Source organism: Bos taurus, chromosome 8 (assembly GCF_002263795.3).
Source record: "Bos taurus isolate L1 Dominette 01449 registration number 42190680 breed Hereford chromosome 8, ARS-UCD2.0, whole genome shotgun sequence".
NCBI lineage: Eukaryota > Metazoa > Chordata > Mammalia > Artiodactyla > Bovidae > Bos > Bos taurus.
The window spans coordinates 43,137,427-43,209,515 of record NC_037335.1 but is presented as its reverse complement, the minus strand read 5'-3'; positions in this window follow the sequence as shown (position 1 = coordinate 43,209,515).

The window sequence follows — 72,089 nt, the reverse complement described above, 5'->3', positions numbered from 1 at the left end:
CTGGATCAGTCTGTTGAGATTCAAATACCAGCTTCACCTTTATAAACTGAGTGATTTTAGGTAGATATCTCAACTGTCTAATCTCTAATTTTCTCATTGAAAAATGGAGATAATTTTGGGACTTATATTTTTAGAGAGTTACCTTAAGGATTAAATGAATTAGTATACAGAAAACTATTTAGAAGGGTTCTGACAAATACAAATTATTCAGTAAATGTTGATTTTACTTGTTATAAATGTTGCTGCTAATAGTGTTAATAAGACAAATTCCAAAATGACCTATGTCTTTAAATCAAATGGGGGAGGTGAAGAATTCCCACTAGCCTCTCTGCAGTGTTTGCCATCCAGTGCCATTTCTCAGCCCCCTTTTATTCCTCCTGGTCTCCAGTTTAGCCTAGTCTGAAAGAAGTTAGAAATACATCAACTTCTCACAGAGGCAAAGGAGTTACTCCTACAGAAGGTTCAAATTTTTTCCTCTTCCCTCCCCCACACCCTGCCCCCTCTTCTCCTTCTTGGGACTCATAAGACTACCTGGATGAAGAATATCTTATTTCTCAAAGGCAAATCCCTAATGATATTTGGCCCAAATAACCTTTCCTGCCCATGCAACTTTCACTGAGCTCATCATAGGGAGACACAATTTGCATAAGAAGTGAATCTGTAATAAATTTCGCCGTAAATTCCTTCCAACAGCATGCAAACCTTTTTAGTTCCACGGTGTGTGCTCCTGTAATGATCTCCCACCTGGCTCGGGACCTTTTTATGTGGGAACATTAAACTAATTTTGCTTGGAATGTGGGATGGTTTCTCAAGATGGCACACCTGATGCTCAAGCGCAGATCACAAGGCTCCTCGGGAAGATGGATGGATCCCTTGAGGCTCTTTAGGCACTCTGTTGCTCTCAGAACTTCCCTCAGAGCCCAGCACATCTCCCACAAACTTCTGCTTCACATTTGGTATCCCTGTGACAGTCACCAAATGATTGGGTCGGGTCAAGAAGTCAACTGACTTCCTCATATGCTTCTGCCATCACTCTGGGCTTGGGTGGGGGTGGGGCCAGCCAGGATGCCTTGGGTCTCTGTGAGGATGTGAGAGTGACTAGGATACTGATCAGAATAAAAGATTAGGTGGAATTCTTCCCCGGCCTTGGGTTAAGTGGCACATTGCATGAGTGGCTTTTGTCTGGTAGCAGCAAAAGCACTGAGTAGTGTGGTCCCTCCTCCATTGCTTATGACACGAGAATGTGCCTTCCTTCTGCTAACAGTTGATTCCTAGCTGTGCACAGAATGGTGCTACTGGAGGACCTACCGGGCCTAATTCCTGGGGGTGCTGTGACTACAGATGACGTGCATTAAATGATTTCATCTATTAGCTACCGAATGCCAGCCTGCACAGAGGACAGGGAGGCATCCAGGGGAAGCTTAGCATAAATAAAGGGTTTGACTTAATGAAAAGGATCTAAGGAAACATGTTTGCAACTGGAGAAAAAGCTAAACCAGGACCTTGTGGTATTTGTTGCCTAAATGGCAACTCCTGCTGTGTTTTTAACTTTCAGAAACCTCAGCTGAATCTAAATCTCCTGCTTATGCTTTGTGGAGTAACTCAGCTTAAAGCAAAGCCACATTATCCTGCTTGATATGGCTGGGCTATGAGTGTAGTCAGAAAACCCGGGCATGAAAGAGACTTTAAATGAACAGATGAATAGAGCAATCAAAGGGCCATCCAATCAGATCTAAGCAGATTAGAACTTCATGCAGCCTCAAACACAAAAATAGACTGAGTGCTCTGTGATTTATTAAGGTCACTCATTCAAGATGCTCATGTATCCCTGACCCTCAACTGCTGCTCTTGGGGCTGACTTCAGCTTGCACTTCTCACTGCATCAGGCAAATGAGTGTCCATGGAATGGGACCCTGACTTCTAGTATTGCTGTAGTTTGTCTCTTACTGTTGTTCATTTATAAATATTTCTGTTTAGGCTTTGATCAGCATTTTGCAATGAATATTGTGGTCATTTTCCAGATGGTGATTCTCAGCCTGAAGTGATTGTTTGGAGGTACTTGTGGTTGTCACAGTTGGTTGGAGGTGCTACTAACATCTATTGGGAACAGGCTAGGGATGTGGCTATATATTCTACAATGCATGGGAGATTTCCCGCTCCCCCCCCCCACCGACCAGCCCCACTCAACAAAGAATTATTTGACCCCAATTATTGAAAGTGATGAAGTTGGAAAATCCAGATTTAGAGTGATACTGTTGGGCATTTTTGTTTCAGAGAAAAATTTCCAAATTGCCACTGCCTTTGGCCAAGGCTACATCATGTCTTAAGTAGACTTTTTCAATAATTTCCAGTTTTCAATAATCTGATTAAATCACATTTTTGCTAAAAGTCTTTTAATGGCTTCATGTCCTTTATAGTATGTGCCTTAACATGGCAGATGACATTGACCGCCCCCTTACCTCCACACTCAATTCAGTATCAGGATGAGTCAGTACTGCCTATGTTACATATCTCCTTCCATTTGCCATCAACCAGCTCTCATGTTGTGGTAAAGAGCAAGGGCTCTGAAGTAGACAGATCTAGGGGTGCCTTCTGGTTCTTCTGTTTATTAGCTCTATGACTTTGGAAAGCTCTGTAACCTCTCTGAGTCTATGTTCTTCTGTCCATAAAAATCAAGTTCTAGAACTCCACCATGTTGTCTGGAGTAAAGCCTTGTGTGGCCTCCTGCTTGGCACACGAACAGTGGGCACTATTTTATCTCCTCAGACACCAGTATATTCAAACCAAAACTATTGCAATGATTTCTTGACTGCCCTCACTGCCTCTTCCCTTAGGATAATCTAGGAAGCAACAGTTAGAACTGGACATGGAACAACAGAATGGTTCCAAATAGGAAAAGGAGTATGTCAAGGCTGTGTACTGTCACCCACTTATTTAACTTATATGCAGAGTACATCATGAGAAACGCTGGGCTGGAAGAAGCACAAGCTGGAATCAAGATTGCTGGGAGAAATATCAATAACCTCTTATATGCAGATGACACCACCCTTATGGCAAAAGGTGAAGAGGAACTCAAAAGCCTCTTGATGAAAGTGAAAGTGGAGAGTGAAAAAGTTGGCTTAAAGCTCAACATTCAGAAAACGAAGATCATGGCATCCAGTCCCATCACTTCATGGGAAATAGATGGGGAAACAGTGAAAACAGTGGCAGACTTTATTTTTCTGGGCTCCAAAATCACTGCAGATGGTGACTGCGGCCATGAAATTAAAAGACGCTTACTCCTTGGAAGGAAAGTTATGTCCAACCTAGATAGCATATTGAAAAGCAGAAACATTACTTTGCCAACAAAGGTCCATCTAGTCAAGGCTATGGTTTTTCCTGTGGTCATGTATGGATGTGAGAGTTGGACTGTGAAGAAGGCTGAGCTCCGAAGAATTGATGCTTTTGAACTGTGGTGTTGGAGAAGACTCTTGAGAGTCCCTTGGACTGAAAGGAGATCCAACCAGTCCATTCTAAAGGAGATCAGCCCTGGGATTTCTTTGGAAGGACTGATGCTACAGCTGAAACTCCAGTACTTTGGCCACCTCATGCAAAGAGTTGACTCATTGGAAAAGACTCTGATGTTGGGAGGGATTGGGGGCAAGAGGAGAAGGGGATGACAGAGGATGAGATGGCTGGATGGCATCACTGACTCGATGGACATGAGTCTGAGTGAACTCCAGGAGTTTGTGATGGACAGGGAGGCCTGGCGTGCTGCGATTCATGGGGTCGCAAAGAGTTGGACACGACTGAGCAACTGAACTGAACTGAACTGATGTATGTAATTTTTTCATGGAGATGAATTGAGGGAAACTTAAAAGAATCTGTTGGTCAGAGTTTTTGTTTCTTATTCAAAAAGAAAATAATAGCTTTAGTAAGTTTCAAAGGAAAATACATGGATTCTTCTAAGTTAGAGGAATTGATACATGAAATTGAAGAATTTCAATGAGAAAACTGCTTTTTTAAAAGCTACTGGCAAGTGAATAGCTAGATATGATTGAGAGTAGTAACATGAAACTGGCTTCCTACTCTTTCATCCTTAAATTAGATCAGACTTTATTACCAAGCTGGGGTCACTGTGTGCAGCCCCTGGGTCCAAGGTGCTCGCTGCTAATCTGGTCTGTCCATCACACATCTGAGTTGGATATCACCCTTAGAAACAAGTGAAATTGTGCTCAGGCCCACCAGAAAACCATTCATGAGTCTCTCCAGTTTCTCAGTATGTGTCCAGTGCCTCCACCACTCAGCCCCATCCTTCTTTCCTAGTGTTTTCACACTTTGTTCCCTTCCTGACCTACTCCAGCTATTCAACCAGTGCTCATTAGTCTTCTTTCCAACAAAAGGGAAAAAAATTGCATATTTATTAACAAATTATATATACACATATGTACACGTTTATTAACAAGTTAATATATTTATATATTAACTGCCTCAAGATTGTTAGGATCAAATGAGCCTATGTGTATTAAGACATTTTTATAAGCTGTACACTATTTTCAAGCAGTGTGTGCTGCTATAATTATTGTTCGGTGGTAAAACCCAAATGCTCTTGTCACACAGATACAGTTCATGTGTCCCCACCATTTCCTAGATGCCATGCTGCAGGGGCTAAAAGCTTTGGAGCAAGTTACATCACTTCTTTGCCTCAGGTTTTCTTCTCTCTTTTTTTTTCATTTTATGATCTTCAGGATGAAGATATAAGTAAATGAGATAGTGTCGATAGTTTTCTTAGTTTAGTACCTGGCACATTAGAAATGCTTCCTAGGTGGCTCTGTGGGTAAAGAATCTGCCTACAATGCAGGAGAGGCAGACAGACACGAGTTCGAGTCCCAGGTCGGAAAGGTCCTCTGGAGAAGGGCATGGCAATCCACTCCAGTATTCTTGCCTGGAGAATCCCATGGACAGAGAATCTGGTGGGCTACAGTCCATGAGGTTGCACAGAGTCCAACATGACTGAAGCGACTTAAGAAGCATACATGACAAAAAAATAAATTATTTCTCAGTTTGGCAAATAATGACAGAATGTCAGAGAAACATATTACCTCTCTCCTGCATGCATTTCTCTAAAGAAAAGTTGACATTTTGACAACAGATGAGCTGTTGGTTTATAGCAGCACCCTTTACAGAATGGGATAGTTTTCTTTTTATACCTCCTATGGTTCTGTATGCCCAGGTCTTTTCCTGTAGGTCAGCATCTGAAAACCAGCTCTCCTGCCTGACTGAAGAGGGTCCAGTCTGCTTAGATAATAAAATGCTTCAGAATTTGGCCCACAGTAAAGACAGATGCTCTCTAAGGTTGAGTGCAGAAACATGATCTCTCTTCTGCACAAATATTCTTGGTTACTTTTTTTTGTTGTTACAGAAAATATATATATGTTCATCTCTAACTACCATGAGATTATCACTTGTCATTTACTGTCTGTCCCACTAAATTTCTACTACAACTACTTTGAAGTTTTGGTGGTTCTAAAACTTTGATTTTATGATCTTTCAGGTCATAAACTATTTCCAGTGATACTTTTTTATCTTTGATGGAGAAGCCATTGATTAATGGGTTCCTATAAATTCCTAAAATCATTTTAACAGTTAAAGCTATTTTTCTATTATAGTTACAAGTCTGGGAGTAGGTGGAAGTTACCAAATCCAGACACTCCAAGGCAGAGGCCAGGCAGATACTCTAAATGAGCTGGTGAATCAGGCTGGAGCTGCACCAAGGGGAAGAGATGTGCCCACGGGGTGTTGCAGCTAGCTATAGAGGAGAGTTACCTATAGCCAGGGTTGCTATACCTTATGACCACCCTCATGGCAGAAAGTGAAGAGGAGCTAAAGAGTCTCTTGATGAAAGTGAAAGAGGAGAGTGAAAAAGCTGGCTTAAAACTCAACATTCAAAAAACTAAGATCATGGCATTTGGTCCCATCACTTCATGGCAAAGAGATGGGGAAACAATGGAAATAGTGACAGACTTGATTTTCTTGGGCTCCAAAATCACTGTAGATGGTGACTATAGCCATGAAATTAAAAGATACTTGCTCCTTGGAAGAAAAGCTATGATCAACCTGCTGCTGCTGCTGCTAAGTCGCTTCAGTCGTGTCTGACCATGTGTGACCCATAGACGGCAGCCCACCAGGCTCCCCCGTCCCTGGGATTCTCCAGGCAAGAACACTGGAGTGGGTTGCCATTTCCTTCTCCAATGCATGAAAGTGAAAAGTGAAAGTGAAGTGGCTCAGTCGTGTCTGACTCTTAGTGACCTCGTGGACTGCAGCCTACCAGGCTCCTCCGTCCATGGGATTTTCCAGGCAAGAGTACTTGGAGTGGGGTGCCATTGCCTTCTCCGTGACCAACCTAGATAACATACTAAAAAGCAGAGACATTACTTTGCCGACAAAGGTCTATAGAGTCAAAGCTGTGGTTTTTCCAGTAGTCATGTATGGATGTGAGAGTTGGACCATAAAGAAAGCTGAGCGCCAAAGAATTGATGCTTTTGAACTGTGGTGTTGGAGAAGACTCTTGAGAGTCCCTTGGACTGCAAGGAGATCAAACCAATCCTAAAGGAAATCAACCCTGATTTCAATATTCCTTGGAAGGACTGATGTTGAAGCTGAACCTCCAGTACTTTGGCCACCTGATACAAAGAGCTGATTCATTAGAAAAGACCCTGATGCTGTGAAAGATTAAAGGCAGGAGGAGAAGGGAACAACAGATGAAGAGATTGTTGGATGGCATCACCGACTTAATGGACATGAGTTTGAGCAAGCTCTAGGAGATGGTGAAGGACAGGGAAGCCTGGCATGCTGCAGTCCATGGGGTCGCAAAAAGTCAGTTTGACTGAGTAACAACAATGAGTCCTCCAGAAAAGGCAGAAATGAAGAATGTTGAGTCAAAGTTCCTGGTTCTTAAGTGTAGACAACTCTTTTTAAAATGCTGTGAGGACTAAACAAATGTGTTGGTGGGCTTCTCTGACCATCACTTTGTGACCTCTTGTGTATGCGATTTTATACCAACTCAATTCTCAGTTTAGTAGGCAAATTAAAAGTCTTCACCAGAGCAGAGGAGTGACTGTTTCCTAATGGAAAGCAAGCAGGAGTTTTCACCAAGCAATGCTCTTGGACCATTAGAACTACGGTAATACTCAGGAAGGATGTTTGGTGTGTTAGTAGGGCTGTCTCTGAACTTCTCAAACTCTTTAATGTGGATAATTATAACTGGGAAGGAAGGGAGAGGGAATAAGCCAGGTAATACCCCTGATTGTTGTTTTTTCTTGAAAGTTGTTCTTTGACGCATTATGTCTTATTAGCTGTCTTCTGTAAGTATTTCAGTACATGATCAGGTTAATAGATGGTGATTCCATCTAGTGAACTAAAAATCAAACAAAACACATCTGTTTATTCTGAGGCTACTAGTGAAGCAAAGGGTTGTTTTTCTCAAACCGCTAATCATCAGTAAACAGAAGTCCCTCTGTTTGAGGCTGGATTGGAGTTTTACTCTGAGCAGATCCTGCTGGTCGCTTAACCAATATCCATTTTCCCATTCTTCTTTTGCATCAGAATTGATCAGAGTTTTGGGTGGGAAGAATAACAGCATGTCCAGAAAAAGAACAAAAACTCAATGAAAGAAACATTCCACTTCTGCCTCTTGCCCTAGAGTAGCCATGTGACTTGCTTCTGGCCAAAGAGAAGTCAGAAGAAATTGCTGGATGAGGCTTCCAGAAAAGGCTTTTAAGAAGGGAGAGATTCACTGGACATGCACTCTATGTCTCTCATCTTCTCTCTTCATTCTGTCTGAAACATGTAAACAATAATGTTATACTGGTTTTTTTTTTTTTTTTTTTTTTTATCAATTTGTTGTCTGTTGTACACCTCTGAAACTGTTTTCCTATTGTTTGGCTGTATTTTTTTGTCTTGTCTTTTTTTGTGGGCCTGATTTTGTAATATTATTTTGATTGGGAGCATAAAAAGTTTTCAGTCTTACTTATGGAATGGTTTATCACAATTTGATTATTATCATTAGTAAACAGTAACCATAAATATAGACCTCTATGATTTTTTTAGGGATGCCCTTCTTCCTTAAGCACTGATTAAGATTGTGTCAGACCAGGAATTCATTTCTGTTAGATTTAATTTCACATAATTACCATCAAAAAAGAACAAAGAACCCTAGGATTGTTTATGATGGCATCAGTGCATTTATGAAATGTGTTCCTGAAAGGAGAGAACCTCCATTTTGATGGCATCAATAAGATCCTAGTCCTCTAATCCTCTGCTTATAATTTTGCACATTGAATGACTGACAGGATATTCCACAGCCCAAGATCTGGCATGGCCGTTTTAACCCATGTCTCTCTCATTTTCCACTTTACCCAGGGCTGGGCCCCATAGGACTCATTCATGTTGTGACCTGACCTTTGTCTCTGTGTCTCTGTATTATGGTGCTGGATGAGTTGGCATTTTGGGCTATGAGAGAATTCTGGCAGTTGCTCCTATGCCTGGATGGCTAATAATGACTTAACTAGATAAAGAAGTGATTGTAAACCATATAAGCATATCTTCCTGAATTCAATCAACATGTATGCCCATCCATAATGGCCACTTGGAAGCCACACTTTTGTTAGGGGAAGTGTAACGGAGAAGCAGCTAGAGTGGAAACAGACAGTAGCACTAACAGATTACAGTTAGCATATTCTGTTTTCACAAATTTACAAGGTCTGATACCATATGAACATGAAGGCAAGACCGTGGATGGGGCCTGTGCAAGCTTAAGATTTGTTTGCTTCTGGTTAAAATTGCCTCTGCTTAAAACTTGAACTGACATAGACATGCTGCCTTTCAAGGGTAGAACTCTAATTAATATCTGTGGAGAAATACATTTCTGCCCTGTTCTTTCTCATAGAGATACCTAGGGGTAGAGTGTCTGGAAAAATATAAACTTCAAAGCATTTTTCACTTCTGTGTCACTCAAAGATAAATTTGGAAGTGAGGAAATATATTTAGGCTAAGTACATACGTACGGAAGGGATTGAATATAAAAAAATATAAAAATAGTAAAAAATATAAATATAAAAAAATAATTGAGTTTGAGGGAAGGAAACATTTCTATTATCTATCATGGTATCATAAACCATCACACACATAATAGCTTAAAATAAAATCTATCATTTATTCTTTCTCATGATCCTGTGAATTGGCTGAGCTCAATTGGGATGTTCTTCTGCTCCATGTGATATCAACTGAGGCTGCAACATCTGGAGGCTCAACTATTCTGGTACATCCAGTGTCACTCACATGGTTGGCAGTTGGTTCTACAAGCTAGGAGGTGGCTTGAGGTTGTTGGCCATAGGGCATTGGTCTTCCACGCGGCTTGTCAACTTTGTGTGAGCTTCTTTTTTTTTATTTTTTAAAAAATTTATTTGTTTTAATTGGAGGCTAATTACTTTACATTATTGTATTGGTTTTGCCATACATCAACATGAATCCGCCTCCATGGTATTTAAGATAGTTTTGGAGGGAGTGTTAGAACAAAAGTGTAAATTGTAGATATTTTAGGACCCAGCCTTAGAAAGTTAAACAGCATCATTTCCAAAACATATGAATCAAAGCAAGTCACCATACAACGTAGATTCAAGAAGAGGAGAAACAGATTCCGCTTTTTGATGGCAAGAGTGGCAAAGGATTTATGGCCACCACAGGGCATAAGGATATTCAAAGTTTTGCATTCTTACTGAGTAGTCACTTGACATCTGGATTATGAAAACAGAAATAAATAAGGATAGGAGGATAATGACTGACACATAGTAGGTGCTTAAAAATAGCTTGTTAACATAAAATATATGAGCCAGGTTTTTTAGTCTATGACTTTTAACATCTGTAGTATTATATTTTCCAAAATATTTATATTTTCAAATGCTCTGTTCTAGTCTCACATCATTCATCAAGTTGAATCCTGTTTTTGGTTCAGAAAATCTGGTCCCTGTTCTTATTATAGATCATTCATCTGTGGTCTTGAGTTGGCCGGCTCTCTGGCAGTTGAGTTTCATAGGGTTATTTAGAGCCCTGTTGCTTTCTTTTCCACTTTTCTTTGCTTAATAGACATTTTGGGGCAGAGGCAGGTGAGGGGGACTCCAAGGTTGAGGTTTCTTGTAGACTATAGGCTTGAAGGCATTCTTCTACTCTGAGGCAATCTGTCAAAAGAGGCAAGCAATCCTACAGTGGGAATAATAACTGCAACCATAGCACATGTTTGTATTTCTACTGACAATTAAGATGAGGGGGAAACCAATTTTCAAAACAAAAAATGTTTGGAATATGGAAAGGGAATAAGGGGTTTGTTTGTCTAAATGAAATATTGGTTTGAGTGTAAGAGGAAGCCTTGAGAACCATAAAGATGAGGTGGGAATAAAAACCCTTGATGCATGCACAACTCACCTGGGATTAAAAGCCAAGGCCATCCTAGAACCTGATACAACCATTCATGTTGTAATCTAAAGCCCTGTCAATCTATCACAGGTGCACACCACATGACCAGGTGGGGGAAAAGAAGGTGAAGCCAACTGGGAAGAAATGTGGCAGTTTCATCTTCATAATACATACATCCCTAGGTGCGAGTATGCATCTGGTTTCTATTTCAGAACTTTTTACTAGTAGCTTTACGAAAAGTAGGGCAGACAATTCTGTGAGTTAGGGAGAACATATGTTGACACAGGGCTGGGAGGGACATGGCGTGGCCGTGATGGTGAGGGCCCTACGGATGGGGACCAAGAGGATGAAACTAAGGGGTCTGGGACGAAGTGTTCAGACTTGAAGCTGGGCCATCTAAACAGTCATATGTTGCTTGGCACTGCTAAATCTTTAGGGAGTCCATAGAATTTTGAAGACATGGATTTAAAAAATTGTTTTGAGGATGATTGCATTTTGGATAGAGCTAAAATGCCTTTCTGATGTGGAACAGATGAAAAATCATTGAATTCTGTAGCTGGAAGGGGTTTGAAAGTCATCGAGCACAGCTCTTCATTGACAGGGCCAGTCCCTAATGGCCTGGCACGTCCAGTGGATTATTGGTCCTGCCCAGGGTTACAGAGTTTGTGTTTGAGGCAACCTAGAGACCCACATTCCTGCCCTCTATGCAGGACTCTTTTCTTAAACGTGTACTGCTCTGTGGAGCATCAGCCATGTGAATGTGTTAAGACCCCTCTGGTCCCAGATTTCTGGGCCACTGCCCTGGTGATCAACTGGCATTTGTCCAGTGCCCTTTGTTGAAATTCACATTTGGGAACATTTTTCTTATTCTCAGGTGAGGTGAAACCATGGTTGTAGTGGTGCTGAAAACCTCTCTCAATGGTTTTACAACATGAAAATATACTAGTTTTCCTCCAGAAAGTCATTATCTCCACTTCTGTAAGGAGATGCTTGGATACCGCCTCCCATATACACACTCCAGGACAATCCCTCTTCACCAGTGCACCCATGGGATTGGCCCTGAGATCTTCATTTGGTTATATTTGTGTATTGATGAAGGCTTTGTTAAAGACCTATTTTAGACAAAGGACCATAATGGGTACTATAGCGGTGACATATTAAATGAGTGTAAGCTCTGAACTGCTTTTTTTAATTAATTTTTTTTCTGGATGCACTGGGTCTTTGTTGCTGTTCATGGGCTTTCTCTAGTTGTGATGTGTGGGTTTCTCATCATGGTGGCTTCTCTTCTTGTGGAGCATGGGCTCTAGGTGTGCAGGCTTCAGTATTTGTAGCATGTGGGCTCAGTAGTTGTGGTACTCAGGGCCAGTTGCCCTGAAGCATGTGGAATCTTCCCAGACCAGGATCGAAGCTGTGTGCCCTGCACTGGAGGGCAGATTCTTAACCACTGGACAGTCAAGGAAGTCTTAGCCCTGAACTTAAGAAATAGACTGTTTAGTAGGGTTGAAGGTATCACACCATTAAAAAAAAAAAAAAAATGCGTTTTAAGTATTTATCCAGAAAAGACAAGAGGAGTTTGATTTTATAGCTGAGAGTTTTGATCTGGGCCTATGCTATGCTAAGTTACTTCAGTCGTGTCCGACTCTGTGTGACCCCGTAGATGGCAGCCCACCAGACTCCCCCGTCCCTGGGATTCTCCAGGCAAGAACACTGGAGTGGGTTGCCATTTCCTTCTCCAATGCATGAAAGTGAAAAGTGAAAGTGAAGTCACTCAGTCGTGTCTGACTCTTAGCGACCCCATGGACTGAAGCCTACCAGGCTCCTCCATCCATGGGATTTTCCAGGCAAGAGTACTGGAGTGGGGTGCCATTGATCTGGGCCTAGGAAGTTTAATAAGATGTGGTTGTGGAGGAAGGAGGAGCAGCATTCAGATGGAAAAGACTATGTGAGCAAAGGCGCCGTCTTCCCATCTCTAGAAAGTCTCAGAGGAGAGGGGACTGGGCTGTCCCTGCTGCTGCTGCTGTCACCCCACTAGCAATTCTCCCAACTCTTCCATTAAAAAGAGAATAATTTTCCAAAGTTCCCTTTTCTCTTCTTCTGCAACACTCATCTCTGGCATTTTAACTAGACATCAGTAAGGAAGAAACTAGGAAACTAATTTGCTTTTTTAAATACTTAGCATCATATTATTATCTGAATCTGTAAGAGTTCCTTAAAAAAAAAAAAAAAAAAAGTACAGCTGCTGCTGCTGCTAAGTTGCTTCAGTTGTGTCCGACTCTGTGCGACCCCATAGACGGCAGCCCACCAGGCTCTGCCATCCCAGGGATTCTCCAGGCAAGAACACTGGTGTGGGTTGCCATTTCCTTCTCCAATGCATGAAAGTTACTTTTCAAAAGTACCGCTGGTGCCTCCTAAATGTCAAAATAGAAGTTTTTCCCCCAAAGCATATAATTTTGCAGTCTTTGACGCTTTCCCATGTTCTGCTTGGTTTTGTTCATCTTGAACCTTTCATTGCATGCTCTTGAGCATCTAGCAGATTTGATGACATAGGACTGCTTCTCTGAATATAGAAGCCTCTGGGAACTCTTTCCCTGTGTGGCTCTAGTGGGTTCAAAAAGGCTAACTTGCTTGTCTTGGAAGGACACCCAAACGAAACCTTCCAGTAACATGTCAAGGACTGGTGGGCCCGAATGTGTGCTGTTGGAGTGTCGAGTTGACACAAGCATCTGTCAGGCCTGCCTTTTTATGACTCCCTCCAGACAGCTTGAAAAGAGATGAAAAGGTTTATTGAATTCAGGGAAGAAAGTGGTCAGGAAAGAGCATGAGGAGGGTGAGGCTCTTGCCGAGCTCAAGTTCCCCTCTGATATCTCAGAACATGTGGTTTCTTTGCTCGCCAAGTGAAGTGTGTGGTTTGTATTCTCTGTCTGTCTGCCTCTGTCTTTATCTCCATTTCTGTCTCTCTCTCTCTGGGAGCCATATTTGTGTATTCTCCTTGGAATCTGTTGCCTTTTATTTCTTTGTTTTTGGGGGACTTGTAGTCAGCCTCTATACCTTCCTAATGTTATTTCAAATAGGGGCAGTCTTTGTGTAGCCCTGCGTTTTTGTAGTCCTTTCTGGAAGGTAGAAGAGGGATGGGAATGATATTGTCATCTTTGTGCAAACCCCTTACCCTCCTCTTGCTGCTGCTGCTGCTGCTAAGTCGCTTCAGTCGTGTCCGACTCTGTGCGACCCCATAGATGGCCTCCTACCAGGCTCCTCTGTCCCTGGGATTCTCCAGGCAAGAGCACTGGAGTGGGTTGCCATTTCCTTCTCCAGTTAGAACTCCATAAAGCTCTTTGCTTTTCTTCTTCTGCAGCTCTTTGTGCTCTGTGGCCTCTTTTGATGACCCTCTTACTGCATTTTGGGCTTCCCTGGTGTCTCAGACAGTAAAGAATCTGCCTCCAACGTGGGAGACAAGGTTTGATCCCTGGATTGGAAAGATCCCCTGGAGAAGGAAATGGCAACCCATTCCAGTATTCTTGTCTGGAGAATTCCATGGACAGAGGAGCCTGGTGGGGTATAGTCCATGGGGTCACAAAGAGTGGGGCATGACTGAGTGACTAACACTGAATTTTACCTGACTAACCATTCAATCCCAACGTGAAGTTTCAGCTTTATCCTAGGCTCAAGGAGAAACTCAATCTTCAATTGGAGCAATTTTAGGAATACTAGTTTAGCTCACATTTCTCAAAATAAGGTCTTTTTGCTGCCACTTGAGACCTGACTCTGGGACTGTTCATTTGTTTGTTCACTCATTCAGCAAGTATATATTGATTATATACTAGTCTGAGGCATTGTCTTAGTATCTGGGGACATTGTAGGAAAAAAAGCAGACAAAATGTTTGCCCTCAAGTAAGACAGATGACAACTCAACAACGAAGTAAGCTATGTATAAAGTATATTAGATAGTAATCAGTTTTAAAGAAGATGACAGCAAGGATTACTCCCAGGAAATAGAGAAAAAGTTGAAGAGATGCTTTTAATTGATACATCAATTAGAGAATGACCCAAAGTAATAAGGTTTCCAGAAACAGAAATGGAAGAGAGGGAAATTTTTGAGAAATGATACGAAAATATTTTCCATAATGGAAGGAACATGAATTTCCATATTGCAAAATTCCACTTAGTCCCTGAAACCATGACTAGAACCAGGACACATTCTTATGTCAAGGATGAAGAGGTAATTCTGAAATCTGTACTATTTTTCTGTATTCCACATAAATGTGTTAATATGCATTATCTGTTTTTCTCTTTCTGATATTTTTCACTCTGTATACAGTCTCTAGGTCCATCCACATTTCTGAAAATGGCACAGTTTTGTTCCTTTTTATGACTGAGTTATATTTCACTGTCTATATGTACCACATGTTTTTTATCCATTCCTTTGTTGATGGACAGTTAGGTTGCTTCCATGTCTTGGCTATTGTAGATAGACCTGCAATGAAATAGTTTCATATCAGAAGAACAGACAAGTAAGATGAAAGTGGTTGCTTTCTAGGAAAGAAGATGGTAGTGAGTGAGGGAATAGTGAGTCAGGGGACTGTTACTCTTTAATATATACCTTTTAGTATCTTTGTCTCTAAAAGCTATATATATATATAGCTTTTAGAGACAAAGATATGTATATGTATATACATATATATACATAAAGATATATATATGTGTATATATATATACATATATATATATATATATATGACTATGTAAGCAACAAATTCAAGAAAATTAAAAATAAATGAATGAATGAAGTGAGATGAAGGGCAGAGAGTTTGCTCTATCTGGGCATATGAGTGGCAGAAAAAAAGGAAATTTGCTTCCCAAAAGGTACACTCAGTTTACACAGGGTCAGTATATCCGTTCACAGGAGTTTACACTTTCTTTCCTTATCGTTGTTGTTCAGCCACCCAGTTATGTCTGACTCTTTGTGACCACATGAACTGCAGCACAACAGGCCTTTCTTTCCTTCACCACCTCCCAAAGTTTGTCCAAGTTCATGTCCATTGCATTGGTAATGCCGTCCAGCCATCTTATCTTCTGACACCCTCTTCTCCTTCTACCCTCAATCTTTCCCAGAATCAGGGACTTTTCTAATGAGTCAGTTCTTTGCATCAGTTGACCAAAATACTGGAGCTTCATCTTCAGCATCAGTCCTTCCAGTGAATATTCAGGGTTGATTTTCCTTAAGATTGACTGGTTTGATCTCGCTGCTGTCCAAGGGACTTTTGGGACTTCTTCTCTGGCGCCACAGTTTGAAGGCATCAATTCTTTGGCACTCCACCTTCTTCATGGTCCAGCTCTCACAACTGTATATGGCCACTGGGAAGACTGTAGCCTTGACTATACGGACCCTTTGTTGGCAGAGTAATGTCTCTGTTTTTCAACACACTGTCTAGGTTTGTCATAGCATTCCTGCCAAGAAGCAATCATTTTCTGATTTTATGGCTGCAGTCACCATTTGCAGTGATTTTAGGGCCCCCAAAATCTGTCACTACTTCAACATTTTCCCCTTCTACTTCCCATGAAGTAATGGGACTGGATGCCATGATCTTAGTTTTTTTATTATTTAGTTTTAAGCCTACTCTTTCACTCTCCTCCTTCATCCTTCGCTCTCCTCCTTCACCCTCATCATGAGGCTTTTTAGTTCCTCTTTACTTTCTTCTTCGTGGAATGTGGTATCATCCACATATCTGAGGATGTTGATGTTTCTCCCACCTATCTTGATTCCAGCTTGTAACTCATTCAGCCTGGCATTTCTCACCCTGTGCTCAGCATATAGATTAAACAAACAGGGTGACAGCAGACAGCCCTGTTATACACCTTTCTCAATCTTGAACCAATTAGTTGTTCCATACAGGGTTCTAACTGTTGCTTCTTGACCCACATACAGATTTCTCAGGGGACAGGTAAGATGGTCTGGTATTCCCATCTCTTTAAGAGCTTTCCACAGTTTGTTACTATCCACATAGTCAAAGGCTTTAGCATAGTCAATGAAACAGAGGTAGATGTTTTTCTAGAATTATCTTGCTTTCTCTATGATCCAGAAGATGTTAGAAATTTGATTTCTGGTTCCTCTTCCTTTTCTAAACCCAGCTTGGACATCTGGAAGTTCTTGGTTCACAGTGCTGAAGCCTAGCATATAAGATTTTAAGCATGACCTTACTAGCATAGGAAATGAGTGCAATTGTCTGTTGGTTAGCACATTATTTGGTACTACCCTTCTTGGGAATTGGAATGAGGATTGACCTTTTCCAGTCCTGTGTCCACTGCTGGATCATCCAGATTTGCTGACATGTTGAATCCAGCACCTTGATGGCATTACCCTAAAGGGTTTTGAATAGCTCTTCTGGAATTCCATCACATTCACTAGCTTTATTAACAGCAGTGCATCCTAAGTCTCACTTGACTTCGCACTCCAGAATGTCTGGCTCTGGCTGACTAATCATACCATTGTGGTAATCCAGTTCATTAAGATCTTTTAATACAGTTCTTCCATGTATTCTTTCCATCTCTTCTTGATCTCTTCAGCATTACCATTTCTGTCCTTTATTGTGCCCATCTTTGGGCAAAATGTTCCCCTGATATTTCCAGTTTTCCTGAGTCTTTCCCCTTCTGTTGTTTTCTTCTAGTTTTATGCACTGCTCATTGAAGGAGTCCTTTTTGTCTCTCCATGCTGTTCTTTGGAACTCTGCATTTAGGGATGTACCTTTCCCTTTCTCCCTTACTTTTTGCTTCTCTTCTTTCTTTAGCTATGTGTAAAGTCTGCTCAGATAAGCCTTCTTGCTTTTCTCTTTCTTTGGGATGGCTTTATTTGCTGCCTCCTGTACAATATTATGGACTTCTGTCCATAGTTCTTCAGGCACACTGTTAACTAGATCTCATCCCTTGAATCTATTCATTACCTCCACTGCATATTCATAGGGGATGTGATTTAAGTCATACCTGGCTGACCTAGTGGTTTTCCCCACCTTCTTTATTTAAGCCTGAATTTTGCTACGAGAAGCTGATGATCTGAGCCACAGTCAGCCCCAGGTCTTGTTTTGGCCGACTCTGTACAGCTTCTCTCCTTGGAAGGAAAGTTATGACCAACCTAGATAGCATATTGAAAAGCAGAGACATTACTTTGCCAACAAAGGTTCGTCTAGTCAAGGCTATGGTTTTTCTAGTGGTCATGTATGGATGTGAGAGTTGGACTGTGAAGAGGGCTGAGCACCGAAGAATTGATGCTTTTGAACTGTGGTGTTGGAGAAGACTCTTGAGAGTCCCTTGGACTGCAAGGAGATTCAACCAGTCCATCCTAAAGGAGATCGGTCCTGGGTGTTCTTTGGAAGGAATGATGCTAAAGCTGAAACTCCAGTACTTTGGCCACCTCATGCGAAGAGTTGACTCATTGGAAAAGACTCTGGTATTGGGAGGGATTGGGGGCAGGAGGAAAAGGGGACGACAGAGGATGAGATAGCTGGATGGCATCACTGACTCGATGGACGTGAGTCTGAGTGAACTCCGGGAGTTTGTGATGGACAGGGAGGCCTGGCGTGCTGCGATTCATGGGGTCGCAAAGAGTCGGACACAACTGATCGACTGAACTGAACTGAACTGAACTGTACAGCTTCTCCATCTTCGGCTACAAAGAATATAATTGATTTGATTTCACTATTGACCATTTGATGATGTCCATGTGTAAAGTTGTCTCTTGTGTTGTTTAAAAGGGGCATTTTCTATGACCAGTTCGTTCTCTTGGCAGAATTCAGTTAGCCTTTGTCCTACTTCATTTTGTTCTCCAAGGCCAAACTTAACTGTTACTCCAGGTATCTCTTGACTTCCTACTTTTGCATTCCAATTCCCAATGATGAATAGAACATCTCTTTTTGGTGTTAGTTCTAGGAAGTCTTTTAGGTCTTCATAGAACTGATCAGCTTCAGCTTCTTTGGCGTCAGTAATAGGGGCATAGACTTGAATTACCGTGATATTGAATGGCTTTCCTTGGAAATGAACCGAAATTCTGTCATTTTTGAGGCTGAACCCAAGTACTGAATTTCAGACTCCTTTGTTGATTATGAGGGCTACTCCAATTTTACTATGGGATACTTGCCCACAATAGTAGATATAATGGTCATCTGAATTAAATTCACCCATTCCTATCCATTTTAGTTCACTGATTCCTAAGACGTTGATGTTTATTCTTACTATCTCCTGCTTGACCATGTCCAATTTACCTTGATTCATGGACCTAACATTCCAGCTTCCTATCCAATATGGTTCTTTGCAGCATCAGATTTTACTTTCTTCACCAGACACATCCAAAACTGAGCGTTGTTTCCACTTTGGCGCAGCCACTTCATTCTTTCTGAGGCTATCAGTAGTTCTTCTCCGCTCTTCCCCAGTAGCATATTAGACACTTTCTGACTGGGGGACTCATCTTCCAATGTCATATCTTTTTGTCATTTTATACAGTTCATGAGGTTATTGTGGCAAGTATACTGGAGTGGCTTGCCATGCCTTTCTTTCCTTATGGCTGCTTGAACTCACCAGGTCAAACCTGTGTCCTCCTCTCTCTGAATCAAAGGCAATAAGTAACGTACATCACCACACTTGCCAGAAAGTCTGCAGGATATTTTTTACATGAGTAGTATGGTAGCAAATAGGATTTTTTATTCTAGGGAATTCACACATTTGGCTTGGATTATAAGACATTCAAAAGTCCCTCTCAAACCATGCTGTTAGCATTTTAAAATGTTATGATCTGGATGGGAAAAACAGAGCTAACTGCTGGTATAGAGGTCAAGGGGAATTTATCTAAAGGCTTATTAGCTTTGTTCTGATCTGACCTAGCTATTTGGGTCTCAATCGTCTGCACATGCCTATTGACTTTAAACATAAAAATGAATATGTCCATATCTAGGGGCTCATGAAGTGGCAAGGTGATTTGATTCTTTGGAGGTAGTGATTCACTTCTCAACTAAGAGAGGTAAACTATTGTCATGATGAAGAGTCTGTGTGGAGACCAGAACTGTGTTAAGCTCATAACCTGAATGAACATTCTTATCTCCCCATGGCCCTTTTAAATCAAAATGGCCATTTTATGATTTTGTAAAAATTTCATGTGATATCACTGAGGAGAAAAAATTTGATTCTTTTAACAAGTCTCTTCTTTGCTAAGTGTTATGCTCGGCTCCTACAAGTGGGCTCCACAATATATTTTTGGACATCTTGTATATATCTTATAAAGAGTGAAAAGCTGACATGTTTTGTAGACTGAAGTGTCATGGTGCTTTTGGAAAATGTATGTGTAATTGATAGGCCAGTGGATGTCTAATTAGGTATACCATGTAGACTGATTCTTATTTCATCATAAATTATAGTTCACAGACGTGGTAAATGGGGCAATTCTGTGATCTCCCATGTGTGGGTATGTAGAAGTGTTTGTACACTCATATACACATACATTTAAGGGTAAATATATATATACACATATGGCAAAGATAAAGCCATGGTTAAGAAGAAAGAGCATAATATTGCTGGACTGAACTAAGGGCAGGAGCTTCAGGAATGTATTAATAGCAAGAGAAGAGGATTAGAAGAAGTTAGAAGGTCTATGCCAAAAGGCAATATGTGGAGCTGGCACGGTTTTTGTTCAACTGCCTCCTGCTTGCAAACAAGGAAATTGCTGTCCAGCCAGAAGGAAGTGATATATTCAAGCCACACAGCTAGTTAGTGGCAGGGTTAAAACTAGACCATGACATTACTAATCCTGTCCAGTGTGCTTTGCAGCTGACTCCATTGCTGAGCAGTTAAGTAGGGAGAGGAGTAGGAGTTCATCATCATGATCATAGATTCCTGACAGAGCGATTAAGTTAGGCTTTCATATGACCATTGTATGGGCATAGTTGACATGGGAAAGGGTAAAAAAGTTAAGCATTGAAATGAAACCATCAGAAATGACCAATTGTCCACCAGAATTCAGGCTGGGAGGCTAAAAAATTCAGAGCTGAAGTGAAGTGAAAGTCGCTCAGTTGTGCCCAACTCTTTGCGACCCCATGGACTATACAGTCCATGAAATTCTCTAGGTCTGAATACTGGAGTGGGTGGCCTTTCCCTTCTCCAGGGGATCTTCCCAACCCAGGGATTGAACCCAGGTTCTCCCAAATTGCAGGTGGATTCTTTACTGGCTAAGCCACAAGGGAAGACCAAAAGATACAAAGAATAATGAGAATTAAATAAAGGCACTTATTTGCAAAAGTGTGGTCAAGAATTAGGAAAAGCCACACTGGTATTGGCGCTTGTTGGAGTTGGCAGCAGTGGAGTCCTAACCACCCTTGGCCAGGAGGGGCAAGCAGATGGAACTGTGTAGCTCCAGCTCTAGGAAAGACAGGAGGAGTGGATATGAGGATATGGTCCAACTTTGTGATCTTGTAGGAGAGGAACCAGAGAGGGAAAAACAAAACTGAATGAACTATCACTTAACTCTTTTCTGCTGTTCTATTTTTTTGCCTTTTATCTTCCCAACAGGAAGTTGGAAGGTATTGGAATCCATTGACAGGCTATATGGGTCAAGCTCCCAGGGCACAGAGCAGGACAGAGGAGAGCAAAAAAATTGATCTGTAGTGGTAAATGCAGGTTATCCAGGACAGGAGTCTTGAGTGATTGTGACACTGCTTACACAAACTGCATATGGATTTATTCTCTATATAGACCTCTTGCTTGAGAAACCACTTTTTTTCCACATCAGTTACTTATCCTAACATTACCAGTAACTTATGCTGACATTCTGGAAAAAGCAAGAGCCCAACTCTGAAAGTACTTCTTAGTATACTTCTATGATCCCTTCTGCTGTATGATACTATCCCTTAACTTAGTGAGACAACTTACCCTGGTTTGTTTATAAGCTCCAAAGCCTTATTTGATCTCATAGCCCTTTAAAAATCCAGTGTCTTCACTAAACAAAATGTATTGTTTACGTGGCAAAGTCTATCATGATGATTTAGTATTTTTCCCTTTAGTCTTGACACGTGATAACCAGTATGGTTTCCATGTCTAAAGGAACGTGAGACTTTTTAGTTTTGCAAATGCAAACTAAAAACTAAACTTCCAGATTTCACTGGAAGCAGGAGAGCTTGTTCCCATAGAGCCAGCTTGTAACATAAGGCTAAATCCTGTGTCAGTATTTTAAGTTCAGTAATATGTATCAGTTCACCTTGGGGTATTTAGACCTATTAACAGGTAAATGATATTACAAGACCCTAGTTAATAAATTAGAATGAAAAGCACTTTGTATACACTAAGAAAGACAACGGCAGAATGAACAGGAATGCTTATTTGGACACTAAATGGATTGTTGTAATTCTCTCTGGGAATTGCTCTTGGCCAATTTGCCCTTGGCCAAAGGGAACTGTCTAACTCAGGTTACATCCTTCTCTGACAGAATCCCACATCGAACTGCTGGTCCAAATGTGTATAGGGGGCCTGGGCTCTGTGACATCCTTGAAGAACCATTTCAGCTTCAGACCTTCCCATAAGGTCAGCTGAGGCCTCAGTGGAAAATGTAGCCCAATTCAATCTCTGCACTCCCGGTCTTGTTTCTCTTGCTCCTTAACAGGCATTGTTCCCAACACAATTCACCAGTAAACTTTCTTTGTGCGGATCTTTGTATTAGAGTTTGTTTCCAGAAAAACTAACCTGTGACACTTGGTACTAGGAAGAATCCTAGGAAGAAGATTCCAAAATGGGATTTTGAAGCTGGCTGAGAATAAAGCCTCCTTCACAGGTGGTAGATGGAGTATTAATAACCCCCGGCTTGTCAGTTGCGGAGCAGTTGTTAAAATTTTCACTTGTGTCAAGCTTGAATGAGACATAGATAAAGGGAATGCACTGCTGATACAGTATTTCAAGTTTTTGAGAGGTTCACGTAGTAATTATCAGGACTGTGGAACTGAATAGCTCTTGCTAGGGCCTACTGAGGTATTGGAAAAAGACAATGATAGGCTGAGGGTGATTAATTATCAATTTAATCCTAAGTGTGTGAAAGCTAGAGAGCTCATGGCAGCTTATAAAAAGATTCTCATCTCCTGAAATTGGAGAACAAAAAGCAGATGATCTGATACTTCTCAACTGTAACAGTTGCGTCTGACTCTTTGTGACCCCATGGACTATAGGGCTCCTCTGTCCATGGGGATTCTCCAGGCAAGAATACTAGAGTGGGTTGCTGTGCCCTCCTCCAGGGGATCTTCCCAACCCAGGGATAGAACCTGCGTGTTCTTCATTGGCAGATGGATTCTTTACCCTCTGAGCCATCAGAGAAGCCCAGCAGAGCACCAGGGAAGTCTAAGATCTCTACTCTGGCAAGTCTGCCCTGCCAACATTAGAACATGGATTGGAAAAAAGTGAGACCTTGTGATATGGCATGGTTACAATATACTAGAGAATTTTATATCCTCAAAATGTTTTTTATTTTTTCCCTCCCAAAACAAGACTGGATCTGCAGTAGACCTGTTCCTCCTTGTACTACAGTCTGAGCATGCCTCACTCTTTGAAGAAGATGCAGAAGTATTTGTATTAGATGACAACATGCAGCTCCCTCAGGATCTAGCTGGCAGGCCAACAATTAGGATCCAATTGCAACATAACCTAGCAGGGAACCGAGCCCTTAGGTTAAGGGAAGAGAGGAATTATACTCCTAAGAAGTTGCAGAACTTAGTCAACTTATACCAGCCAGAACTAGGGAAAATATGGATCCTATAGGTGCTGAATCAAGTGGGAGGGCAGAGATGCAGTTGAACAAGACACATTTACTGATGTGGGAACTTTCTCCTATGATACATGGTTTAACACTTGGAAAGACCCAAGAATATGAAGCTAACGTGCTGCTGGAGTTCCTCTTAAAGCTTGGAGTGTTGATCTTCATTGAGTAAGATAGAATTGCCAGAACTGTCACAGCAGATGGTGAACAGATCAAAACTTTCAGAGAAGGGGGCATGCTAGTCTGCAAAACCCACCTGCCAGCAATTTTCTGTTTGAGAGTTTAAAGGATGCTCCACTTACCAAAGTGATAAAGAATGCAATAGTGAGAGGGGCTACAGTGTTGTTGAGAGGCTCAGTGGTGACTGCCCTCTGAATCCAGGGCTGATAGAAGGGTGCTATAATAGAATCAGGCTATGATGCAGTAAGACTAACTGGAGCCTGATAGGGGCCAGCTAGGGGCACTTGCCCATCAGAAGCAAGTTTGAGGTGATGATAGTAATGCATAGCAAGGTTGGAATGGCAGCTGGTCAGTGTGACCCACAGGAGCTTTGTAGGAGATCTGGAGATAGGTAATAAAATATAGTATTTTACTGTGGCTATGAGACTGTACATGGATATGCTTAGTAGATGGTTGGTGGTCTGCCAACAGCTGAAGGAAGAAAGATTAGTCCATTAGAGACAAGAAGATTTGGGAAGTAATAGGCATGTGGAGAAGGCTGAGCACTGAAGAATTGATGATTTTGAACTGTGGTGTTGGAGAAGACTCTTGAGAATCTCTTGGACTGTAAGGAGATCCAACCAGTCCATTCTGAAGGAGATCAGCCCTGGGATTTCTTTGGAAGGAATGATGCTGAAGCTGAAACTCCAATACTTTGGCCACCTCATGCAAAGAGTTGACTCATTGGAAAAGACTCTGATGCTGGGAGGGATTGGGGGCAGGAGGAGAAGGGGATGACAGAGGATGAGATGGCTGGATGGCATCACTGACTCAATGGACGTGAGTCTGAGTGAACTCCGGGAGTTGGTGATGGACAGGGAGGCCTGGCGTGCTGCGATTCATGGGGTCACAAAGAGTCGGACATGACTAAGTGATTGAACTGAACTGAGGCATATGGATGGACTTATGAGAATGAGCATGAAGTTTGAAGGCCTTTTTTCATTATAAAACCTTATTCATTGAAGAGGCATCACACAGGTTGACTTGAATGGTTGATGTCAGCCAGACTAGTTGACCACTCCATTTTTGGCACAATGGGCTCATCAACAGAGTATCCTTGATGACAGGGATGGGAAACTTTGCATGGGCCTAAAGCATGGGCTCCCCCTCCTCAATGCTGATCTACCTGTCACTGCTAAGAGTATCCACCCTACCAAACTCTCCAACCAAAGCTCCTGATCCAGCACTGCCTTCAAAACCAGCCAGCCACTGTACACCCCCTTCACTGTAAAAGGGGGCAGTGATTCATCTCCAGTGAAATTGATATATATTCCAGGTATGGGTTTTCCTTTCCTGATGGCAGAACCATGTGCCCCACACTATCTGATACCTTATAGAGTGTTTTTATCCACTGAAATAGGATACCACAAAATATTGCCTGTGACAGGGGACTGCTTTCAAAGGAGGTGTGGCCGTGAACATATAACCAAGTGTCCATGTGTCCTGTCACATACCACACTACTCAGAACCACCAGCTTGCAAGGCAGCGGAAGAAGCCTTTTGAAAGCGTAGCTGACATCTCAGTTTAGAGGTGGTAACCTTCAGGGATGGAGTGCCATACTACAGATTGTGGTACACACTCAAAATTCATTTACATAGGCAATGTCCTTAATAGGTGAAATAATTGAGGCCAGGAATGAAGGGTTAGGAATTGAAATAGCCCTGCTTATCATCACTTCCAGTGGCCTACTTGGTGGAATTTACACTTTGTGTTTCTGCAACTCTAAGCTCTTTAGTTCTAGGGGTTCCCAGAGGCAGAACACTTCTATCAGGGAACACACAAAAATGCTATTACATTTTAAGCTCTGATGGCCACTGAACCACTTTGGGCTCTGATTGACAAGACATTAGCAGACAAGGAAATAAGGCATCATCTTAACAGGAGTGTTAACCCTGATCATTAGAGCCAGGGAAGCTCTTATATAACTAGACAGGGAGGAGTGCCTTTGGCTCCCAGGTAATCTAATGGGGATGTTCCTTGGTTCTCTACTGTAAAATTTTGATTTGATAGTTAATGGACTAGTGATGTAGCTACAGCCTGAGAAGGGCAAGCTGACCATAAGCTTAGATCCCTGAGGGATGAGGGTCTGGATCTCCACCTGGTACACCACCAAGACCTACATAGGTGCTGGCAAAGGTTGAGAGGAGTCTGGAATGAATAATAAAGGAATGGCCACCAAATGTGTTCTGTGACCAGCTGCAAAGGCAGAAGTTCTAATTTACCTTAATAACTCTCCCCTTAAAAAGTTCCCTAGGGAAAGATATAATCTAGAAATAATGTCATGAGGGTTGTTTCTAGATGGAATGGACTCACAATTCTGAAGCAAGTGGTTTGGATGGCAGGAGTGCTATCTAGTGGATCAGTGGTACACCCAGGTCCTGCTTTGGGAGCTGAAGCACCACAGGTGATGACTGCTGACTGCTGATAGCTGAGTCGCTTTTGGGGAAATGCTCTCAGCTGAATAATGCTGCCTCACCCAAGCTCACACCCTCTCTCTGGGTGTGTTCCGCATTCAGTGACTGATCAAAGCATGGGGAGGAATATCCGGCTCCCTTTGTCTCAATTTGGGACACCTATGATGGGCTGTTCCAGCTTCCTAGCCCCCTGTGGAATTGTCTGAGGCTGTTGTCACAGTATTGCAGCTCAGCTTCTCCTCTGCTCCCTCAAAGAAGTTAATCCCCAGTTAATTCCATTCTTGCAAATCTCCATCCCAAAGCCTATTTTCTGAGAAACACAAACAACAGTTTTTAAATCATAAAGCCCAAGCGATACCTTCTGTTCCTGGCCATTGTAGGTTGAGTTTTGTTAGTTTAAATTTTTTTATAAAGTGACCTTTCCTAACATTGTTGCTGGATTTTAAAGTGTACTTTACATGCATTCCGGTGGTCCCCTCTCCCTTTATTCCATTAACTAGAGGCACAGAAATTCTCTGAATTCCCAGCTGCAGGAAAAGTGTCCACTGAGCAAGACATCATCTTCATGTGGATTTGCATTTTTCTATGGGCTTACTTAGTGGCCATGCCAGCTGTCATTTTCAGCTGCTTTGAGTTGGCCAGTGTTGCCATTGCCCTCTGGATGCCATTAGAAAAAAATTGGATTCATTATTATATGCCTATTGTACTGTCTAGGCATTTCTACACAGATTGTTTCATTAGCTCTTAAAACAAGGCTGTGGACTAATATGTTTTCTAATTAACTGATCAGGAAAATTGAAGATCACTGAGGTTGAATATTTTCTGTTTAGCTAGCTAGAAATTTCTAATAGTCCAGATTTGAAGTCAAATTCTGACTCCAAATCTAGTATTCCCTTCACACCCTAATAAGATAGCCACTCGTTGTGTATAGACTTAAAACTAGTGCTGGCCCAGGCTTGGGTGACTCTCTACATTAAACAGTCACTGGTAATGAACTAGGATCTGTTGAAAACCTTTGAAACTCTCCACATCCCTTTTTATAGCTGATGTGGATCCACCCCAAGTCATGGGTGTTGTTTTCTCCTTTACTGGCAAGTCCCTGAAGCCTGACTCGGGAGTTGCATCACCGTCCTGGCTAACCTTTTCTCTCTTACGTGAGGACGGCCCAGTGAAGTACTCATTTATGAAAAGCCATAAACACGCAATGAAACTCAGCAAACTCTTTCAATCTCATTGATTTATTTGTTTGTCTCTTTTCTTCTACCATCAGTATTACCTGAATAGTCACCCTGTTTAGTCACAATGTAGATTTGCAGTCTTTGGCTGGGAAAAGGCTTATTGGTGAAGCCTGATACTGAAAAGTAATCTTCTTCAGGAAATGAGAACGAAAGAACTGTTATTCTGTGTAATAGCAAAGAAAGAATAAGGATCCCAAGAGAGAAAGTATTTTGGCAACTGATGGACCAGGGTCATTACCGACCGAGTGCTCAAATAAAAATACCTTCAAACCCTGAAGAGTGGGTTTCTGTGTTTTAAATACAGATTCTTGCTTTTCAAATGGGACTCTTTCCAAATGACCTCCTGACTTAAAGGGGTAGAGTTAAAGAGCAATTGAAGGCAGTTGCGTGTTGGGAGGAAATGAAGTGAGACTAGAGCTGTGGAAACTGCAGAGTATGTCTTCTGGTGTTTCGTATTTGAAACAAAGACTCTTCAGGTCTACCTATAAAAGTATGAATTAGCAAGTGTGTTGTAACCAACTAATGTTTGGTGGCAAATTATCAATGCCATCATTGTTGTCTAGAAGGCTCAACAGGGCTCCTAATGAAGCTGGCCCCTTTGGAAGAAGATACAGGGCAAAACTTATAGGCTAGTCTTACGATGCTGAAAAGCCCATGTGATTATTTACTTAAAAAAAATCTATGAACTTTTTAAAGAAAGAAAATCACTTTGCCATACAACATCCCATCTATGTAAGTCAATTCATTTGCCTCATGGAATAAACTCAAGAAAACAGCTGGTGACACTGATCTCACTAGGATGGCAGATTCCTTGGCCAATTTCAAAACACATTTTGAAAAAGAGAGAGTGATTTTTGCCATTTGCCTTCAAAGTGTGACTATTCTATGTGGCTTCCAAGAGAAGAGAGGATGGGGAAAGAGCCTGTATTAATTCCACACGTGAATTTTGGCTTGATGTTCCTAAAGGATTTGAAAATTCTGTACACATTGTTGCAATCGGATTTATTTAAATAGCGCCAAAAAATGTAAAACCCAAAGCCCTATCCTTAGTTGCCACATTCATCATGTTACCACTCAAATGTAACTATCTTAGCAAAGATTACCCTCAGCCTGGTTTCCCCCCTTTTTCTTACTTCTAGCTAGGATTTGTTTTCTTTTGGAAAAGTTTCAGGTTTATATTATATAATCATTTTTATATCCAGTTACCTAAACTAAAAATCTCTTTAAAATGAAGAGGTGTCTTTTGAGTATTATTAAATATTAAAGTATCATGAAAATATATATTCAATGATTCTTCAACTCAATATGTGTTGAGTGACTGCTTGACCTGGGCACTGTTCCAGGTCATGGATGACAACCTGAGATCAGAAAAGTGCCAGAAAAACTGTTAAACTACCTTGCACATCAGCTTCTGGCCTTTGAGTGACTAGATCTGCTGCTGGAGGAAATGGGGGAAAATGAGTAATGTTAGATAAACTAACATTTTTTGATAAGTGTTCAATTTAATTAAAATCTCACTGTGGAAGTGTATTTTAAATGTTTAAATGGAGAACCCCAAACTAAAAACATGTTGAGTAATCTGAAAGAATATACCTCCCCTTAAGCTCTTAACGAGCAATTCCCTAAAAATAATTTCCTTGTCTAACAATGTTGGCTATTAAAAATGACCAAAATTATTAGTTTTGGTCATAAGCAACAGAAATCAATTCCTGATATCCTGGAAATGAGGAGGGATGTTTATTAAAAGGAAATACAAGTTTTCTCAGGAATTCCAAGGACAGGAATGCAGCTGGGCCTTAGGAATAAACCGCATGAAGGACTCACTATCAAGATCGTTTTTCCATCTGTCCCTCTGCTCTTCCTCCTGTGTTGATTTATTTTTTCCCCCTTTTCAGACTGTTTTCCCTTGCTTTTCTAGTCCAGGTGATAGAAATCATGGCCACTGAAAAGCCCTTGTTTCATTTGATAGACTCCCAAGCAGAATGGTAAAAAAAAAAATATCACTCATTGTAAGGATTCTCAGTTCTCCGACCTGGATTTGTTCACGTGATCACCTTGGTCCAATGAACAGACTGGATGAATGAGTTCACATAAGGACTGGACTAGCTGGGCTCAGCCATGTGATGGTTAAAGGGTGGAGAAGGCAGGTTTCAGGAAAGGGTGGCTAGGGGTCTTTGGAAGAAATGGAAGAAACTGTAGTTGTCCACAAAAAGTAAAGCTATTTTTATATACATGTATCTTGTGTGTGTGTGTATGTGTGTGTGTGTGTGCATGCGCTCAGTCATGTCTGACTCTTGGAGACTCTATGGACTGTAGCCTGCCAAGCTCCTCTGCCCATGAAATTTTCCTGGCAAGAATATTGGATTGGGGTGCCATTTCTTCCTCCTGGGGATCTTCCCAACCCAGGGATCGAACCTGTGTTTCTTGCATCTCCTGCATTGGCAGGTGGATTCTTTACCGCTAGCATCACCTAGAAAGCCATGTATTGTATATACATTTAAAAAATTATTTGAGAAAATTTGGCAATAAACTTGGGTTGGCAAACTGTGGCCCATAGACCAAATCTGCACTAGGATCTGTTTTTGTAATGCCCCCTGAACATTCTAAATGATTGTTAAAACAGAAGAAGATTATAACAGAAATTGTATGTGGTCTACGGAGTCTAAAATACTTATTTTTGGCTCTTTACAGAGAAAGGGGTCAGAAAAGCTGACCCCTGCTCTTTAGCATGAGAGGTGGGCCCCTGCAGCCTCTGCATCTCATCTGTGAGGTACTAATCCTAGCTCTGTCATCCTAGAGTGAGACCTGAGGCAAGTTACAAAATGTGTATACAATACATTTGTAGATGAGAACAATAATAATTACAGTTATGACTATTTTATATAATTGTTATGGATAGTAAATGAATAAATATCTGTCAATCATTAAGAATCATGCCTGATAAATGTTAAGAATGTAAATTATTATGTCAAATCACATATAATCCTAGTCATTTTTATATATATTTGAATATATACAGGGGTTTCCTTGGTGGCTCAGACAGTAAAGAATCAGCCTGTAATGCGGGAGACCTGGATTCAATCCCTGGGTCAGGAAGATCCCCTGGAGAAGAAAATTGCAACCCACTCCAGTATTCTTGCCTGGGAAATCCCATGGACAGAGGAACCTGGTGGGTTACAGTCCATGGGGTCACAAAGAGTTGGACATAACTGAGTAGCTAACGCTTTCAACTTCATATATATACACACATATAAATGAATATATATGGATATATATAAAAATATATAGATATTTATATACACATATACACTATGAATAATTTGTTTTTGTGAATATAATTGTCCATAAAGTATACTCCTAGATAATACTATTGAAAGGAACCCTATAACATGATGATTTGTGAAGAAAAGAGCTATTTAAAAAGAGAAATTCTCATCTTTTATATGTATTATATAAGTCTCTTAATCTTAAAGCAGGAGAACTATGTTTGAATGTAAAAACTTAAATAGCTCATACCAAACCAAACAATGTGAATTTGACATTATCCTAAATGTTACTCCCTCCTTTAAAAGCAAAATTTACATTCCAACAGTAAATGGGAGCATTCCTATTACAGCAATATAAATGTTTCACAATTAGTTTTGAAACATTTACAGAACTCCATAGATGTGACTTTGAACTATCAGAGTTCTTAGCATGATAGTATGATACGAATATCTATGTGTGGATTAAAATCCACATGAGTGAATGCAGGGATCTGTTCTATATGATTACATTTCATCCATCAGTTTAGTTCAGTCACTCAGTCGTGTCTGACTCTGCGACCCCGTGAATTGCAGCACGCCAGGCCTCCCTGTCTATCACCAACTTCCGGAGTTCACTGAGACTCACGTCCATTGAGTCAGTGATGCCATCCAGCCATCTCATCCTCTGTCATCCCCTTCTCCTCCTGCCCCCAATCCCTCCCAGCATCAGAGTCTTTTCCAATGAGTCAACTCTTCGCATGAGGTGGCCAAAGTACTGGATAAACCATCATAATCTCAACCTCTTCCCTCTCCTGTGTTCTTACACCTTTCATATAAACATGTTCGTATACATACTGTTCATGAAGACTTAGAGCATGTAAAGAGAAAATGTATGGACACAACCTATATTTATCTGTAACCATATTTTACATTACACAAAATCCACAAAAGATCACCCTTTTAATATTTTCATTGAAAATAATATCTAGAATTAAAAAGTATATCATACTGACATTATGGTACTTCATTTAATACATACAATGTAAAGCCCTATTTGGAAAAGATCTTTCTGAAGAGGGGGTTATCTCATCAATCAAGAGCTTCCTGTGTATGTAATGTAAGTAATAAATGTATGCCACATGTGTGGCTGGAGGAATGCTAAAAACTCTACTGGCTTTGCTGAGGAAATGCAGCTAAAATAACTTCTACCAATCCAGTTCATTCCACTCAGCAAAAATTGGGCAAGTCAAATTCATAACTATTGATTTCAGGTTTCATCAGCAGGAACTTTTTGAGCAAATGTAACTTTTCAGTTACATTTTCCATTTGACATTTCTCACTAGACTCAAAGTGTTCACTGTATGTACATCTTTTCATATAATTTAAGACTGAACTCATCAAGCAAACTTTCCAACCAAAAGAAAGAGTATAGATGTGTTTGCTTCTTGAAAAAGTAAATTTCTATATTTAGACAGCTTCGTATGTCAGTTTGGAATCCTTGCTTCCTCCTCATCCTGTTTTTCAGAGTAAAGAATTTTATTTATTTGTTGTTGTTGTTCATCAATCACAAAGGTAATGTCTCACCGTCAGAGCAATATTGGAGATATCATGAGACACTGATCCTGAGGAATGGCTCTGCTGGCTGTTTAGTGGGATGTAATGCACTAGTTAGGGCTTTGGAGCAAACCTCATTCTGGCCCCTTGACTCTAGAGTTCTGATCCATTTGTGCCTCTAAGTGCCTCTTGCTTTTCCTGAGCTCTCCAAGTCCACAGGATAAAGAATAAATCACAAAGTAGCTCACATGTGTTGAGAAGAGTGTAGAGTGTCAGGTTGTATGTTATATTCTCTTTCACCTTACTGTCTCCCACTCTCCTTCCAAGCAATCCCCATAGTTGTTTTATACACAGAATAAGCATTATTAAAGAAGCAATATGGTCAGCTTAGAAACTTAATTCCTTAAGGAGGGTGAATATTTAAAAAACTTACCTTAATGCAAAAGACAACTGTTCTATTCATAACCAAAGGAGTTGGACAGGATTTCGATTTAGCAACTAAACAACAACAAAGTTGCCGATCCTGCCCCTTGATTGATCAGGGGGTAAATGTTAGATCAAAACTGGGCCAACTAGATTTTTGCTCCTGGAAATCTGAGACATGGCCCAGAATAGTGAGGAGCCCAGGGCTTCTTGGAGCCAAAAGTGAAAGAAAGTGAAGATTTCTCAGTTGTGTTGGACTCTCTGCAACCCTATGGGCTATACAGGCCAGAATACTGGAGCAGGTAGCCTTTCCCTTCTCCAGGGGTTCTTCCCAACCCAGGGATCGAACTCAGGTCTCCTGCATTGCAGGCAGATTCTTTACCAACTGAGCTATGAGGGAAGCCCAGGTTAGGAGTAAATTAGCTCATCAAAGAGAATTACTTCCCTGGTGGCTCAGCGGTTAAAGCGTCTGCCCCCATTGTGGGAGATCCGGGTTCGATCCTTGGGTTGGGAAGATCCCCTGGAGAAGGAAATGGCAACCCACTCCAGTATTCTTGCCTGGAGAATCCCATGGACGGAGGAGCCTGGTAACCACCAGGCTGTAACCTGGCTACAACCCACTGGGTTACAAAGAGTCGGAGGCTACTGAGCGACTTCACTTTGGCTTTTTCTTTTTCACTGCATAGTTATGGAGACTCTAGGGATGTCTTGGTGTCTGTCTTTCTCAACGATTAGCTGTTCAACAATTCCTTTGGTTCAAGCAAATTACTGTTCTTTTGCTTAAATTAATCAGAATTAATTTCTGTTGCATGAAACCAATACAGACACACATATCTTCTAGCAGTTGGTTATATATACAAGATAATCAATTTAAGATTTGTTTATTGTGTGTGTGTTGAGAATGGAAGGATGGAGTAATTGTTTAGGTAAATATTGAACTGAAAATGTTTGTATGCTTAAAGTTGTAAAACACTCTACTGGAGCTGGATCAAGTATAGCTGTAGAACTCTACCAATGGAAATACTTTTAAGGTATGCTGATATTTGGGCTTCCCTGGTGGCTCAGATAGTAAATACCTGCAATGCAGGAAACCTGGGTTCAGTCCCTGGATCAGGAAGATCCTCTGGAGAAGGGAATGGCAACCCATTCCAGTATTCTTGCCTGGAGAATTCCATGGACAGAGGAGTCTGGTGGGTTATAGTCCATAGGGGTCACAAAGAGTTGGACACGGCTGAGTGACTAACACACACACGGTGACTTTCATTTAAACTGGAAAAACTTCAGCTTTGTAGCTCCTGGACATTCCTAGATCATTCTGAATCAGGAACCTCCAACCCCCCTATTGGGATGGCTCTTTGTGCTGTATGATGGTGAACCCAGACTTAGAATCCTTCTGTGTAAGAAAAACAGGAGAATAAGAGAAAAGAAAAAAAATAGGCTATCCCTCACACAGCCATCAGTGATTTTTGTCAAGGAGTTTACCTTCCATAAGCAATTGTTCATTTCCTTCATTTCCCTTGTGTTTATTCATGAGACATGATTGTGTGAAATACTACTATACTGAGGTCTTCCTCTTATTCAGCTGTGTCCCTAGCACCAAGTGATTCTTGGCACATGGGTATACGCTATGCGTGTTTGCTGTACAAATGAGCATATAGATATATAACACAGATCATCTCACCTCATTTGGTGTATTATTTAAGATCCTAAAATTTTTATGAAAACAGGATTATTATAGTTGAATCTAATTTTATTATGTTTCTTGTCATGTGTTATTTCCAAGAGTTTCCGTATGATTCCTTTTGTGATAGAAATAGTCGTCTCCAGTTTCTATTTCTGATAGTTTGTCATGTCTGCCTTCATGTCATGTCACAGCTTTGCTTATGTCAAGGTGCGGGAGCTAAATACTTCTCACTTTAAACAGTATAACTTACCTGAATGTCATTTTAGCTGCCGCGACCTCAGGTTTGCATGTATCATAAACTAAAGCAGGAAAATCAGGACAGCAGAAGTAGAGGAGGTGAGAGAGAGACCCACCCAGCAGGAGAGAGTCTTACAGGGAATTTACTGGTCAATTACCAACCCATATCACAAGCCAGGTGGAAGAAACACCAGAGTTCTTTTTATTTTTCATCTTCTATATTTGTAGACATGGAAGACATCTTTCATAATAAAAAAGTTTTAAAACTTAAAATGAGAAGAGTTTTAACATTATCAGATGATGGGCATTTTTAACATGTAAAATATAATTGCTACACTTAATTGCATTTATGAGATTTAATTATATTTATTTTACTTAAGTTGGATTCCTATTTAATTCCTTTTCTTTCAGAATAAAAATGAATGACCTAATTGTGAAATGCACATTCCCCTTTGAATTCCTCACTAAAATGAGAGTATTATTCAAATGTATACTACTTTAAGAAATATGTTTAATTTTATACAAGCCCTTAATAATAAGAAGCTAATTGAATTTAGTGGCTTCTGAGCACCACAGGGTTGGTACTTTGAGAGGACATTTTAATTACCACAATATTCAGTGAGATTAAGCATGGGAAGTTCTTTTTAGGGGGATGGAAATGTGACCTAGTTCCACAGGAACTTCAGAATGTACTCAGTTTTCTTTCTCCCTGTAAGAACATGAGCTTTTGGAATCCTTTTACATAGAGATCATTTATTCCTTTTAAACATTTTTTGAAGCTTTTTGACTTCATGCCCAAAACCAATTAATGACCTCTTTCTGTGAAAGGATGAGACACACTGAGTGATGGGGCCACATGGCCTGCTGTGACCTCGAGATTTTCTTAATGGCACATTGAGACTCAGTTTAGAGACGGACCTTGTTGCTTTTGAAGGATGGTGGGTAGAAGGCTCACTCATACCTGGGCACTGATTGGGTCAGCTTTCATAGTCCTGCACAGAAAATTTAGTTAAGATAAAAGAGCAACCTTTGCAAGGCTCTTTTTCATCATTTGCAAATAATGGTATTAGTTTTCTGGGAATGCCAAAACAAAGAACCACAAATGGCATGGCTTAAAATGACAGAAATTTCCCCTCTCATAGCTCTGGAGGCCATAAGTCTGACATCAAGGTATGGGTGGGGTTGCTGCTTTCTGAGTGTTCTGAGGGAGGATTTATTCCATGCCTCTTTCCTCGCTTCCAGTTGTTGCTGGCAAGCCTTGGTGTCCTTGGCTTGTAGCCACATTATTCCAATCTCTGTCCCTGTCATCATGTGACCTTCTCCCTCTGTGTCTTCACATTTTCTTCCATTTAGGACACCAGTCATAGTGAATTAAGGGATTATCATATTCCAGTATGATCTCATCTTAATTCATTACATCTGTAACAATTCTCTTCCCAGAGAAGGTCACATTCTGAGGTACCAGGGGTTAAGATCTTCACCATATCTTTTGGAGAAACACAATTCAGCTACATAACATTCATTATTTGAAATAATGCTTTAAAGAGGTGAGGTTCCTCTGTTTAATCTGTTGTGGGAAAGGAATTGCTTGATGAATGCTCGGGAATCTAGAGCAGTGGGGCGAGCCTGTCTTCTCTGATTCACTTCAGAGTTTTTTCGTAGAAAGTGTGAAAGGCTATTGATGGACTTCATGTATCTCCTTCAAGTGAAGTCTATCTCACCACGAGCTTCCTGGAATCCTAGACATTGGCTTTGCATAGAGCATTAGAAGACATCTACTCCTGTGCTTTTCAAAGCAACAAGTCTCTTATCAAGCTAGATCTTACAGGGTACTAATCATTGAACAGGAAAGCCGAGTAAAGATGGTAGGACTCTTTTCACTTCTACCTCCTCACCCCAAAACCCTGAAGCTACCTCCACATCAGTCCTTGCATCAGAATCAGCTGAAAAATTTGTTAGTAATTTATTTTCCTGGTCCCCCTTTCTTCCTGACCTACTGAATGAAACTCAGAGGTGAAGGATCATGAGCATGGATTGTGAACTCACTTCCAAGGTGATTCTTTATGCTTACCATGGCTTAGCAACCTTTTCCCTAAGAACTTCATAAAGCACATTTTTAAAGTTTCTGATCTATTCCAACTCCTTGAAGATGAGGTGATGGAGAAAAGCAGGCCAGCTGAAGCTGGAAGGAAGAAGAGGCTGGAGAGTAACAGGGCTTGGGCCCCCACGTTTCTCTGGCTTCCAGCCCCTTAGCAAGTTCTGTATGAGAGACAGCTCTTTATTTTGTAGCAGTGTCAGGGAGAGAGTCCACCTTTGAACTCTTCCAGAACATTTCCCACACATTACTTATCAACAAAAGGTATTTATTTCTTTATTTTAAGGGTGAAAAATAAATCCGTTACCCATGTTTTCACCTAATATAATGCTGTATCCACCAGGGTCAGCCTTTAGATAACTTGTAAAAATCAACCTCCAAAAGCTAATGGTTTCGATGGGGAGGTGAGGATTTTTGGTCCTAAGCCTTTTCTTTTACCTAATGGCTCAATAACAAGACTGAACTCATTTGGGACTGAAAGGAATTTCCAATGATGAAGGCGCATCTTAATAAGACATGAGTGGTCTGGTGCTGTAACCCCGAAATCTTGGTGCTTTCAGCCTCGTAAACCTGCCTACGTTCCTGAAAGCAGCTTTTGTGCCTTGTCTGGCACCACGTGCGAGAGAGATCCCAGATTTCTCATGAACCGACGTGGCTGGAGTGATGCATCCGATGGTGTGAGGTGACACACACCAGGCCTTGGAAGTGCCCTAAATGGAGGAACCTCTTAGCATGCAGGATTGAACCTTGGGCAGGCCAAGTCAAAGGAGCTCTTTTCTTTTTTCTCCTGTTGGTTGACTGTTAGAGGCACTCAGTGCAAGTTTGGAGTGGATTAGACAAAGGGGAACTTACTTCCATTAAGTATAGGTGTAACTTGAGTTTGTAATAAGAAGTAAAATAGAACAGGGCCTTCAAACCTCGTAATTTTCAACAATTTGAATCCCCCTTCAAGTCCTCCCAGAATGAGGGCACACGTTTTAGCCCTAGTCAATTAAGGAATGTTTTCAGGCTGTGTTTGTTCTTCTCTCACATGTGTGGATTGCTGGGTCTTTTTGCATCCCTTGCTTTTGGGGAAGCGGCCCAATGTTTTCAGAGAATATGGGATTGTTCTTTGAAGATTCAGCAGTGTGCCCTATCTTGAAAGGTAGGCCAAGTCACAGGAGCTCTGTTCTTTTTTCTCCTATTGATTGATTGTTAGAGGCATGCAGTGCAAGTTCGGAGTGGATTAGACAAAGGGGAACTTATTTCCATTAAGTATGGGTATAACTGAGTTTACCTGTCTGTTTCTAGAGAAGCTATTGCTATCATAGAGTCTGGCATGTGTTGCGGGAAAGCTCCCTTCTTGTTTATCTCTCTGCTGGATACGGCTCCTACTGTGCTTTTCTGATAACAGTGCCACCTGGCGTCCTCCCAGAGATGGGTGCTCGCTTTGGTGAAGCATTTGTGACAACACAGAGCTGCTGCATGTCTGGGAACGCTCATGTCAATGTGGTGGTGAGCGTGCTTCTCTGCGAGCAGACCTCCAATGGGAAGCAGCTTTGGTTACCAAAAAACAGGAAAATACTGTCACTAAAGGAATGACGATATCAAGATTTTCCCTCTCCTCTGTGGTCTTTCCATCAATGTGTCATGCTCTTTTGTATTTGCTTCCTAACATCATTTAAGTAAATACAAAATTTAAATCACTAGCATGATTTATGCCATTTATATTCTGCATTGCCAGTTTTAAATGTAAATTTAAGAGCATTTCATTTGCATGCGGAATCATTGAAATGGCACACGGTGTATTTGGTAGCTCATGCACGTGTATGTATTTCGTTCTTACCAGAACAGTGGAACGCCTCCTACAGGATGCTGACTCAGTTATTTTGACTTCAATTCTTGATTCATCTGTAGTATACCAACACCTTAATCTGTTGGCTAACTGAAGAGTAAGAATGAATTGAAAGGGGGACTTCCTGGGTGGTCCAGTGGTTAAAACTCTGCGTTCCCAATGCAGGGAGCACTGGTTCGATCCCTGATTGGGGAACTAAGTTACTGTATGCTGACCAGTGTGACCTAAAACAACAACAACAACAAGAAAACCACACACAGAAAGAAAGAACTGAAAGGAATAGGAACTATGGCTCACCCTGTCTTTTCCTTTCTATATGTCACTTTCAGCATCAATGGTTGGCTAATACAGGGAAGTAAAGTGGGTAAATAAAGCTGTGATATCATCCCTTAGTGGCTCTTGTTTCCTAGAACACCACTGGATTCTTTCTTTCTTTGAAGCAAATTCTGCTTAGAAGAGAAAGCATGGCCTTCCTGGGTCATCAGCAATCCTATTTACTCAGTTGTAGACATCACATACTTACATTAGACTCACTTTGAATGTCATTGAACTCCTAAGCATTGCAGGTCCTCCATTCTGTGCTTATAGAACAAATGTTGTCTGTGAATGGGCCAGCAGGCACATTGGCCATACCTCCTCTGCTCACAATCATGCTCCATTGTCCCATGGGACTTCACTTACAAAGCGCAGGTTCAGAGATAAAATTACTAAGAGGTTCAAGATGGTGACAGTAGAACATTAAACCAGGTGTGAGGCCCTTTTGAGCATGGGGACTTGTGTGGCTGCACAGATCACACATCTAAGAAGCCAGCCCTGATCAGACACCATTTGGTAAGCATAAAATAAAAACCAAAGGCTTTAGGAGATCTTAAGTATTCCTTATGGGGAATTAAGACCAAGACATGACCAAAAGAGTGGTGGAGGGGTGGGCTTTTTGCTTGAAGTCATTGGTCACCTTGATACCACGAAGGCTGCCTTGTTGTACAAGTATATGGCATAAACATAGTTGTACGAGTACCTCCCACTTTCCCAAATCCCCTGTGATTGCTATTGACTGGATATATTAATACCTGGAAAGGAGGGTTTCCTCAGTGGCTCAGTGGGTAAAGAATCTTCCTGCAGTGCAGGAGACATGGGTTCAATCCCTGGGTCAGGAAGATCCGCTGGAGAAGGAAATGGCAACCCATGCCAATATTCTTCCCTGGGAAATCCCATGGACCGGGGAGCCTGGTGGGCTACAGTCCATAGGAGAGTCAAGTCACAGTTTGACTTGATGTGGTTTGGAAAGAGTATCTGTACCATCCTGGCATTTTGAGACCATACACATACTTTCACTTTAGTAGTTGCCTGGCTCTTCTCCCTCATCAGAAACATCAAACATTATCAATAACGTTATCAGTAATTATCAATAGCATTACCAATAATTCAGACATACTATCAATAAACTACACATGGAAGCTTTCCAAAAAAAGCAAAAATTGATATGAAATCATTTTTCAAGAAAATGTTCAAAATTCAAGTGAGAGCTATATGAACAATTATGTTGGTAATTGAGTCCAACAGATTTTCCTCTTAATCATTCTATGCATGTTGAATCATGTCATCTTTTCCATTGAGGAAAAATACTGCTTTTGACTTTTTGCACTTTTTGTATCTCTGGCACTCCTAGTCGTTGAAGCCTCAGTCATTGAGAAAGTTCTTACTATACTTGCCCCCAGTGTACACATAATGGGCTCTTGTGCTTGAAGTCTTCTACTGCTTTCTGTACTTTCACTGTCTGTATTTTTCTTTTTATGAAATCTTGCAAAACTCTAATCTGTGAAAGGATACACTCAGATTTATAAATGAAATTTCTAAATTTCTAAATGAAATTTCTAAATGAAAGGAATTTCTTAGGGAAATGTCACACATTTTTTAAAATATGGAAAAGTGTCTTTCTTGATTTTATATTGTTTGCAGTAAATATATAATTGTTCTTTTAAATCAAAGCAGTTTCATGCAGCAATAGCAACAAAAGCCCAAGACATATCCTGGCACAAATGACATTCAGGTCTTCGTTCAGATGCCATCTTCTCAAAGAGGTTTTTTCCAACTTTCCATAGAGGTTTTTTCCAACTTTCCCTTTGTCATTATTTCCTATTATTTTTTTACCAACTTTTGCTTCATCATTATTTATTACATAAATAGTTTTCAAGCTTGAGTGTACATCAGATTGCTTGATCCTATCTCCAGAGTGTCTGATTAGAAAAGTCTCAAGTTAAGCCTGAGAGCTTGCTTTACTAATGAGTTCCCAGATCATGGTGATACTGCTGATTCAGAGAACAGACTTTGAGAACCATTTCTCTATTTCATCACTTGCTTTATTTTTCTTACAGCATTTATCTAAAATTGTATATGTATTTATTTACTTGTTTATATGTATTTATTTACTTTGTTTCTACCACAAGAAATTAAGTTCAGTGAGAATAAAAATTTATTCTAAGCTCATTGCTGTATCCCTAGGCTTGGAATATGCCAAACTGCAATAGGTATTAAATGGGGGCTTCCCAGATGGCACTAGTGGTAAAGAATATGCCTGCCAATGTAGAAGACACAAGAGATTTCAATCCTTGGGTCCACTGGAGTAGGACCCTCTGGACAAGGAAATGGCACACCACTCCAGTATTCTTTCCTGGAAAATTCCATGGACAGAGGAGCCTGGTGGGCTTCAGTTCATGGGTCTGCAGAGTCAGATATGACTAAACAACTGAGCACACAGTAGGTGTTAAATGCATATTTATTGAATTAATAAAGAAATATATAACTAGGAAGTTCAGTGGATAAGAGATTTATTAGATGGCAGTGTTACTGAATCCAATGCTCCACTTGCCACATGACAGGCCATTGAGTCTCACAGATGAGTGGCTGAGGCAAGGAAGAGACTTCAGTTGGGGAGCAGCTGACTTAAATAATGGCAGGTTAGTGCCTCGAAACAGAGAGGGCAATGGCACCCCACTCCAGTACTCTTGCTTGGAAAATCCCATGGACGGAGGAGCCTGGTAGGCTGCAGTCCATGGGATCACTAAGAGTCGGACACGACTGAGCGACTTCACTTTCACCTTTCACTTTCATGCATTGGAGAAGGCAATGGCAACCCACTCTGGCGGGCTGCCGTCTATGGGGTCGCACAGACTCGGACACGACTGGAGTGACTTAGCAGCAGTGCCTCAAAATAACCATCTTTTCAGGGTCTGGATGCCAGGTTCTTTTATAAATCAGAGATGGGGTGGGTAAGGAAGCAATGTAAAAAGGCCATTAATCTTGCAAACATCTCCTAGAATGGCAAGCCTCAGGCAGTGGATGTGTTAATTTTTTCCTTCTTGCCATCTACCGGTGGGCAGGGTTCTGAACGAAGGTGCTTTAGTTTAGCAGTCAGGCATAGGGTCAGGATTCTCTAAGGCAGGACATTCTGTATGATTATAATAACAAAAGCAATGAAAAACAAGACAAAGAAACAGTTCCAGCTTGGGGTCAGAATTGGCTTCTTCTCTGCAATGGTAGTAATTGGGATAGGGTTGGGTCACAGGAGCACTTGCCCAGATAGGAGGTATTGCTGGTCAAATTTGCTTCCAGGCAAATAAAATGCAAAGTTGCAAATCTAGGGGCAGGGAGCAGTAATGCTAAAACATGATGGTAGGGAACCAACTGGATAATTTAAATGGTGGAAATGCAAGGAACTTCATAATTTCCTTTTCGGCTTGCGTATTTGACTGTGGCTGAAACAGGATCACATGCAAGGGTCCAATTTCTCATTCACAGGTAAGATTTCAGAGTCTCAGAAACTCTGCATATGAGGGGTCCCTGCATTGCTTTTTTTTTTTTTTTTTTTGACTAAAAACAAACACCTAAGCTGGATCATACATTGCAAACTCCCCAATCCTGATACCTGTGTGCTTGTGAACTGAGTGAGGGGGCGTGATCTTCCACAATAACCCCTTGGAGAATGGCCACAGCTTTCCCAGAGGCCACCTTTGGAGGGTGGTCTCCTTGACTCTGCAACCCCAGGAAGAGTTGCAGTCTCTCAGGGCTGGTATCTCATGAGACCTCAGGCTTAAATGCATAGTCCTTGAGCTACTGGGCTGCTTCTGTTTTTCATCTCATAGAGCTGTCCAGCAGTTTGGTCAACTTGACCCTATCCTCTTTTTTTCCCCTACACTTTTTTTTTTTCTTCAAGAAATAGATTTTCATGCCATCTTTAAAATGCCCATTTGAGTTTTCTTTCAAATAACTTTGACAGAAGTAGGTTCTTAGGGAAAAAGTCCCTTTGAAACTCCTAGAACAAAAAAAAAAAAGTGGCAATTATTTTACAAGCAATCAAGTTGAAGGAAAGAAGGAAGAACCAAGACCCCACCATGGACACCTAAGAGTGAGTATTTCTGTGGGGAGAGCAGGCCCAGAACTTGGCCATTGTCAGAATAGGTCAAAGTCATGGGCAACCTGGGAAAGCTGTTAGCATCTTGGGAAAAAGTCCATGTCGGTGGTTCTCAAAGCCTGTCTGATGTGTGAGACTCACTCCTGCCATCAACCTCTAGAGATTTTGATTCACTCTGTTTAGAGGGCTTTGTAACTGAAGACCTCAGACTGCATTATACATCAGACATTTATTGTTTCACAATTCTGGAGGCTAGAAGACTGAGAACAAGGTGTCAGCAAGGTTGGCTCCTTGTGAGGCCTCTCTCCTTGGCTTGTAGGTGACAGTCTTCTTCCTGTATCTTTACATAATCTTCCCTCTGTGCTTGTTTGTGTCCTAAACTTTCTTACAACAACACTGAGGGTATTGGATTAGGGCCACTTGACCTACTTTAACCTTAATTACCTCTTTAAAGACCCAGTCTCCAAATCTAGTTGTATTCTGAGGCACTGAGTATTAGGACTTCAACATAAGAATTTGGAGGGTACACAGTTGAGCCCTTAATGACAGAAACCAGGGAATCTGAGTTTCTAGCAGTGTCTTCAGGTAATTTTGATATAGCCAGGCATATAGCCAGGGTTTTGTATCCACTGCAGACACCTGCTAGATCTGAAGCCCTGTAAGCACAATCCTCACTTTTCTCCTTTGCAAATGAGAGCTGCTCAGCCAAGTCAACTGATTTTCAACAGGACTGTAACAAATATGCTCCAGAAGGACTCAGTAACCCAATACTTTGCTGCCTGCAGATACAATCTGGGTTCATCTGTAGCTGGACTTTTGGGTGTCAACTCAGAGACATTTCATTTCATGTCCAGTGAATTACATTCTCAAAAGCAAAGCAGGTTTGGTCTTTGTAGAAAAACATGAATCTGAAGACAGGTTATGAGTGAAGCTTAGTGTGCTGGAAAATGGATCAGATGTAGACTGAATTGCATTTATTTTCTGTGGCTACAATTTGGTCTGTTTTCCAAGAATCCTCATTAAATCTTAAACCCCAGGATACACCCCTGTCCTTTAAGGACCAGTACAACACTAGCAAGCATTTGCCTGAAAAGTCAATCTTCAGTATAGATTTCCCTCAAATAAACCCTTTCTTTCTGCCAACTGTCAAAGTTGTCTATGTGAATACAAATAACTCCTCTAACAGAGGGAGCCCTCCTCTCTGCATGTGTGTTTTTGGGGGTGAGGTCAGTTAGGATTAGCCTCTCTTTATTTGTCTGGAAGAGAGTTTCACTTTAGGAGCACACTCCACTTGCCACTTCTTGAGTTTATGAAGTGGTAAGTCTGCTCCTAAGTGGAGATAATATTTTCATTAGGATTTTGTGGGGCAGGAGCAGTTTTTGAATCGTGCCTCCCATGTCTCAGGATACTAAAAATGATACATTTTCTTGACTGATCCTACTGTATTAACAGTAGCAAAACCAACACCACAACCTAAGTATGTAATTTCACTATTTGTGTAGGAGATTACAGTTCTGATGTTGTACAAAAGGAAGCCTAGATACAGAGGCTACACCGACTTTCCAGAGGGTTTGGAAATGTTTAGGGGTGTTTTTTTTTTTTCGGAGCTCATAATGTCTGGGGACATTCCTGGAATTTAATAGTGGGAAGCAGAGAAGTGAGACATCTTACAATGTCTCAAGCAGTTTCATGCAATGAAGATGGATACACCCAAGATGCTTTTAACAGTCTGTTGAGAGGCATTGATGTATATCAAAGGGTGAGCTTTAGTAACAGCAAAGGTGGAATAAAAATCAACATGGTGCTTCCCTTCAGTTCCTCCAGCTCTGGAAACAGGCAAAATGGAAAGGCTGGCCTGGCTGGTTGAGGAGCAGAACCAGAATGGAACAGGCAAGCAGATATCGCTGCACCTTTGAAGCGGGTCCTACCTTGTCTGCATTTCCCACAGGACCTGCAAACTCAAGGCAGTTCCCCTGGTGTATTACTGCTGGCCTGGGAGACAGATGAGGCCACCCAAGTATACACTAACCACTCAAAGAGAAATGTGGTCCCGAGAAGGCAAGTCAGAGGGATAGGGAGTACGGTGTTGGGTGGGTCAAGGAATTGAAGTTCCTTGAAAGGAGAGAAGTATTTGCATGGTTCCGTTTCCTAAGGTGCATGGATGGAATGGAGAAGAACTCTTTTCCCTTATATTTTGAAGTTTATCTTTTATAGGTTTGTGTGAGTGTTTTCCTTATTACTTCCTCAGTTCCTCTGCATTGTCCTCAAAGACTGGGTCTTCATCTTTGATTCCATTAAAATTTTATTTTCTTCTGGACTCTTTTACACTTAAACTTTTAGTTGGAGTCCACATACTGTTACCACTGACCAAAGAGTTAATGAGAGTAAAAAACGTTTTTTAAAATTCACTTTATTTCTGCTAAAGTAATCATAAATGGTTATTTAAAGCAACAATGCTCTCTGCAAGCATGTCTTAACTATTGGTTGGTCATAAAAGGACACTTCACATAAATTTTGAAAGAAATATTTCCCAAAGGTGACTTAGAGTTGAAATAGATAATTACTTCAGTAATAAAAAATATATATTATTTCTACAACTTGAGGTTTAAGAATCTTATTTTGCAATAATGGCTGGTAGTATGAGAACAACATTATTTGCTTACTACTGAAATACTTAATTCCATTTCAAATGTCATAATTAAGGAATGTCAAAACCTAAATTTTGTTCCATGATTTTTAGAGATTTCTATTTGTATGTGTAGGTGATTCCAAATGTTACACTTTTTCCTTTGTGAAGAAAAAAATATCTTATTGGATCCAGATCTTTCTTTTGACCTCCAAAGGAATGAGTGCATTTAACTGTTCAATTTCACAAATATTTATCATGAACTTAGTGTGTTTAGAAGAGTCTCCTACATGCATGGATGATGTCCAGATTAATAAGACATATTCTTATTCAATTCCTATTAGAAGATAGACATACAAACTGTCATGGCTAAACTCCAAGGCCGACTTCGATCAGTGCTGTGACAGACATAGAGGGAAGATGTCATGTGCAGCTGTGCACAGTTATTCAATAGAAGTGCATTGAGCACTGGCTAATCCAGGGTCTCGCCTGAGTACTGGGAAAACAGTGGCCAACGAAACAGATACTGACCCTGTTCTCTTGGCGTCCATAAGGGAGGGCGGGCATTTGTGTCTGGAATGGACTAAATCTGTCTGGGATGATGAGGGCCGACAGTGTTGCAAAGAATGTTAGTTTCTTGGGATTGATAGGTTGGGTTTCATCAAGGGCAAAAGCATTCTAGACAGAGAGAAGAGAAGCTTCAAGAAGAGCCTTTGGAAAGTGTATTTGGAAATGGAATCGAAGTCCCAGACACTGGGTTCAAGACCCCGGAGCAGAGGATAAGTATAGAAAGATGCTTGGAAATTGTTCCCACGTTCTGAAGGAGTCCCAGTGACACATCTCAGTGAACATCTCATGAATCACAAGGTGACAAAAATCTCCTAATGGTGGAACTATCTTCTATTAAATTTTGTAGGCAAGTATTTTTTTGTCCTTCCTGTTGTGAACAGTCATCAAAGGCTTGGTGAGGTTTGGTCAGGAAGATGCTGTGATTGTATCTGAGTTTGAAAATAATAGCAGGGGTAGTAGGACTGTGTAAAGACATGTCAGTTTTAAGCTATCCTGGCACCCTCTCAGATCCCAATACATTTAGCCATGGGAAACACATTATTCACAGGCGGTTAAGCCATAGGCATCCAGCTTAGCAGAGTAGTGAGAAAATATAAATGGGCCAATCAAATGGGCCAGTCAACGGCTTTTCTGAACCTGATCTATAACATACAGAACTTGTCAGTTATGTAACTGATGGTGACAGGCGGTCAAGAAATTCTTGAGTCTGAATTCAAAGCCTCACATGAGCCAAAAAGTGAGAAGTTGGGGACAGAGAAGCTAGCAGAGAGATTTCAATAGTGTGGATGAACAGAGAAGGGCAGAGACTGTGAGAGGATGCAGTGACACCAAGAGTGATTCAGATTCATGGTCATGAGAGTCAGAGGGAATGGCCAGGAATCCATGGAGGCAGGACATCTGTGTTTTGACAACTTGATGGGTGTGGGGAAGGGAACTTTATGAGAAGGGAGGAGTTTAATAGAATTCTAGGATATCAAGACAGTGATATTCATTGTGATCCCATCATCCATGTTAGAACACAGGAATAAGGGAATTTCGTAGAAGCAAAAAGTGCCAAGTTCGGTCTTGGACAAATTGGGTGGAGGTATTTGTGGAGAAAATGGAATAGTATGGAGAGATGCAGAGATGAATAGCTCTGTGAATCTAACTCAGAAGATAAATGAGTCAAGGGCCAGGAGCCACCGTTTGTGGGATGCCACTTGATTTTATTACTTAGTTATATGGCAGGCACTGTGCTAAGTACTTTACCCGTGGATCTGCATTTAGTTACCATTCTCTGGGCGGACCATGCCATTTGTCAGGCATTTTTTCTCAAATCCATCTCCCAATGTTTTTTTGCTCCGTCTTCATTGGAGGAAGCCAAACTCTGCAACAGCATTTCCATGTCTTTGTTGAAGGGGCTCCCAGCTAGTTCAGTCAGCGGGAGTCACGTGTGGAAGACTGGTGGGCAGGACAAAGGCATTTCTCTCGTTTTTCTTCCAGTTGCACCTCCAGTGTCAGTAGTGCCGTATCTTTTGGGGGACATTTTCCCCACTGGATAGAAATAGGAAAGGAAAAAAAAAGCACAGTAGATAAGCTAGATTTGGCTGCATTTGTATATAAGAAAAGAAACTTGGCAAACAGCAACCTCCTCTGCCCCCCACTATATAAAATGTACACCATTTGGGGCTGCTATAGTGTTATGGTAACTTTGCAGTCTCGTTGGAGACCTAGTTATGTATCTGTCTGCCTAGCGAACTCAAGCATCTGGCTTCTCTTCTCAGGGTCTCCTCCTGATCCAGAATGGCTGATGAAGCTCAGTCATTGTATCTGTGTTCTCAAAAAGAGGAATGAGGGAAGTGGAGAAGAGGCTACACCTCAGATGTCTCAGTTTGCTTCTCTTTGGCTAGAACATAATCACATGACTGCATGAAGTTGAAAGAGAGGCTGAGAAAGGGTGTTAGAGCCTGGCAGTGAGATAGGATTCTGCTACAAATCAGGGCTCTGCTACTAAAAGGAGAAGATAAACAGAGCCCTGGACACCCTGACCTCATCTTTGAGTTAAATATTGTCCTCATGGTTTTATAGAGCTTTTATAGAAATGGTTTTATAGAGCTGAGGAAGGTCCCACAGATAGTATGGAGCAGTGCTGGTATATCACCCTAGGTCTGTCAGACTCCCAAGTTCTTGAGCTCAAGTGGAGGGCTGGAGAGCCAATGGAAGGTCCACCACCTTGAGCTGATGGTTAAAGAATGAGAGACAATACAAGTTCCCAGGAAAAACACAGAAGTTGAAAAAGCAGAGGGGTTGAGGAGAGAGATAATAAGCGAAAGGGGCTGAGGGAGGCCTGGAGTCCAAGGTGGAAGAAAAATAGCCATTTAGGGGAGATAGCATGGAAGAGGTGAAGAGGACAGATGCCAGGGAACCAAGGTGCAGAGCCGCCAAGGGAGGTGCAGGCAGAGGCAGCTGTTCTACGATGGAGGAATATGGGCCTTGGAATCTGGGAACTGAGGTTCGAGTCTCAGCTCTGTCATTTTCTGATGACGTGAACCTGCATAGTTCTTCTGTGACCTGAACTTCATTGCGCTCATTTCCTGGTAAACAGAAACTATGCTCAGGCCATTGCTGGAGAACATTGGGACAGTTTGTATTTGAATATGAACACAAGTCATGTTGGCACGGGTGTTTCATAGGCTGTGCACCACAAGTGAAAGCACTGCTTCCTAAATTCCTGCTCGTTTGATAGTTTCCACTACCTTGGATGTGGCCTGGGACTATGAGCTGTAGTTTATGGTGCATATCCAAATTCTGGGTCTCTATTTCGACTTCTGTTTACAAAGCAAGTGTGGAATAGCCAAAGGCATGGAGAGGTCAAGCTATTTCCTCCTGTGATCCACAGCAGCGTAAAGGAGCTCGGATCCAGCAGACATGCCTATGTCTAGAAAGGATCCCGACTCTGGACATCTTCATCTGTCCATCTGTCTTCTTGCCCTCCTCTCTCCTCAGACACCTCTGCCATTGGACTTGACTTGCAGGTCCTTTTCTCGGCCTTGGGAGAAGGTGTCGTTATTGCCCTGGCCCTCTCTGTGATATTGTGCAGTGCTCTGCACATTTATAGCTTACATAAATATTGAATAATAATAAATAACTACAAGGGAGGAAGAATATTGTAGGCTGGGGAGAGTGAAAGATGCTGAACTCATTATTTGAGGGCCAATCTTGGGACTCTTGGCTATCTCCTTCAAAGAGATTTGTTTGCCAGCTGTGTTGAAATATACTTTCCATATGATGAGCCCAGAGAAGCTGCCAGTTTCCCTGCAGCTCTCTTTCAGAGTAGCCCCATGAGGACCTGCGGAATCCTTAATGGTGTTTCAGAGAGGATAACCCCTTACGCCTCGTTGGCAACTGGGTTAGAGGAAAGCCCTGGGGAGAATGGCTGCAGCAAGATGATGAAATTAGAGGAATGGGATGGAATCTTTTTATTTCACTATATTTTGTGATTCCATGTGCAAACAGGGCAGCTATCCAACCATTTTATGGATGCATCATCTGCTGAGAAGGTCACTTGCTTTTCACTTCACGATGATCTTGGCTCAAGGAGGGCATTTCTCATTTAATATGTAATCCTGGTTCAGCGTGTCAATCAGATACTATCTCCTCCATCTGAAGAACTAGTTTTTCTGTTTGGTACCCATAAACCAGTTAAGAGAGACAACTGAATTCTTAAATTTAAGTGCAATAACTATTGAGCAAATATTTACAGAACCTGGACAATTGGAGGAGCTATAACTAAAAAGAAAAGAAAGAAAAGTGATATGAAACCAGTTGGATTCACATTTTTGTAGTTCATTCTGGCTGCAGCCCAGCCCAGCCAAGGTGGTGTTTACTAAATAAAACTAAAGCATTCTTTATAACATGATCAATATCTGCATGTTGTGCTGAAAATGTTTTCATCATCTGTGAACAGATTGGTTTCATTTACTCAGAATGTCACATATATCCACCTTGGGTTGGGAGTTGCATTTCTTCTTGAATCTAAACAAATAGGAATGAGCAATGCATTCCTTTGCCTTATTTCTCGATGGACCTTTGTGATAGCCCAGCTGTGCATAAAACACAGTGGGGGCAAGGAGGAAATGAAAGGAACTGGGCAGAAGTCAAGAACAAAAGATAAAGGTGGATAAATGGTGGTTTTAAGAGCAGCAACTCAGTGATGATCTTGGGTATCATGTCCCTGGAAATCTCAGCATGGGTCTGGCTTCTCAGTGGTAGTTGGTAGCAGTTGGCACCATGAGTTTACTAAGTGGGAGAGTTTTTTCAGAAACCTAGAACTATTTGCACTCAGATTTGAGAATCAGATTTTTGAATTCTAGGTTTATCCTATGACAGTAAATGGTACTGTAAAGCTTTTCTGACTTGTCTGTCAATTGCCCTCTAAACTAAAGCCTCTTCTTATCTTTTGGATCCTTTTCTTATTATCATGTATAGAAATAGCCAAAGAAGATGTAGAAGGGACTCTCCCTGAACTTATTATCAGAGGACTAGCCAAATAAACCTGGGGAAGGAAATGGCAACCTACTCCAATATCGGCAGAGGAGCCTGGTGGGCTACAGTCCAGGGGGTCACAAAGAGTCAGACATGACTGAGCAGCTAAGCACAGCACAGGCAAAGAAACACTGGATGTTTTGCTCAGAAAAGAAAATGTGTGTTCTTAGGCCTTAGCTGTCTCCAAATTTGTGAAAGAATATTACAGAGGAAAGAAAGAAATCTATCTTTTTGAAAAAAGACCTTTCCTGACCTACTTAACCTACAAAAGGCCTCCCCTGCACACCTGTCTTGTTTAGTTTCCTTCATATCACTTATTAGAACTTTCAATTATTTTAGTTATTTCTTTGCTTACCATTTGGGTCTATTTCCCTTCTAGGAGGGCAGGGATCATATTTGTGTAATTTACCTCTGTCTCCCTAGCCCTGGGTGTACTACAGGTATGTAATTAACACTCAGTAAATATGTATGGTGGAGAAGGCAATGGCACCCCATTCCAGTACTCTTGCCTGGAAAATCCCATGGACGGAGGAGCCGGGTAGGCTGCAGTCCATGGGGTCGCTAAGAGTCGGACACGACTGAGCGACTTCACTTTCACTTTTCACTTTCATGCACTGGAGAAGGAAATGGCAACCCACTCCAGTGTTCTTGCCTGGAGAATCCCAGGGACAGGGGAGCCTGGTGGGCTGCCGTCTATGGGGTCACACAGAGTCGGACACGACTGAAGTGACTTAGCATAGCATAGCATAGCAAATATGTATGGAAAGGATGAGTAAATAGGACAGCTCAGGAGAGATCAACAAGGTGATAATGTTCCTGAACATACAGACTGATCCCATTATTAGGCAGTGGGTTGGCAGCTCTCTGCCCCGGACTTACTGCTGCTGCTGCTAAAATTCCACTTGTAATCCAGTCAGTTGAAGTATAAATTCACATAATAGGTTGGTTGATGGACTAGGAAAGAAAATATCACTGGATAGATGCCAATCTTCATTACAGAAATAAAAATAAGCTTAAAATGTGTATCTTGATAATGGTTTCTTTTTAATATTGGAATCAATAAAGTAAAAAAAGTTATCCTTCCTATATCAACTCTTCAAAAGAGTGGGTAGTTCAATTTTACTTTCAGGCCTAAGTGGTAGACAACAGCAGACTGTAATTCCAGACTGGATTTAAACAGACTTTGTGCTTGAAATGGCTTGCTACTTGGTGAAATGCAGAGTAATAGATTATGCATCTATCAACTTCCTTGGGTTAATGAGATTTTATTTTGAAGAAAAGCAAAGCAAAACCAAAATATAGCCCTGAGTAAAATAATTCTCTGCTTCTAGCTATTTTTCCACCTGAAACTAGATACTTTGTTGAGCCAGAATGGTGCCCTCTGTCTCAAAGTGACAGTTTTGCTAGATTTCTTAAATCAGGTGGTATCCAACCTACCTTTGACAGATGCATTTTCATTAGTTCAAGCAGTGGCTCTGCCTTACCTTACACCATAGGATTAAAGGACAGTTTTTAAGACATATGCTGCCCCCAGTATGCATGATAATAGGGTTTACCAACAGGCTGAATAGAATATAAGAAACTGAAGCTGTGCAGCATGTGATGATCTGATAAAACCCATCAAAGTTTGTTCTGGGTGCAGAAGTTATGTAAGTTTTCTTCTGAGAGATGTAGAAAAATAAAATGTAGTTCTGCAAGAGAAAAAGCCATTCAGCAGTCAGTGAGGGACTTTCTGGGAGTCGGTCCAGTGGTTAAGAATCCACCTTCCAATGCAGGGGACAAGAGTTGAATCCCTGGTCGGGGAACTAAGATCCCACACGCTCTGCAGCAACTGAGCCTGTGTGCCGTGCCGCAACTACTGAGCCTCTACCTGCACAGCTGGAGTCCGAGAGGTACAGTGAAGACCTGATGCAGTCTTAAAAAAAAGTCAGTGGAATGAAGCCCAGGGCCCGTGGTGGGAACTTACACCACTGGTATAAGTACTCTCGTTATTTTCGTAGGTACAGAGCCTAAGAATTTGGCCACAGTTTTAATCCAGGACAACAGGCCTCAAAATACTCCCGTGTCAACAATTCTTCCAAAGTGTCCCAATGGGAGTCATCTTCTTAAGTGTCTGATCAATATCTTTTAAAAATATGATCTTGCTATTATAGGAAAATAGGAACTCCCTTTCCTCCTCCCTATCCACTAAAGAAAATATGCCGTTGTCTGCTGGGTTTCCCAAGCCTCTGTTGAATAGATTCTGGGTAATGGAGGAAGGAAAGAATTGAGGAGAAACAAGACTGGGCTGATTTGATTTTTACTGAAGGGACAATGATTCCAAAAATGTGAAAATGTGAAGAGGTGCTGAAGTTAGTGTGGCCAGGATATGGGGAAGTTTAGAGTGAAGTGGGTGGTCTTTGGGAACAATTACCCCTGGTGTGAAAAGAGATCAGGAGGTGTGGAAAGAGGATTTCAAGTATTTGTTCATACATTAGGAATGCACAATCGTTTTTTGATATTGTCTCAAGATACTGCAATAAAATACCGTAGAGATCTTCAGTTATCTTTTGATTCTAGGCTGATCGACCTTTGAATGAAAATCTGTGTCCAGATGGCAGTGAGGTATTTTAAAGGTTGCACAGGTGAATGTGCAGAGTGGGTCTGCTTTGTATAAGACCTTGTGCATCAATGTAAGGAAAAGGCACAAAAGTCCTCTTAATTAGGGAAGAGTTATTACTACTCAGGATTCAAGACATGGCTGTTACCATAGTAGCCTAACATGTATATATTCATTTTCTTAGAGTTGTTGAGAGATTAGAACCCTCAATGAGGGAATTTGTGGTGTTATTTTGTTTTTTTTTGGTATTATACCAATCAGTTTGAAAGTTATTAATACACATAATGCTATAAGGGAAACATTTAAGAAGAATTTAATCATCTAATTAAGCAAAGTGACCTGAAAGTCTTTATTATGGCATAGTGGGCTAAACAAATTTTGTAGTTAAGATTGTTGCTGCTGCTGGGCTTAAGTCATGTCCGACTCTGTGCGACCCCATGGACTGCAGCCCACCAGGCTTCTCTGTCTATGGCATTCTCCAGGCAAGAACACTGGAGTGGGTTGCCGTTTCCTTCTCCAATGCATGAAAGTGGAAAGTGAAAGTGAAGTCGCTCAGTCGTGTCGGACTCTTAGCGACCCCGTGGACTGCAGCCCACCAGGCTCCTCCATCCATGGGATTTTCCAGGCAAGAGTACTGGAGTGGGGTGCCATTGCCTTCTCCATTCAGAGCTTCAAGGAGTTTCCAATTTCTAGGCTTTCAAGAATGGTGTTATGCTTTAATACTTTTATGGCATGATGTCAGCAGAGGATAGATTTCTCCAAAGCCCAATAAATCTTACCTCAAGTATCATAACTGGGATTAAAAATATATGGATTATATAAATTATATATATAAAGCATATAAATATATATGTGTGTGTATACATGTGTGTGTATACATGTGTGTATACACATACAATTGACCCTTGAACAAGCTGAGTTGGAATTGTGCAGGTCTGCTTCACGTATATGTGGATATGTTTTGATAGTAAATACTGCAGTACAGGATGGTCTGCTGCGGTCAGCTGACTCTGTGTATGTAGAGGGACCACGGATAAGGAAGGTCAACTGTAAGACTAGCAGTTATATGTGGATTAACCCCCATGCTATTCAGGAGTCAACTGTATATAAATTTGGAACTTCCAGTGCTAAGTCCTTAGCCTACCTTGCCAATGCTTTGGAATTTATTGCCACCCACCCCCCCACCCCCGCCAAAGATGGGAGGTACATTCAGGCTCTTGTAGTCTGTTCTAAAATCAGTGCAAGCCCTTCTGGCCTTCCTGAGGCTTCCCAATATTTACTCTCTTTTCCTTCCCCTGTTGATGAACCCTTTAATGTCAACCATCCAGCAAAATGAGCATCACTTACTTTTTATGTCTTTTAGGCTTCATCTTACCGTGTAGGGTCTGTCCCTAGCCTCAGAATTTCACAATGTATTTTTCATCGTCACTGGATGGTTAATAGTTAAAAAGCCCTGAGGGAAAATTCATGTTAAATTTGTAAGACCAGTTAAAAGGAAGATCATCTCCCAATGTTTCAAAGTACTTGCATTTCCATCTCTGATTTTGTTTTTGATTTTTTTTTTCTTTTTTGGTTTCTGCTCTAATGCAGGAGACCCCGGGTTTGATCCTTGGATCAAGAAGATCCCCTGGAGAACGAAATGGCAACCCACTCTAGTATTCTTGCCTGGAGAATTCCATGGACAGAGGAGGCTGGTGGACTCCAGTCCATGCGGTCACAAAGAGGAAGACTAAACAAGTAACACTTTCACTTTCCTTGTATGTATGGAACTAGGATTTGCCATGCACTGTGGTTCCTAGGGAAGCTTGACTCAATGAGTCTAATGCATGTGTGTTAAGGAATCAAATTTGAATACCTTACCATTTCAAGCAAAGGAACAAACTTAAATGAAGAATACAATCTTCTAAGCATGTGGATCTACTAATACAATCTACCAGCAAGCGGATGAAGAGAGGAGACCAATCAATAAGATTTTAAAGGTTTGTTATTTGGCAACATGTCATTCCTCATGCAGTAACAGTCTTCTCTAGTTCATGCAAACTGCTAATGACATATAACACATCCACACTTAACAAGATTTCCTTTTTACTTTATGATTTTTAAATTCAACAAGAAAAGATTAGAGATACATCTCTGTAATCATTCATTTTTAGCTCATTTTAGTCATAAGAGCAATCCTTTGTCTATTAGTCCTGGTTAGGTTACAGATCTAACCCGGATGCAAGTTCTAGCAATTTACATCTTCAGATATGTCTTTTTATATTTTCTCATTGAGACCTATTACAGTTATGTTTGAGTCCCTCAATATATATTTTACGTGTCCGCTTTCCTTTAATAATTTTCATTTCTTTGTCTTTCTGTTCTGGGTTCTGAGTAATTTAATTAATTATATCCTCTAATTGACTAATTCTTTATGCCCCATCTATTGTTTATCCCATCATTTGAGGTTTTAAAAGGACAGGTTTTAGGATATCTATTTGTGCTTGGGTATCACAGGCATTGGTTTTATAACTACCTATTTTTATTTTATAGATATAATTTTTCTTTTAAAGATTTTAGACAGCTACACTTATAAGTCAGTTCAAATTGCTTTATGATTTTTGGTTTCTTGGCTGCTAATTTTTGGTTATTATTTTCTGGTTTACCCACTAATAAATTATTTAGAGGTACTTTGTCATTTTTGTTTGAGAGTTACCTTGGGTGGGTGTTTTATTTTTGTTATCCTTATGGTCACCCCTCCCATTAAGATTTCAGTGATGTCTCAGCCTGGCCCTCAGTGATAATTAAGTAGGTATAAAAGTCAGGATTCTATATGTACTATGTCTTCTGGCTTCCTTGAGTACTAAGTACAGTCACTAATAATCCTTCAAGATTTATTATAAGTTTTACTATTTCATGTAACAAATATTCAGATGAGTCACTGCTGGTCCTGTTATTTCTTGGATTGGATTCCTACTTTGTGAGATGATTATGAGGATTCTGTCTTGTAATTTCTACTACATAGTTACCTACAAAACAGCTAATGCATGTACATACGAAATAGTAATAGTGTATTGAGTGGGTGTGACTCCAGGGGCGTGCGGCACGTTAGGTGCTCTCTTTTCTTCTGCACGTGTCACCAGCCTGCTCACACTCCCTTGCTTGTCATGGCAAATCATCAGTAGCAGCATGACTCCATTTTAAAATTTGAGTTAGGTGAAAGAAACTGATTCCATGCCATTTTAAGCTTTCTAAGAAAACTCCATCAATTGAACTCAACAACCTAAAATGACTTAGAAAGTTAAATATGCAGTACGTATGAGAGAGAGAAAGAGAGAGAGCGAGCGAGCCTTTGTATAGAGGGGGCTTGGGGAGCCTGATGAAGGTGCCTTAAATTGTGATGTGTGGATTTTATTAGAACCTCCAGACTCTTTCCACCCCCTAGTGAGGGGGACACCCTTTTCTCTCCTCAGTACACACCCCTGAACCACAGGATCTGATTCACACTTTGCGTTCTACCTTCTTTACAAGGTGGAAGCTTGTTGAGTTTCTCACCAGCAAATGTTCAGGAGACATGGAAACCTCTGTCGGTGAAGGTCTGAATTCTGTAGCACAGTCTGGTTCCTGCCTGCCTGTTTATCATCATGAACTGCTGCATGCTCTCTGAACTTTATGCTCTAGGAACATGAGCTCTCTTATATCTCTGTGTCTTTGCATATTCCCTTCCCACCCTCCTCATCCCCAAACCAGCCCAGCAGTGCCTCCTCATCTTCCCAGCGTGCCCTCAAGCACTACCTTCTCCAGGAAGTTTCCCCTGGTTCCACCAGGCAAATGCAGGGGCTCTGTCTCTTATGAACACCTGACACACACTTGTGTATCATTGTAATTGCCACTTTGAGTGTGTCTTTGCTGCCTGGTTAGCACTCTGTGGGGACAAGGACCATGTTTCCTCATCTTTATGTCCCCAGGGCATAACACAGATGTTAAAATGCTTGTTGAACGAATAATGTCTGGAATAGTGTCTGGAGAAACAGCCAACATGCTGCCAACAGGACGAGAGACTGACTTTAGAAGGAGAGTTGGGAGGGGAACCCCTAGCTCAATGGCTCCTCTTGTTTAGTCGCTGACACCCAGTGTCTCCAACCCAGGGCCTAACCTGGCCTGGCACAGTGAACATAAGAGAGACACATCCAGCTCCCTGGTGAAAGAGCAGCTGAAATTGGGTTTGACTTCACTAAAATCCAACTCCCCAGAAAGAAGTAGCCAGTTCAGCCCTTTGGTCAAACAGCCTCAGTAAGGCCAGATTCTTAAGTGCTTACCAGATATCAAAGCATTCTAGTTTGTTAGTAGGCAGCATCTATAATGATTAGTAAAAGAGCTGTTTTTTCCCCTAAGTTTTGGGAGCCTCTGGGTTACAAAGCTCCTCCTCCAATTTTTTCCAGCTCCTCTCCTTCCCTCCCTTGCCAGTGTTGACAGTGAACTTGGTTGAGTTACATTCTAAAACACAGTGACAGCTGGGTACTCATTAGCACTGAAGTTTCCACTGGTCTCTGTACTAGGAAGATGATGAGTAACCAGACTCTGAAATTGGAAGAGGGCAGATGTGTGCCTCCAGTCCTCATACTCACAGTAGTCTTCACGGACTGGGGGCAGAGCTGTGCTGTTTGGCTCAGCGCCAGGGGGTGGCCTGTAGCCCAGTGTGAGAGGACTCTGCAAGCACTGAAGTGCTGCCGGTCCTCCTGGGCTCCCAGTGCACCTCTGCGCAGACTCTGTCAGCTTGGCGCTGCTGGGGAGTGGGAGGGGAGGTGGTCAGACCAGTGACTCGCCATGCCTTTCACTGGATGAAACAGGGAGCTTTGGCTTTCCTCCACAGTTGTGTGTTTCTAGAGCTTGTCTCACAATGCAGGGCATAACCGTTTCTCCATTTTCTCTCACTTACATCCTTATTTTGATTTTCTTATAATTTAGGTATAATATTTATCAAAAATACTGGTTCTGAGTTTCAAAAATGGTTTTAATATTTTCTTGTTATGATATACATATTTTTAAAATGTGCCTGGTACATTAGAGTACATATATATAGTGTGAAGGGGCCACAGAAATCACGGAGTTCTTCTCTTCATAAATAGAGAAGCAAATTGAGGGATTGAGGTGCATGACTTCTGGAATATCACTTGACTGCAGTGTCATTCTGAAAGTGGGGTGTGAACTCAGGTTTCCTTTTTCAGGCCCCCAGGGTTCTCTTTACTGCACAAGGAAATTTGACATATCTCTTTTCACAGAAAGCGTTAGGTCATAACCTCAGTGATGTAGGACTCTTGAAAAAAAAATCTAATTAAATTAGTTTATAGTACAAACAAATGGAAATCAGCCTGGACCTAGATTCTGAGTGTTCTAGAGTGTAACTTACTTTTAGTTTCCTCTGATGGCCTTGGCAACAACAAATATGTATATATATATATAGTAGTGAGTCAACTCCAAGAAAAATATTGGGTTGGCCAAAAAGTTCATTTGAGTTTTTCCATAACATCTTGCAGAAAAACCTGAGTGGACTTTTTGGCCAACCTGAAATTATTAGTGGGAATAATTTTTTTTTTATTCTATAATAGGAGTAAGGAAAATTGAAATAATACCATAAAGCCCTGAATATTCCATATAGGAATACGGAATGATTTTGTGACTGATAATTGTGTTGTCTTATTTTCTGATGAGAGTTCTAAGTTCTTAAAATGAAATAAAGTCATCAGCCTGAAACCTTTTCACAGTATGTATCAAATTCTTGTTTTTTTTTTTTTTAGAAAAACAGATGGACAGAAATCTCCAGACCCTAGAAGGCAGGCATCACTGGGGTTCTCTCCCTCTGTACTTTGCACAGGGCTGCATGTGAGCTGTTCAGTTGATATTTGGATGTTTCCTGGTCTTCTGTTTTGCTTGAGTAAAGGGAGAAAGTGGCCACAACTGGCCTGGCCAGGCCTTCAGCAGTCAGGATCCTTGTTCAAAAAGAATAAGAAAGAGTTCACTTTTGAAACCTAACTGCAAGCTAAACACAAGGTGTTGTATAAATTTGAAGATTTCTGGTTTAATTGTTGTGTCTAAGACCATGGATGCCAATGCCCTAGAAAGCTGTCAATCTGAAATTCTCTTTGAAAGTCAGGTGGCTTTCTTTATACTTTTATACAGACATGAACCATGGGAAGCTGGACACTCAGAGCTTTCAGCAGAAATGCTTATGCCCTTTATAGTTGTATAATATATCTCCTTTTTTTATATCTCTTTGTAATTCGGCATTGATCAGTTAGAACATGGAAGCTGTAAGAATCTCAAGCCATGCCGTAATATGGTATATGCTGAGAATTCTCTGGGGAAAACTCACATTCTGGATTATTTCTTTGCTAAAGACACTGACCGAGATAAAGCGATCACAGAAACACACGGTCTGCACTGACAAGCGTAAATTGCACGCTAAGTTGCTCAGTCGTGTCCAACTCTTTGCGACCCTATGGACTGTAGCCCACCAGGCTCCTCTGTCCTTGGAATTCTCCAGGTGAGAATACTGGAGTGGGATGCCATGCCCTCCTCCAGGGGATTTTCCTCACTCAAGGATTAAACACATGTTTTCTGTGGCTCCTGCATTGCAGGCAGATTCTTCACCACTGAGCCACCAGGAAGCCCTGACCAGTGTAGACTTGTTCTTAAGTATCTGTGATTATCTACACAACGAGGAACCAAATCTATGTAACTTATATTACTGGTGTTAAAACCAATCATTATAATAAGGACTTTCTTTTTAAAATTAAAAACAGGGATGCCTATCATTGAACTCAGAGAAAATAACATTTATTATAAAAGTGAATGTCATGTCCAAAGCCACAGTTGATATCAAGTTTCTTCTCCCAACTCCTCCCCCACACCAGCCAAGATCCTTTAAAGAAGAATGGAGAAAATAAATTTCATAGGCACTGGGACTGCCCTTTCTAAAGCATGCATTAAAAAAATTACTTTAGGGGCAATAAAACAGGAAGATGGCAACTTTGGAAATCAGTTAGTGAAAAGACCAAAGGCCTCACAGGTAAATGGACCTAGGTTAATGTGCTGTAAGTAATAGACTGTGTGACTTGGCAAATGAGTTAGCCAATCTCTTTGAATCTCAGTCATCTCATCTGTGAAGTGGGACTAATAAAATTTTTTTATTACACTGTTGTTCTAAAAATTTACTGAGATGCTGCTTGTAAAGTGCCTGGCTTATATGAGGAATTTAATTAGTGCTCATTTCTATCCTATTAGCAATTTGGATATTACTTTTGAATCATATATTGCCTTTTTCCTAAAAGTGGTTTTTAAGTTTAGCACCTTTTACTGGCTCAATAAGAAGCTCCAAGGGAATGACTTTGGCTGAGTCAAATATCTGTTCCCAAGAAACTGGAGGAATCAGCACCTCGTCAGCCTGTCCATGAAGTATAGGAGCATGGGTGTTGCCCTAGGTTCTGATGCTCAAATGTACCAACACCAGAGCAGTGGTTGCCGGTACCTGCCTGGTGCTGTATTATTTCTCACGTTTAAGATCATCATCTTGCAACAACTGGAGATAAACTAATTTCGTGATAGTCTGTGGAAGGTCAGTAAATTGGGTACTCTGTCAGCATTGGACAGAGATGAGGGTACATGTGGGAGTCAAATGAAGAAACAACTTCAGAGGGGATGTAGGGGCTCCTGCTCACAGAACACAGAGCTTGTGAAACATGCTGCTGCGGAGCTCTGTTTCAGTGGGGACTCGGGCACCAGATGTGCGCAGCTGTGCTAGGGAAGCTGACCCTGCCAGAGCAAGGAGAGCCACACGCTCGTTGTTTTCCTTCTGAGTGAGAGGGAAGGGGAAATAAATCTCTCTCGGCAGAGAAAAACAACATTGTTAATGTTTATTATTTATCAACTTATCCTTTTCTCAAATCAAGTCAAAATGGGCCATTTGTCTTTAATATGCCTTTTCTGATTTAAAAAAGTACAAGAGCAATTTTGCAAAAAAGCTTTCAATTCCAGTGGCCTGTTTAAAACAGGCTCCATTTATTTAGTAATAAACATTTGAAAAGGCACATGCTTTTCTTGAGGATTTCTTAATGTCATGTCATGAAAAGAAATGAGCGGCTGATCCTAGCCATGGAAATAGTGCCTCTATAACCGTATAAATTTTTTTTCTCTTAAGAGAAAAGTTACTTTATTTAAACTACCACCAACAAATACCATTGCTAATGGTCGTGTATACAGTGGGACTAAATTTTCTCTGGGGTAGTCAGTCCATTGAAACTGATCTGCTGTGACTTATTCTTTGCTGTAAGTAACATCATTGTCTCTAACAAAAAAGCATTGAAAACTTTATATTATTAAGGAATGTTTATACTTGTGGAACTGTTCTTAGGAAAACCAATGCTTTTCTTGCTGAGTTACAAGTAAAATGCATCCTGGAAAGATTTGAATAGAAGAAAGATAGTTTATAGAAGGCTTATTTTTTCAGTTTCTATCTATCAAGTGTTAAGTTACCTGGGAAAGTTGATTAGAGCTAAAATATTGCTTAATTTCAATCCCTTTAAAACTGAGCTTTCCACTGTGCCCCCATATATACACATACAGAATTGTATTAAAAATGTAAAACACATAAGACTGTTTATTGTTTTCTGAATATGTCTTAGTTTTTTATAATTAATTGCAGTGACAATTCAAGTTGGAAGTATATTAGTACATTATGATCATACTAAAAGAAAGATTAGATTAGTAAGAGAATGAAATTAGCAGCAAAATCACCTTTTCCTTCCTGCTGTCTCATTTGAGGGGGAACACAGGAAAAGGTACTTGGTTTACACGAAGTGGGTAAAAAAACCCTTTTCAGTTGCAAACTAACCTTTAAGTCTCAGCAGTGTAAGCACATTGTATGATCCACAAGGGGCGGGGTTCCTTCCCTGTGTAAATACTGCACATCGGCGTTGACATCCGAGAGGTGAAGCGATAAAGTCAGACAAACTGCCCTGGAACACAGATACCATCTCGCAGGGCCCATGATTCCAAGGCATAGAGACTGTTGGCATACAGGGCTTTTGCAACAGTGAAGGACCACCGCCACCTGTGGACAGCAGGAAGCATCGGCGCCGACACGCTGCAGGCTGAGTAGAGAAGTACCGGTGACGAACAACGATTGCAAAGTCTGGGCCACCTGCTGACGCTGATGGTCTAAAATTTTCCCAACAGCAAGAGTTGTCATGGGTACTTTTGTGGCCTGTGGTGGGGCATTTTTTTTCATAAATCAGTAAGTATCCTTATAACCACACAAAGGGTATGATTATCTTGTATTAATATAAAGCATAGAGCAGGCATCTTAAATTCAAAAACTTTTAAGGAACAGGTATAAAATGTAGCTGTAAATGGATAAAAACCATAAGGGCAGGGAATTGGAGAACACATGCTCCTTAAAAGGCATTCAATTTTATTAAATTTTTTGTGGGGGAGGAAGACTCTTTCAGGTAGCACACATTCGTGGCTCAGATTCAGCCTGCAGCCATCTAGCACTGGAGGTCAACACGCGGATATACAAGATCCCAGGTGACAATTGTGATCCAAGAACAAAAGTCTAAGAATACCTTATTCACTCATTCATTATAAAATCTTTATTGAATGCTTGTTTTATTTCAGGAATCACTCTATGTTGATAGACAAGTTACGAAAACAGGTATTGCACAAGTAATTACCCAAATGGAATTATAGTCATAATAAATGCAATGAATGAAAATCCAAGATAACTATATACAGTGTTTCATAAAAGTTGCTTGTTTATGTCACATCACTATTTAATGTTCTACTAAGAAAGATAAAACCCTGTCAATTGAACTATAGCCCTATGCTTTCTTAATTATAAGAAATTAATACTCTATGCTTTTGATACATTTTATTTCATACTTGAAAGAATGCATTTTAGGTTAATTGCAACACTGATTTTTTAATCATATATCACTTATTGTTGTTGAGTTTTCAGTCATGTCTGACTCTTTGCAACCCCATAGACTGCAGCATGCCTGACTTCCCTGTCCTTCACAGTCTCCTGGAGGTTGCTTAAACTCATGCCCATTGAGTTGCTGATGCCATCCAACCATCTCATCCTCTGTCATCCCCTTCTCCTCCTGCCTTCAATCTTTCCCAACACCAGGATCTTTTTAAATGAGACAGCTCTTTGCATCAGGTGGCTAAAATATTGGAGCTTCAGCTTCAACATCAGTCCTTCCAGTGAATATTCAGGACTTATTTCCTTTAAGATTGACTGATTTGATCTCCTTGCAGTCCAAGAGACTCTCAAGTCTTCTCCAACACCACTGTTCAAAAGCATCAATTCTTCCGCACTCAGCTATTTTTTAGTCCAACTCTCACATCCATGCATGACTACTGGAAAAACCATAGTTTTGAACAACATGGACCTTTGTCGGCAAAGTAATGTCTCTGCTCTTTAGTATGCCGTCTAGGTTGATCATAACTTTTCTTCCAAGGAGCAAGTGTCTTTTAATTTCATGGCTTCAGTTACCGTCAGTGATTTTGGAACTACAAAAAATAAAGTCTCTCACTGTTTCCATTGTTTCCCTATCTATTTGCCATGCAGTGATGAGACTGTATGCCATGGTCTTAGCTTTTTGAATGTTGAGTTTTAAGCCAACTTTTTCACTCTCCTCTTCCACCTTCATCAAGAGGCTCCTTAATTCCTTTTCGCTTTCTGCCATAAGGGTGGTGTCATCTGCATATATGAGGTCGTTGATACTTCTCCCTGCAATCTTGATTCCAGCTGTGCTTCATCTAGCCTGGCATTTCACATGATGTACTCTGCATATAAGTTAAATAAGCAAGATGACAATATACAGCTTTAATGTACTCCTTTCCCAATTTGGAACCAGTCCATTTTTCCATGTCTAGTTCTAACTGTTGCTTCTTGACGTGAATGCAGGTTTCTCAGGAGGCAGGTAAGTTGGTGTGGTATTTCCATCTCTTGAAGAATTTTCCAATTTGCTGTGATCCACACAGTCAAAGGCTTTTCTATAGTCAATGAAACAAAAGTAGGTATTTTTCTGGAATTCTCTTGCTTTTTGTATGATCCAGTGGATGTTGGCAAATTGATCTCTGGTTCCTCTGCCTTTTCTAAATCCAGCTTGAACATCTGGAAATTCTTGGTTCACGTACTATTGAAGCCTAACTTAGAGAATTTTGAACATTACTTCGCTAGCATGTGAAATGAGTGCAATTATGCAGTAGTTTGAGCATTTGAGTTCTTTGCCATTGCTTTCTTTGGGATTGGAATGAAACTGACTTTTTCCAGTCCTGTGGCCACTGCTGAATTTTCCAAATTTGCTGGTATATTGAATGTAGCACTTTCCCAGCATCATCTTTTAGTATTTGAAATAGCTCAGCTGGAATTCCATCCCTTCCTCTAGTTTTATTCATAATGATGCTTCCTAAGGCCCATTTGACTTTGCATTCCAGGATATCTGGCTCCAGGTGAGTAGTCACACCATCGTGGTTATCTGGATCATGAAGATCTTTTTTTTGGTATAATTCTCCTATGTATTCTTGCCACCTCTTCTTACTATTATCTGCTTCTGTTAGGTCCATACCATTTCTGTCTTTTATTGTGCCCATCTTTGCATGAAATGTTCCCTTCATATCTCTAATTTTCTTGACGAGATCTCTAGTCTTTCCCATTCTCTTGTTTTCCTCTATTTCTTTGCATTGTTCAATGTGGAAGCCTTTCTTTCTTTCTTTCTTTTTTACTTTACAATATTGTATTGGTTTTGCCATACACTGACATGAGTCCACCACGGGTGTACATGTGTTCCCCATCCTGAACCCCTGAGGAAGGCTTTCTTATCTCTCCTCGCTCTTCTTTGGAACTCTGCAGATGTATATATCTTTCCTTTTCTCCTTTGCCTTTCACATCTCTTCTTTTCTCAGCTATTTGTAAGGCTGCCTCAGACAGTCATTTTGCCTTTTTGCATTTCTTTTTCTTGGGGATAGTCTTGATCACTGCCTCCTGTACAAGGTTACAAACCTCCATCCATAGTTCTTCAGGCACTCAATCATATCTAATCCCTTGAATCTTTCTGTCACTTCCATTGTATATTCATAAGTGATTTTATTTAGGTCATACCTGTGTGACCTAGTGGTTTTCCCTACTTTCTTCAATTTAAGTCTGAATTTTCCAATAAGGAGTTCATGATCTGAGCCACAGTCAGCTGCCTATCTTGTTTTTGCTGACTCTATAGAGCTTCTCCATCTTCAGCTGAAAAGAATATAATCAGTCTGATTTCAGTATTGACCATAAGGTGATGTCCACATGTACAGTCGTCTCTTGTGTTGTTGGAAAAGATAGATATAAATTAAGCAAGATATTGCATTGAGAGTTGCACTTAGAGTCATCAGTGTTCATACTTTTCTATATAGTGTCATTGTCAGATCATCTAGAGAGTTGGGGAGCAGAATTTCTTAAAGAGTACTTCACTGTTGTCTAGAATTTTCTTCCCAGTAGCTGACACTAATTCTCCATTTAGATGCTGGTGCTTTCCTCATCTTACTAAAAGATGTCAACAGAAGCTTTTCAGACATTCATGAGGACTTGTACTCTTTCTTCAAAGTGTCTTTACATGGTTTGTAGACTGAAAAGACAGGTGTCATGTTGCCAAGGCTGTCACCCAAATTCACTCCTGTGCTGGCGTGACAGTCATGTCAGGATGCCCATGTGACCTGACCTGAGTGAATTTGGAAAACCCCCTTGTTAGAAAGTCACATCTAATTTCAGAGATGTGAAAATATGCTAATAATACAGGATTCACGAAATGCAGTCCGTTAATGATCTGACCTGATCTTCAGGACCAGAGAAATTCTCTTAGAGAGCGTGACATTTAGCATTAGACCTGAAAACTAAGAAGGTATCCTGAAGCTGAGATGGAAGAGTATCATCCTAGTAGAGGCAGGGCCGGATGATGGAACAGACTAGCTGGAGCGCTCACCAGGCTACCAAACTACAGGAGTGTTGCAGCGTTTCCAGACCAGTTATGAAAGGCCGTGTTTGCTACCTCAGGTTCCTATTGCAATACTTCAGCTCTTCTCTTCCTGAAGAAATGTAAGCAAGTCCCACTTTCACTGAAGCTGAGGGGACTGTTGAGTGCAAAACAGGACAACATACAATCACACTATCACTGGGTTGTTTTCTTATTACTGCAGCTGTGTCAGAACCTGGCAGTTGTGGTCGTTTGAAATTCCAAAACCTCCTCAATACGTAGCGCAGAACAAGTGAGCTCCATGTGAAACCCTTTTAATATCCTGTCCCGCCCCCTAGGAAATTGTCTTGTTTAATAATTGACAAAAGAAAGCCAAAGAGAAACAACCTGGAGAACACATGAAAACGTGGGGAGGAAGGCTGGAGGCCAGTCCGGAGTCATGCCACGTAAATTCTCTATGAAGGATTTTGGTCTTTATCCCCAGGGATGTGGGAGTTATTGAAGAGTTTTGAGCAGTGAAATGACATACTCACATTTGCATCTTCACTCTGGCTGTTATGAAGCGCATGGATTTTGAATAATGAGTTATCTTCTCTCTGGGAAAAGTAGAGTTCCTTATTCATGCAGCAGTCTGGATTTCAAACATTAGTGAACTGGCTTTTAGGCATTTTCTCAAAAGGTGTATGTAAATTATTAATCACAAAATCATTTGGCCATATTACAGAGCTGGAATGAACAGTTAACTGTAATAATAATGTATCTATAAGCAACCAGTTAAATGGAGTCTTCAGTAGTTTTATTTCTTTACTATTTTTGTTTTGGATAAATGAGTTCAATAATAAATGAACAAAGTCAGGATTTGGGGCCAAAAGAACATTTCCTGTGAAACTTTACTGTGAAACAGAATGAGAAGAGATTCAGCTTAGTATGTCATGTGAATAAACCCCTGGATAACACACTGTAAATTGAGTCTAATTACATAAAAGGATGTTATGACATTTACGTATTAAACCATTAATGGTAGTTTTGGTTTAGTTTGTGGTAACTACTTTTGTTGGAAAATAATCGATTTCATTTTAGGAACACGAATGATGAGAGTTAGTGGCAAAAGTGGGCTTTGGCTTCTTCGTTATGTCACCTAAAACCCCTGTACTTAGCATTTGAGCTGGGTACTATTGCTCTTCATCCCTTCTAATTCTTTTAAACACTATTTGGGGTAAGGACATGCTTCTCAATTTATGAGCTTTACCTGAGGATTCCGATTAAGTGAAAATAATTTTAATAATAATGATGAAAGCTAATCCTAACACAGTCTTCCTTATTATTAGACCAGAAACTGGTTTAATCTTCATACCAGCCACAGAAGAAGGCACTATTATGATCCAGTTTTTATAAGTGGGGAAACTGAAGCACAGAGAAGTAATTTTACCCAAGGCAACAGAACGTACAGGGAGTGTGGAACTAGAATTTGGTCTTAGGGAATCCAGCTTCAGAGACTATGGGTTTAACCGCTGTACACATCACCTCTTTAAAAGTAATGCTTTTTGAAAAGTCAGTTTGTGATATATACATCGATGTACACACAGTATTTTTCTTTTAAACGTTTTCATAAACCCCTTTCACTGGATCACCCCAACAGAAAAATATGGGAGATTTCTGAAACCGAATCCAACTTTACGGCATGAGATGAGTAAAGTTTAAAAGCAAGCAGATGTTTGCAAAGCATATAAAATTCAAAATTGCCCTTCACTAGACATTATTTGGAACACAGGCATAATTCTTTTCAAATATGATTTTTTATCTAAATGGTGTCCCTTAAAACTTCATTTTAACACCCAAACGATCCCCAGCTGTTCGGGTAGATTGGCCCCTGCTGGGTCTGTTTCCCAACACTCCCCATATTCCACCATAAATATTCATGATGCAGTGCTGCTGCTCCCCAAAGGGAGGCCAGGCTTCGTTTTTATGAACTCCTCTCAACTGGGATTAACATCTTTCACCTATTACCCAACTCCTGAATTATGATTTTGTTCTGCTGTGCTCTCCATTTTCTTTATTTTTCCTGATATCTGAGAAGCCTGAAGAGAATGTGGAGTGTGAAAGAAACTTCTAATCCCAGGAAGTTGGCCCAAGGAGTATACAAAATCAATTTTTAAAATACAATATCTTATTCTAACTTTACACCAAGACCACTGTGAAACCACTGTTTTCTTCCCTTGCCAGATTTCCTAGGCAACAGCAGTGCCTTTGTGATAGGTTTGTAAATTTAATTTGAGGGCTCGGGGTGGGGATCATGGGGCTATTAAGTGCAGGGGATGCTATTTCCACAGACAACACATGCATGGGCTACTAAAATGATGATTTCCCCCCCCATGTGATTTATATTTGAATGTATTTAGATTCCAGAAAATACTATGGTTAATTCTGCCTTTTGGGTGATTGAAAGGTGGCAGGAGAAGTGTGAATTTTCCCATTTCTGCAGCTCTTTCTCTCTACCTCTCTCACTTGTACTTTCTTGTATCAGGTATACTGTTTGTATTTTTTGTATTTCTAACACACCCTTATGCACCCAGAGATGCTCTTGACCTCATCCAGACCAAAATCAGGGGACTATGGCAACTTGCCACATCAGTAGGAAGAATCCTTGATCTTCGACATTAAACTTGAGTTCTTACTACTGCTTGGCACTAACCAGTCAGAAATATCAATAACTTCAGATATGCAGATGACACCACCCTTATGGCAGAAAGTGAAGAGGAACTAAAAAGCCTCTTGATGAAAGTGAAAGAGGAGAGTGAAAAAGTTGGCTTAAAGCTCAACACTCAGAAAATGAAGATCATGGCATCTGGTCCCATCGCTTCATGGGAAATAGATGGGGAAACAGTGGAAACAGTGTCAGACTTTATCTTTTGGGGCTAAAAAAATCACTGCAGATGGTGACTGTGGCCATGAAATTAAAAGATGCTTACTCCTTGGAAGAAAAGTTATAACTGACCTAGATAGCATATTCAAAAGCAGAGACATTACTTTGCCAACAAAGCTCCATCTAGTCAAGGCTATGGTTTTTCCAGTGGTTATGTATGGATGTGAGAGTTGGACTGTGAAGAAAGCTGAGTGCCGAAGAATTGATGCTTTTGAACTGTGGTGTTGGAGAAGACTCTTGAGAGTCCCTTGGACTGCAAGGAGATCAATCAGTCCCATTCTAAAGGAGATCAGTCCTGGGTGTTCATTGGAAGGACTGATGCTAAAGCTGAAACTCCAGTACTTTGGCCACCTCATGTGAAGAGTTGACTCATTGAAAAAAGACTCTGATGCTGGGAGGGATTGGGGGCAGGAGGAAAAGGGGACGACAGAGGATGAGATGGCTGGATGGCATCACCGACTCGATGGACATGAGTTTGAGTGAACTCCTGGAGATGGTGATGGACAGGGAGGCCTGGCGTGCTGCGATTCATGGGGTCGCAAAGAGTCGAACACAACTGAGCGACTGAACTGAACTGAACTGAACCAGTCAGATGTACTTGGAAACAAAATTTAACTTCTTAAAATATCTGTTTTCCCATTTGTGGCATAGGGGAAACACCCAGTTACAAAGCCTTTTTGTGAACTATAAATAAGAGATGTAAATTGAGTACTTAGTGCAGACCTAAATAAGGAATTTTAACTCACTTCTCCCTCTATGTGACACCAGCTGTCTAGGTGTCAGAGGAAGAAATAAACAGTAGAAGATTATGGTGGCCCTTAGCACACTGGGCATAGTGGTCATCTCCCACATTTCATGGGTTTGCCACATCCCACAATGACGAGAGGTCAATCTATGAATGTTCTGAAAATGTCGTCCAATTCTGCAAAGGTTTCTGACATTGCACGAGTGGGTTGTGAGGAGAGGAGGACTAAGTTAACTGCCCTGCATGAGTTGGTTAACTACACAGTTAAATGGGCAATACCTTCCAGCTGATCTTTCTGTAAATGGTACCCTTCTCATTCTGAAACCCACTGGAACCAACCATTTTCCACAAGTCACCCTTTTCGACCCTGGCAAGTCTCTACTGCACATGAAGAGATGCTGGAAGAACAGTTACTCAACAAGGATGGATTATTGAGTTCCTGGAAACGAACTCCAAAAAGAGACACTGCCAACAAACTGACTGCCTACATCAGAAGAATTGGCTAGAACACAGTCAGTGAACCTTAAATCTGGAGGCAGGATTATGGAGTCACTTAAGACATGAGATCTGCAGTCAGCCTGCTGAGGGTTGAATTCTGTCTGTGTTGTGCCCCAGCACTGTGACATTGAGCAAATTCCTTAACCTTTAACCCCAGGTTTCTAATTGCAGTAGGACCTGCACCTTATGATTATGATAGGGATTAATTGAGATACTCCAGATAGAATATCTAGTACACAAAACACAAGGGTTGGACAATGTGTGCAATTTATATTTTCTAAAAATTATTTTTGAAAGAACTAGTTGAGAGCAAACATTAGGCGCCATCTTATTCTTATGCCTGGGTACTTAATTGACCATTCTGGCAGGGCCTTGGGGAGATTGCAACAAAGGTATTGAGTGTCCACTGAATAGAGAGTACATTTTTAACAAAACTGAAGGCTGCTTTATATTTTAAGGAGTGATACTCTGTGGGTTGCCCTTTGTGGGGAGGTGAATAATGCGTGCATTTGGAAGGCACAACAGTGTTTTCCAAGGTGTGCACATGGAAAGGTCATTTTTTGGAGGTGAAATAGCAATTGATATATGCAGAGCCTGGTGCCACTTGGAATTTCATTTCTGAAATATAACTGTCACCCACCAGGCTAAGAGGTCTGCTATTTCAATCTCAGGCATCTTCAGGCTTACCTTATTATTTTAAGGCATGCTACAGAGTGTATTTAGAGCATTTCTTAAGCTTTTCTTGCTTCCAGGTACAAGAGTTCAATCCCTCTTGGGCTGTCTCATAGTCTCCTACACCACTGAGGAATCCAGTCCAGGGAACGAGGGTAGGTGGTGGGGGGAAGTGGGGAGTGAGCATTGTGTAGATATATCCCAGTACCATCTGACTGATCATTTTGCATCAATTAAAATTAACTTAGCCGAGTGGCAACACTAATAAAATTGCTAAAATGAGGTGTGACGTTGTAGTACTTCTGACAGACCTGACACAGTGGGGTCAGAGGCTGAAGAGGAGGAACCTCACCGTCACGTCCTGCCACACCCTCACCTTATCTGCTTGTCCCAGTACGTAGGCCTGTAAAAGAATATTCGTCGAGTAAGAGGCAGACATGTTGGATGAAGAGACTTGGATGCTGTCTGTCACCCATTTGATCCTGTGGGCTGGCTTTGAACCTCTTTTGATACAGAATGAGTGTCAGAAATGGTCTGAATTTGTGGGAAGCTCTGGGTCCAGTCTGCACTGTTTTGGCCTCAGGTCAGAAAGTGGAGCACAGCAAGGTGAGAGAGGCCATGTCCTCAACCCTGCTCAGAATCTAGCACTGTCCTGCCTTGTGGAAAACTAGCAGTTCTTGGACTCCTTTTAGAACCATTACTCAAAATGGCACCATCCAGGTAGTATTGGGGTGGTTTCTACGTAGCATCACTTGACATTGATAGGTTCAATGAGAAGAGAAGAGAAAAAGCAGAGGCCAGTAGTGTCAGTGGCTGACAAAACGGTTCACTTTCGTGACTCTAGAAAACATGGGCAGAAACTTTGAGGATGTCTCAGTTCTTATTTGGTGTGTCTAATTTGTGGGGAATAGGAACTGCTAAAACTATGGTAACTTAGGTGTTTAAATTCAGTGTGATTTTAATTTTTATGAATAAAACCTTTGGAAGAAGAGTTGTATTATTAAAACTACTTTCAGAGAATTCTTTTAGACTGAAGCAGGAAAGGACTGCGGGTTATGTTTACAGAGTTAGTAGCTGCATGATATTTCTTAATTGCATCATTCATAAGTAAGGTATTGTGTGTGCGTGTTCATCAAAATCAAGTCAAACATTCACAACTTTCTAGATAATGTTATTCATGTGTTTGGTTTTATTTTTAGAAGGCCTTTCATGTAATGGTGAATCTCTGCAATAATCTGTAGTGAGATGGTGAGTGGTCTGAAATACTGTTGTTCCATGCTGAAACGTGTTGGCTATTAAAAGATCTGTTCGATTTAAAGATCTTTCCTGGTCTGTTCCACTTCTCAAAATGGGCTCATGTTGTG